The sequence below is a fragment of the Eucalyptus grandis genome, chromosome 11, assembly GCF_016545825.1.
Source record: "Eucalyptus grandis isolate ANBG69807.140 chromosome 11, ASM1654582v1, whole genome shotgun sequence".
Taxonomy (NCBI): domain Eukaryota; kingdom Viridiplantae; phylum Streptophyta; class Magnoliopsida; order Myrtales; family Myrtaceae; genus Eucalyptus; species Eucalyptus grandis.
Window position 1 is genome coordinate 38164401 of NC_052622.1, and position 60948 is coordinate 38225348.

At 41.3% G+C, this 60948-nt stretch overlaps 3 protein-coding genes across 10 annotated transcripts; 2 read left to right on the plus strand and 1 right to left on the minus strand.

Annotated features, from left to right (window-relative positions):
- Window positions 1–3332: 3332 nt before the first annotated feature.
- On the plus strand, window positions 3333–32167 carry LOC104444116 (alcohol dehydrogenase-like 4). Of its 6 annotated transcripts, none has more exons than XM_039304523.1 (10): window positions 3333–3464; window positions 3670–3806; window positions 3895–3944; window positions 28530–28861; window positions 29032–29114; window positions 29570–29645; window positions 29761–29822; window positions 31257–31355; window positions 31616–31777; window positions 31939–32167. In XM_039304523.1, the coding sequence occupies exons 1-10, from the start codon at window positions 3425–3427 to the stop codon at window positions 32047–32049; spliced, it is 1152 nt and encodes a 383-aa protein (XP_039160457.1). In that variant the 5' UTR covers window positions 3333–3424; the 3' UTR covers window positions 32050–32167. The 6 variants fall into 6 exon arrangements, 5 of the variants coding, with proteins under 5 accessions (XP_039160457.1, XP_039160459.1, XP_039160458.1 ...); XM_039304525.1 differs by lacking the exons at window positions 28530–28861; window positions 29032–29114; window positions 29570–29645; ... (2 more) ...; window positions 31616–31777; window positions 31939–32167 and adding exons at window positions 4042–4373; window positions 4543–4625; window positions 4813–4888; ... (2 more) ...; window positions 5560–5720; window positions 5874–6010; XM_010057723.3 differs by lacking the exons at window positions 3333–3464; window positions 3670–3806; window positions 3895–3944 and adding exons at window positions 27740–27925; window positions 28158–28294; window positions 28383–28432.
- Window positions 32168–39110: 6943 nt separating this feature from the next.
- LOC104444115 (alcohol dehydrogenase-like 4) lies at window positions 39111–43094 on the plus strand. The gene is made up of 10 exons (XM_039304351.1): window positions 39111–39306; window positions 39500–39636; window positions 39725–39774; window positions 39871–40201; window positions 40365–40448; window positions 40917–40992; window positions 41112–41173; window positions 42193–42291; window positions 42532–42693; window positions 42836–43094. The coding sequence occupies exons 1-10, from the start codon at window positions 39132–39134 to the stop codon at window positions 42944–42946; spliced, it is 1287 nt and encodes a 428-aa protein (XP_039160285.1). The 5' UTR covers window positions 39111–39131; the 3' UTR covers window positions 42947–43094.
- A 2035-nt stretch (window positions 43095–45129) lies between these two features.
- LOC104444117 (polyadenylate-binding protein-interacting protein 11) lies at window positions 45130–52872 on the minus strand. Of its 3 annotated transcripts, none has more exons than XM_010057725.3 (11): window positions 52421–52872; window positions 51675–52176; window positions 51029–51136; window positions 50879–50923; window positions 50725–50797; window positions 50488–50600; window positions 50314–50373; window positions 50176–50223; window positions 50011–50079; window positions 45736–45797; window positions 45130–45631 (listed from the first exon to the last, which is right to left on the minus strand). In XM_010057725.3, the coding sequence occupies exons 2-11, from the start codon at window positions 52137–52139 to the stop codon at window positions 45574–45576; spliced, it is 1101 nt and encodes a 366-aa protein (XP_010056027.1). In that variant the 5' UTR covers window positions 52140–52176; window positions 52421–52872; the 3' UTR covers window positions 45130–45573. The 3 variants fall into 3 exon arrangements, with proteins under 3 accessions (XP_010056027.1, XP_018730146.1, XP_010056026.1); XM_018874601.2 differs by having other exon boundaries at window positions 51675–52192; XM_010057724.3 differs by having other exon boundaries at window positions 51675–52199.
- Window positions 52873–60948: the final 8076 nt, after the last annotated feature.

A 60948-nucleotide genomic window follows, 5' to 3' on the forward strand; every position in this document is an offset into this window, starting at 1 on the left:
GGACACCGGTTCAGCCGAGCGGAACCGGTGGGCAAGCCGGAGGCCGGCGACCGAGCCCCTCCGTCGACCGGAGTTCCTTCGCCTATAAATAGGTGGCCGCAAGCATCGTCGGAGGGCGTGGCGAGCTCGGAGATCCTTCACGAGAGACATCGGGAAGGGTTGAAGGGCGAGCGCGGAGAGAGCTCGAGTTGCAAGCTCAGCCCGCCTTCCACCGAGAGACTTCGGGAAGGCCGGCGGCGAGTGACTTCAAGAAGGTCGATCCGGCCGGTGGAGGCTCGGATCGGCCCGAGTGAGGAGAAATCAAGGCCGAGGAGGGTCCGGCCGGGTAGATCTGGTTTTTTTGCTGCTGTTGTTGCCGCCGGACGCCGTGCCGCAGCCGTTCGCCTCTGTCCCGACGCCGTTGCTTTGACGGCTTGTTGCCGTGCCCCACCTGCGAAGCCGTTGCCGTGATCGGTTCGGCGACGCCGCGCCAGATCGCGAAACCGAGTTGCCCAGCCACCACTATCCGGACGCCATCGCCACGAACAGGTAGTGTTACTGCCACCGCCGCCGTTGTCGTCGCCATAGTTTCCCCCTCCAAAGTCCAACCCTCGTTGCTACCGTCATTTGTCGCCGCCGTCGCCGTTGCCGCCGCCGTCGCCATCGCCGTTGCCGCCGCCGTCGCCGTCGCCATCGTCCCCCCATTGTCGTGCCTCGGCGCCGCGATTCGAGAACCCTAGGGTTCCCGATTTTTCGGGTCGCGACCCGGGTTGTCGGGTCGGACTGGATCGGAACCGGGTAGGGATTCCACGAATTGCGGGCGCGGCGAAAGACCGGGTTGCGATTCGGATCCGGGTCGGGTAGGGTTCGCGGGAGCCGGGTCGCGGAACGGGTCGTGGACCCGGTCGTCGGGTCGGGCTGGGCGTCCCCAAACGCCCGGCCATGGCGTCGTTTTTAGTAAGTAAAAAATAAAAAATAAAAAAAAGAGATGAAAAATCCGAGTCGGGGCCCGCGTTTGGTTTGGGTCGCCGACCCGGTCGGACCCAACCCGCGGATCCGACCCGGGTCGGTTTTATTATTTTAATATAAAATAATAAATATTTTATTTCAAAAAAAAAAAAATCAAAAAGTGTTTTATTTTCAAAAAAATAAAAAAAATGTTTTAATTTCCAAAAATCGAAAAAATATTAAAAAATGCCGAAAAATGTTTTATTTTCTAAAAAAATCGAGAAAAATCAAAAAATAATTTATTTTCCAAAAATATTTAAAAAAATATTTTATTTTCCGAAAAATCAAAAAAATCAAAAATATTTCATATTTTCCCAAAAATACCAAAAATACCAAAAAAAAAAAAATCCCTTTTATGTCCAAAAATGAGAAAAATACTCAAAAATGTTTTTCCTCCCAAAAATGCATGAAAAATCCCTTGAACATCCAAAAGCCTTAGGGTTTAAACAAGATTAGGTACCGAAAGGGCATTAGTGATTAACTAGTGTAATCAAATTCCCGATCCTAATTTCTCTGGTTGCGCAGGAGCGAGTATTTCTCCCGATACTTCGCTTGGGTTTCTAATCGACCCACTTCAAATCGATTAGTGGCGACTCCATTTTAAAATTAATTTATAGGTTAAAAACTTAAACTATTAAAGTCGTGAATTGGCGGACTTGGGAGAGTCCGGGCATAATTAAATTCAGCCGAGCCATTAGCCTCCTTAGGCGCTTGTACCCGATTGCGGGCGCCAGAAAAAAAGAGGTCGCGACAACCGGTACATCCATGACAAATTTATCCCAAATTAATTATTTGACAATAAAAATCTTAAATTTGTACATTTGTGACAAATTTACCTACTATAAGTTTATGTTAAATTGGACTAATATCACAAAAAATCACAAATTAATACATCTATAATAAACAGAGGATAAATTTCAAACCAATACACTAGTCAATTACCATGTGTTATCCAACTCAATCATTTGACGGTAAAATTTAACGGAAACTAATGATGGGTAAATTTGTCACAAGTGTATAATTTAAAGTTTTTGATAGTAAAAAAAATTAGCTTGGCTGTCAAAGGCATATCGATTTGAGATTTTCCGTGGTATTAACCCTTAAATAAGTAAGCTAAAAAAGGAAAGGGACATCCAAAGCCGTGCTCATGCGTGTGTCGGCATACGACGTGGTTTGAAGCACCGAATTTTAAGGTAACTAAGGTCGCGAAGAGTTCATGTCAACCGCCAAAAAATGGGTCGTTTTAATCGAAGTCTGGTTTCTCCTCTTCATGTAGAGAGAGAGAGATCAACCTTCGATGAAAGATTGGTGAAAGTAACCTTAAATACAAAGACAAGGACATCATCCCATAATACGCGAGGACCCATGAACTAGGATTGCCAAAGGGGGAGGATTTAAGAAGACATTTAGCAACCTCAACCAACCTCTATTTGGATCGTTTGCCCTTAAAGAAGGTATCGACCGGCCTCGTCAACCCGTCCAAATCCTCTGCCAATTTCCATCCTCATCTCATGTCATACTCTTACCTTTCTCAATCGGACAACATGCAAAGATCTCCACGAAACCCATGACGCATTATCTGCCCAAAAAAGACCATAACAATTGTAGAATCTTTCCTCGTTGATCGCGAGAGCTTCAGTTACAAATTTACTGACCGGTTCAGTGTCAACAATTCTGTGTTGCATTTGATTAAGTGAGAAAATTATCAATTCAGCTCTAAACATTTACTATAAACATTACGTCAATTCAAAATTTTCAATTGTGCCAACCTAGTCCTAAGTCTTTGCGTGAAATTCCAATAAAGTATTTTTGGTGATTGCTACCGAAACTACCAAAGATAGTTTAAGCGACGATTCAAGTAGGATGTCATTTTAAATAAAGCCGACCATATCGACGTGTCACGTAAGCCCTACCTGGCAGCGATTGCCCCCTTATGGACTACACCCTAAGGACTGTAGCTGAGTCTCGCCAGAGGTTTAGAATTGCATTGGCAGAATTGAAAAGTTTACAACCGAATTAGTATTTATTCATAACTAATTCGATGGGGGTATAGGGTGTGTGTTTGATGGGGTACAGGGTGTGTGGCGACGCGGATAAGTGTGACCTAATTTGGGAAAAGATCTAGCAACCTTTAATGCGACGGTAAAGGATAAGGGCCAGCCAACAAAGTTGTTGACATATAACATTGAATTTTTTTCTGTCAACTACTAACCGTGCAAGATCAGCTGGGCGACACGAATACTTCGGGCATACAGATCTTCTTCTTCTTCTTTTTTATCCCCCTCCTTAGCCTTGGCTATATATACGACGGTCGCCTCTCGGTGCAATTTCACGCAGGAAAATCCTCGTTAGGGTTATACCGCTATCTATTCTGAGGATCAAGATTTTGCAGAAGCAGCAGCAGCAGCCGCAGCCGACGGAGAAGGAAGACAGCAACATGGGGAACAACACAGCCGGGGAGGTCATCACCTGCAAAGGTAAGAGACATCTTACCCTCGATTCTCGGGTTGACAGAGCCGGTTTCGACCCGGTTTTCGAATGGACTGAAGTGATCGTCCAGGACGGATTTCGTAGTTGTCTGCGCGTTTCTAGATAGCGTCGCATACCATCTTTCTGTCGCGGCTAGGGTTTCATCGATGATGATCGGATGGTTTGGTTTCTGTTTTTTGTATCTGGTGGCAGCTGCCGTGGCGTGGGGACCAGGACAGGCGCTGGTGATGGAGGAGATCCTGGTGGATCCGCCACAGAAGATGGAGGTCCGGATTAAGGTCCTCTTCACTTCCATATGCCACACGGATCTCAGCGCTTGGAAAGGCGAGGTGATCAAATAACGAGTGGGGTCTTTGGTATCTCTGCCATTATTTCTTGCCATATCAAGCACTGACATTCCCTCTATTCCCCTTGCAGAACGAATCTCAAAGGGCGTATCCCCGGATCTTCGGCCACGAGGCGTCCGGGTACCGAACTCGAACTCGGGCACACGACCGTCCTCTTTAAAAATCTCGGTGTGGAGTGATTTTTCGACTGACGTTTCGGATGAACGTCGATTGGCAGGATCGTGGAGAGCGTTGGGGAGGGGGTGACGGACCTGAAGGAAGGAGACCACGTGGTCCCCATCTTCAACGGGGAGTGCGGCGAGTGCGAGTACTGCAGGTGCGAGAGGACCAACATGTGCCGGGACTACGGGGTGAACCCGATGAAGAAGGCGATGGTCGCCGACGGCGGGTGCAGGTTCCGGACCAAGGAGACGGGGGAGCCCATCTTCCACTTCCTCAATACCTCCACCTTCAGCGAGTTCACGGTGGTCGAGTCCGCCTGCGTCGTCAAGGTCGACCCCGGCTTCCCTCTCGAGAAGATGGCCATGCTCAGCTGCGGCGTTTCCACCGGTCTCTCTCTCTCTCTCTCTCTCGAGTTTTGAACGGTTGATGCGAAGTGCGTTCTCGTTTTGGAAGAGAATCTCTATGCACAAATCGCAAGGAATGTCCTTTTTCCTAGTTTGGATACATACAAAGAATATTATCCGGAATTAACATAGTCATCCTTTTGGACATGAAGGTGTCGGAGCGGCATGGAACACGGCCGATGTGAAGGCCGGGTCGACTGTTGCCATCTTCGGCTTGGGCTCCGTGGGTCTCGCGGTACGTATACATATGATTCTGTCAACCTCGAGAAAGCATGGCTAAATTGAAAAGAAAAATAATAAGTGAAAAAAATCAACTGCCCAGTTTTTATTGGGAAGAGAAGTCAACGTCTTCGCCGGGAGTAGAAGTCAAACATCAATCTCCGTGCGAAGTATCACCTCGACACTCCTTCGATCGTGCGCAGGTTGCGGCCGGAGCACGTGCGAGAGGCGCATCGAAGATTATAGGCGTTGACATCAACCCTGCTAAATTCGTCAAAGGTAATTAATTAATTGATTGATTAATTGGTTTTATAAAATTGTCTTAGGTCATCAAAATATAAGAAATTATTTCGATATTTTTATTTATGATGTCATAATGCTGATTCATCATTTGAAGCCCAAGAGCTAGGGATCACTGACTGCATCAACCCCAAGGGGCTTGAGACGGCATCGCATGAGGTATGGCTATGATGCATGTGCTTCGAAAAGAAATCCACTAAAAATTTGAAAAAGAAAATGTAAATAAGGTAGATCCGACGGGATGGGAGGGCGTGAGCGGTATTTTTGACTGTTGGAAATCGACGGCGGTTCTTCTGCGCCGCAGGAGATTAAGAGGTTGACCGGAGGCGGTGGCGTTGACTACAGCTTCGAGTGCACCGGGAACTCGGCCGTCCTGCGCGAGGCCTTCCTCTCCACCCATCTCGTACGTCATCTCCCCTCCATCCAATACTATAATTCCGCCAAAAAAATCAATTAAAAAATTAAAATTACATTATTTTATCACATGCCAAACATAATAAAGATAAAAAAAAAAAAACAAAGATATGCATCACACGATTTTTTAAATATTATTTTCATCTCTATTTATCATATAGATAGCATAAGGATCTTTATATGTTTGATAAGTATCTAACTTAGTGAGGAATTGATGACACTCGGCTTGTTGTAAGGGATGGGGCCTGACCGTGTTGCTAGGAGTCCACCCGGGCCCGAAGATGCTGCCACTGCATCCGATGGAGCTCTTCAACGGGCAACAGATCACCGGCTCGGTCTTTGGCGGCTTCAAAGGGAAGACCCACATCCCCAGCTTCGCTGAGGACTGCATGCGCGGGTAAAAAAAAAAAAAAAACTTGCCTCGCCGTTGCGCCTTATCCTTTTTACCACCCCCAAAAAAAGCAAATTTAACCATATTCGCACGTACGAAAAAAGTTAATTTGAAGGGGGGAAAATTACTGATTTTTTTTTTTTTTTTTTTTTGGTGGCAGGCGGTGAACTTGGACGAATTCATATCGCACGAGCTCCCGTTCGAGAAGATCAACGAAGCGTTCCAGCTGCTCCAGGGAGGGGAGTCCTTGAGATGCCTCATGCACCTCTGATCTTGTCTTCTCCTTCTGTATTTGTCGCATCTTACTTTGAGAAGAATGTGACATGTAATGAATCTCGTGATGAAGGCGTATTTCGTGACACGAGCCCTGTTTCGCATTGAAACCAAGCATTTCGCGATTTCATTCATGTTCCGGTGCTCCAGGATCGAGTGGAGACGATGGTTACCGTGCTTGATGTCGAGATGCGCGTGTGGATTGACTTAGAAAAGTCTGAATTTGGAGTGGGGTCCGCACGAGTTAAGAGACCGAAAAGGGAGATTCAGATGGAATCTTCAATAGCTAGTTATGTACTGGTCGATTGTGTGCAAATTGCTTGAGAGAGGACGGTTTGCTCGCGACATATCCTTTAATTGAAAAATTCCTGCACAAATCTTGTTACATATAAGAAAGGTGATCATCGAAGAGGAAGTGATCCGAGAGAGAGGGAGGAGAATAGAGGGATCGTCTAGAAAGAGAATTTCGTAGAGCAAGCTGCCCTATTATTTATATCGCACTGAACCCTATCATTTTGCAATTTCATTTGTGTTCCAACACTCCATGACTGCATGGAAATAACCATTACTACATTGGCTGGGTTCATGCTCGGTTCCCTCTTGAGGATTTCCAATTAACCTAAATTTGAAGTCGAATTCGCACAGGTTAAGAGACCACAAAAGAAATTCGAACAAAATCTTTGATAGCTAGTTATGTACCAATTTAATTTTATTTTTTGGTCGAGAAAGCATACGTAGATTTCATTGATAATTGTTTAGATGAGCTATATCCGGACATAAAACATCCAAGAGATTCAATGGGGGATATTGGATCCAGTTGTCTGGTAAAATGTTTTTTTGTTGGGCTTTCACCACCCAGTCAGCAGTTCCATTCGCATCTCTTCTACAATGGGTAATTTTGATGGGCTGAATTGTGGCTAATAGGTTGTGGGCTTCACAGTGCAGGGGCCTAATTTCCCAGCTTATTCGACCCGTAAAAGCTTCCTCCCAACTCTGATCTGTGTGTGCCCTTTGCTGATCTGTAAAAAAGCTTATCACTTCCACTAACTCAAATTGATCTGTTTGGATTTCCTAATTCGTTTCTTCATGTTCTGCAATTGAGTTCTTCCACAGCCATTTTGGGGTTTCGACCACAGCGACGGCTTCCACTTGAATGGCCAAATCTGCTCTCACCGACCAAGCAAAACCAGCGACCAGTGTCCCCGCATGGTCCTTGCACACTTCAGTGACGGCAGCTTCTTCGGTGTCACTGATAAAAGAGCCATCTATGTTCCATTTGAAGCAGCCGCAGGTTGGAGGGTTCCATTGAGTAGGTGAGTTTGATTTTTGGGCTTTTCCTTTAGTTCTTCGAGAGATGCACTTACTGATATGTTGGTGTTTGCTGATGGCTGATTCAAGGAGATTCGTCGGGCATGGTCGCTAATTTCGAAATACCAGTTCGTTCCTCCCTCGCCAAATCTGCCAAAATAGCTGGGTAAGTAGCTTGAAAGGAATCGTTGGGTGTTGAAAGTCAAGGATCCACTTTTCTATATGGCTGATTTGGTGTTGATTTATATATATTTGGATTTGGGGGTGTTCCCATACTAATTCGTCCATGGGCAGAGGAGGAAAAGATGTTCACTTTTTCCGGGAAGCTTTGGCAGAACGGGCACAGGTCATTCGAGATAATCTGTCTTCGCCGAAGGTTAGCTCTTGTTGGTAAAGCATTATGACAGAGATTCCATAGGAAATGCTTGTATTTCAGTTGTATGTTAGCTTGCCATATACGACGCCATAGTGTTTTCGAGATTTGGAAGGAGGAGGAGGCTTCATTTTTTTTTTTTTGGTTTTGTTGTATGGCTTGTTTGCAATGATATGCACTTTTAACTGTATATGTGCCTGTTTTGGTTGATGTTCATATAATTTTATCCTTCGGACTTGTCCTACTTAGAGGAAGCGTTAGAATTTCTTCCAATGTATTCTGATCGAACAATTCCCTGATTCTAGTTTCCTTCCAAGCCATTTGGGCTTCATCCACCAATTCCGACACCATTTTAGGATCACCCCTGTTCGCTGTCCCTCCAACGACACCTTTATGTAGCCATCGATCCTCACGAATCTGAACCTTCTCACTATTGCCAATAATCCATCGGGAAGATGGTATAATCATATTCCTCTCAATTATTAAACTCTGCCATCCCTAAGAGGGGTTGCTACCACTTGCTGTTTGTAGGAAGTTCCCATTTGGAAGTATAGCCCTTTAAAGACCTTGCCTCATAGAGTTTCAGGCTGCTGGAGTAAACACCAGGCTTACTTACCGAGCATAACTTCATTGAATATAATCAAATCCCTAAATCCCGACCCACCTATTTCTTTCCTGTCCTTTAGGACTTCCCACTTTTTCCAATGGACTCCTTTATGTTGATCATTTGTTTTCCACCAAAAATCTGCAACTTTTCTTTCAATGGCCCAGCATATAGATAGTGAGATTTTGAAGACCGACATAACATACTGCGGGATAGCTTGTACCACTGCTTTGATTAGTATTTCTTTTCCTGCTTTGGACATTAATTTATCTTTCCAGCTCTCTAGTTTTGCATTTATTCTTAATAAAATCCATGCAAACATCTCATTCTTTGATCGACCCCAATCTGAGGATATGCCGAGGTACTTTCCTATTTTTTCAAGTTCTGGGACTCTCATCTCAGTTGCCAATCTTTGTTTTAAAGCTAATGGACAGTCCCTACTAAAAAATATCCCTAATTTATTCAAATTAATAACTTGACCATATGCAAAATAGTACTAATTCAAAACAGCAGCTACATTCTGACATTCTATAAGCTTCCCATCCATGAATAGGATAAGATCATCTGCGAACATTAGGTGGGAGAGGGTAGGGCAGTCCCTGTTAAGTTTGATCCCTCTTATGCTACGATTATCAACAGCTTTATGTAGCAATTGGGATAGAACATTTGAAACTATAATGAAGAGATATGGGAACAGTCGATCACCTTGCCGTAGTCCTCTAGATAGTTTGAAATATGGTAGAGGTTGTTAGTTCACTTTGACACTATAGGAGACTGTAGAAACACATTGCATCACCCAAGAGATCCACTTGTCATGGAAGCCCATTCTTCGCATGCAAGCCTCTAAAAAATCCCACTCAACTCGCTCGTAGGCTTTTTTCATATCTAGTTTAAGGATTGCCTAGAATTTCCTTCTTCGGCGACGTGTTCTCAATTGATGGAGCACTTCTTGCACTAGTAACACGTTATCTTGAATTAACCTTCCTTGGATAAAGGCACTTTGTTCCATAGTAATCAATTGGGGGAGGTATTTTTTCAGCCTAATAGCTAGCACTTTTGAGATGATTTTGTAAGCAAAATTGCACAAGCTAATAGGTCTGAATTGATCCAATTGTTCTGGATTTTTGACCTTTGGGATGAGGGTAATTATAGTTTTATTCAGCTCTGGATTGAGGTGGCCAGACTCACAAAATTGGGTAATTTCTTTTTGGATATCTGAGCTGATTTCATTCCAATGGTACTGGAAAAAATTTTCATTCAGTCTGTCCTGTCCTGGTGCTTTTAAAGCACCCAATTGAAAAGTGATGAGCTTGATTTCCTCGGGTGTGAAAGCTCCAGTTAGTGCCTGGTTCATTTCTTCTGTCACCAAACATGGTAACTGATCCAGAACTTGTTGAAAGTTTCGATCCCCCGCTGAGGTGTAGAGTTCTTGAAAGAAAGCTATGGTCAGCTGACTAATCTGTCCCGGATCATGTGTCCATTCTCCATTTGGATTTTTCAGCATAGTAATTATATTCCTCTATCTTCTTTGCACTATTGTTGCATGAAAAAACTTAATATTTTTATCCTCCCATTTGAGCCATTGAATACAGGATCGCATCCTCCAATAAATTTCCTCTTGTTGCCATAACCATTCTATCTCATCTTTCAGCCATTGCATTCTATTTTTATCATAATCCAGAATTGGACAGTTGGTTAGTTGTTGAATCTTCTCTTTTAAATTATGGATTGCCTTTCTGGCATTTGAAAGCTTTTTCTTACTCCATGGATGGAGTTTCATGGTGAGTTGTTTGAGTTTACTGCACAATCCTTCTGTCCTTTCAGCTAGACCCCTCCATGTATCTAGCATGAATTGCTCATATTTCTCATCTTCTATCTAGTAAGCTTCAAATTTAAATTCCTTTGGTCATTTTTCGAGTTGAGGAAAAAAAATCCACCAGCTAGGGGTGTGCATTGGACCCGGGAACCGCCCGGATCGCCCGGAACCGGACCGGAACCGCCCGGAACCGGCGGTTCTTGAGGGAACCGGTCCGGTTCCCGGTCCAATTGTTGAGAACCGGTGGGAACCGGTCCGGTTCCGGTTCCGTGGGCGGATCCGCCCGCCCGCCCACCCGGACCGGACCGGTACTATTTATAATATAAAAAAAAACAAAAAACAAAAGTCGCGAAGCCCTCCTGCCCCTAATTCGCGAAGCCCTAATTCGCGTTTCTTCTTCTTCAGCCTTCGATTCTCTCTGTTCCTTTCCTTCTCTTCGTCTTCGATTCCACGATTCCACCCCGAGTATCCACGCCGCCGCCGCTGCTCCTCCTCCGTCACTGTCCGCCCCCTCGCGCCGGTCGCCACTCGCCACAACCGCTGCTCCTCCGCCTCTACAAGAACTCTCGACCAAGCCGGCGAGCCCCTTTTCTGTCACTCAACAAGGTACGAAGCCCTAATTTGCGTCTCATCTCTTGATTCTCTTCCAATTTCTTCCTCGTCTTTGATTATCTCTGTTTCTTCCTCAATCTCTTCTCCTCGTCTTCGATTCCTCACCAAGCATCCACGCCGCCGCCGCTGCTCCTCCTCCGCCACTGTCCGCCCCCTCGCGCCGGTCGCCACTCGCCACAACCGCTGCTCCTCCGCCTCTGTTGTCCGCCCCCCTCGCCGACACTCAGTCCCGACTCCCTTCGTCTTTGATTCCTCCTTGAGCCTCAACGCCGGCGCGGCCACTGTTGCTCCTCTGCCACTGCTGTCCGCCCCTTCGCATTTGTGCAGGTGATTTAATTGTCTACGGCCTTGTATAGTAATGAAAGACTTGCAATTGTAGTACCTTGTTGATTTGCTTCTCCCTCCAGCGGCTCTCTAGCGTCGAAAGGAGCTTTGCTTCAACGAAAACACCGCTTGGTTGGAGTTCCTCAGCAACATCGGGAGGAAGTTAGGTGGAGGCACGCTTCACATCAAGGTCCGTTCTTTAGTTTTATCGCATCGCTTTGGCTTGGTCTCTGTTTGGTTTTGAGTTGCAACTCTGGAAGATTTTGGGGGGTTTTGAGGCTGTGGCCACTGATCACGAGAGGCTTTTTGGTCGACTATTATGTTCAGTTTGGCACGGTGGAATGGAATGGAATCGGGAAATGACGGGGAAAGGAATGGGCTGGAGTGATGATTCCATGGGTTGTGTGCCGTATTGGGAGATCATGAGCATGTGCGGAGGTGGTGGATGTGGTGTGGGGTGTGAGGAACAAGGTAATGGCGTGTCGGCTAGCTCAAAAGGTGTCGTCGCATCACGAAAGATAATTGAAGTAGCCTCAGTTGGAACTTGGTTCTGCTGTCCCTTGTTCTATCTCTTTCTCTTTGCTTTTTTTCTTTCCCTTTTGCTCATTTTATTATTGTTTTCATTATTTTCTTTCGAAAGAATTCATGGTGGATAATGAGCTTGAGAGGGAGGACTAATGCAAAAGAAATTCGTCTATTAATTATTGTTTTAGTTTTTGGAGATTGGAACTTGGAATTTTAGAGCTCAAAACTTCCGGACCGGTGGTCCGGGAAACCAAAATTGTTTCGCTGTTGAAAACCAGAATTTTTGGCGTCAAAATCGGTTCCATGGATCCACCCGGGAACCGGACCGGACCGGCGGTCCGGTTCCCGGTGGATCCTGGTTCCGATTTTTCGGAACCGGTCCTTAGCGGGCAGTTCCCGGTTCTAAGTCGGGAACCGCCCGCCCGGACCATGCACACCCCTACCACCAGCAAGAGGCGTGATTTGAGCCTATAGCCGAAGGGCCGTGACATCCTGAAATTCGATTCCGTTTCGATAAAATGAAATGTACATATCGTCGGCGCGCCTCTAGTCCTTTTTCTCTAAGCTGATCACTCACGAATTAACTAACCTATTGGGTGAAGCCGTTAAGGGATATATCCGCGATAAAATCTCTAAAAGCTACCTAATTGGTTGGATTAGACTCACGTCCGGTCGATTTTAACCATGAAATTTGATTCGGTTTTGGGAATCAAATATTCGAGCGTGTCACAATTCATTTTTAGGATCGTCTCATCGTCAGTCAAATTATTGACGAGTCCGAAATTTCAAGAAAGAAATTATCGGAGGAAAAATCGAAGACCAAAAGAAAATAAAAAGGGAAAGGGAAAGAGAAAAGGAAAATATGAATAATGGTATTATTAATTTCCCTTTTCTCTCTTTTTTTTTCTCTCTCCCTTCTCTCTCCTCTCCCCTCCCCCTCATGCGATTCCCCCTCCCCACACCTACTCTCTCTTTCTTTTCCCTCTTTGACTAGTCAAAACCCTTTTCTCTCTTTCTTCTCTCTCGATATTCTCTCTCTCTCCTTCCCCTGTTCGCTCGACACCCAGCGAACGAAGACAGAAAACAGAAGCAGAAGCGGAAGAGCTCGCTGAAGCCGTCGCCGCCCGTCCCGCCGCCCGCGCGCCCACCGTCGACGCCGTTCAGCCGTCCGCACACGCCAACGCGCCCACCACTCGCCGCCATCCCTTCCCCGCGCGACCTAGCCCTGTTCGCCTCTGTCTAGCTCAGCTTGACCGCCTCCGGCCACCGCCCAGCTTCGTCCGGTCACCGCCTGGCCTCCCCGGCGTCCCTCTCACCCTCCATCGGCCTCCCCTCATTGCCCTAGCCACCGAACCAGCTCTGGCCAGCCCAATCCAGCAAACCCGCGAGTGGGTTTCCAACGGCTTTGGGCCCGATTTTGGGCCGTTTCCAGGCCCCAGATCCGTGAGTCTCTTTGGGAAGAAACGACCTTTATATCGTCCCCGTCGGATTGGTTCGTTTTGCGCTAAAATCCGATGAGTAATCTCACTAATTCCTTATTAGTTGGCTAATTATGCTTAAGGGTTGTTTAGTTTTAATTAATTAGGTTTAGGTGATTAGATTAGAATATATTAGGGATTATTAGTTTATTGTGATGTAAATTATATAAATTGATTGTGCAATTAGCAAGTAGACGTAGTCTACTATTTATTGAAAGCATCTCGGGATTTTTTCCGACCCTTAGTGGGCTTCAATTAGGCTTTTTTGGGCCTAAGTGGAATTTTTGGTATTTAAATATTATTTTTCGGAATTAAATTAATTATTTATTTATTTTCCGAAAATTCAATTGAGATGGCTAGTGACCGGAATATTATGCTGATGACTGTGGTGAAGTTCGTTTATTTAATCGGGATTTATTTTGAGCTAAATTGAATTTTAAATATTAATTATTTAATTTTCGAAATTAATTAATTAATTAATTATTTTCCGAAAATTCAACTGGGATGGCTCGTGACCGGAATATTATGTTGATGATCGTGGTGAAGTCCGTTTATTTAATTAGGCTTTATTTTGAGCTAAATTGAATTTTTAATATTTATTAATTAATTTTCGAAATTAATTAATTAATTAATTATTTTTCGGAAATTAAGATTGAGATGGCCGATGACTGAAATCTCGTGCTGATCGTCGTGGCGCAATCCGTTTATTTAATTGAGTTGTAATTTGTATGGAATTGATTTAATTATGAATTTTTAGGATATATTCCTAAATGGTTGTTAATTATTTCATTGAAAAATTGTTGGGTATGAAAGTGGTCAAGTGGGACCGTAAAGCCATTAAATATCGAAAGTGGTGGAGTGGGACCGTAAAGCCATTGAATTTTGAAAGTGGTCGAGTGGGACCGTAAAGTCATTAAATATTGAAAGTGATCGAGTGGGACTATAAAGCCATTGAATATCGAAAGTGGTTGAATGGGACCGTAAAGCCATTGAATATCGAAAGTGGTCGAGTGGGACCGTAAAGCCATTAAATATTGAATGTTGTCGAGTGGGACTATGTCTTCCACCTATGCTTAAGATGTGATCTGAGGATCATGATTCGTAATTGGGGATTGAGATGGAATAATCGAATCGACCTAGAAATGGTCCGACTGACATGTAAATGACTAAGTCGATTGAACTGTGATTTGACTGATTGTGCATTGAGATATATGAATTATCTGTATATAACCTTGAATTGCAGGTTGAGACTGATGCCAATGTATGTCTTCTGACCTATGCGTGTATAGGCAGCCTATAGTATAATGGTTTACTAATCGGGGCTTTGTGGGGTAGAACTCGCTGAGACATAGTCTCATCTTGGTTTGGGGAAATCATTTCAGGACCCCGATGAGGAGCTGAGGAAGAATCTGAGAAGGAGAACTCTGGGGTGGAACCTGAGGAGAAGAATTTTTGGAAGAAGGGGATAATACTTAGAGGGATCTTAAGTACGACCTGGATGTACTGAGATTCTATCTTCTTTTGAGAATTTCATTTTGATGTGAATAGTTATGAAGTACTTTGGTTTGCGTTTTGTATAAAAGTTTGGTTATAAGTTTCAATATGAAAAATATGGCCCTGCTTTTCTATCCCATCGATTTACTGTCTAGGGATTTATAACTGCTTCCGCATGTGCTTAATAAATGAAAGGGTCGGCGATACATAGTCCTGGGATATCGCACTTTAAAATCGACCAACTGAGAATGATGTGTGAGTGCCCGAGGATCGGGGCGTGACAAGGGCAAAGACCTTCGCTGAAGGGAATTCCACCCTCCACTCGATATTACATAATGCTCTATCCAACCGTTCCTTCACAAACTCAGCTCCCTCTCTGTTGTTAGCCCAAGTATAAGCACATCATTTGCTATCTATATGCATCAGTCCACTATGATCTAGGAATTCTTGAAAAGCTTTCATTCTATAATTTTCAACTGGTCGCTTCCCCACTTTCTCCCATACATACAACACTTCATTAAAGTCCCCTAAGCATACCCAGGGTTCCTGAGAGAGAGTTATCATGGATGCTATATCAGCCCACAATCTCACCCTATCCTGGAAATCAGTAGGTGCATAAATAAAAGACACTCTCATACTATGATTTGTTTCCCCATTAGTGTAGCTGATATGTATAGAGTGCATGGAGCTCGATATAATAGAGATAGTTACCCAGTCATTCCAAATAAGTGTCTAACTCCCAGCAATACCTCTTGGATTGATGATAAAACGGTGCTAAAACTGCAATCGGCATTGTAATCTCTTACAAAACTCCTCTTTATTTTTTGTTTCCATTAGAAATAAAACGACAGGCCTCTCTTGAGCCACTAGGGCTTTAATAGCATGGAATGTCAAGGGTGTGCCCAACCCTTGACAATTCCAACTCATTATCTTCATTTGTGACTTAGTGGCTTATTAGGGCTAGCTACCAAAGCCCATTGTCGTGTTTTTTCCTCCGTGAGAACTAGAGTATCCAGTAAGGTTATTTCATCAATGTCTGGCTTGCTCATCCCCTGTGACCGCGTATAAATTATTTGGGAGAGAGCGATCTGCTCAACGATATATTCTTTAATTGGAGACTTTCCGCATAAAATCTTGTTTTTTTTTTATAATGAAAATGAAATAACATTCAACGGAAAGGAACATTATAACCCGCTACTAAAGCGTTCGAGTAAAGCAAATCCAAGAAAGGGGGAGGAGAGGCGGCCTAATTAGGATGTAATGAGCCATTTCCATGGGCCTTAGTAGCCAATCTGCAGCAAAATTAGCTTCCCGTCTGCAAAACCTAATTCGAAGATGTGAGAAGCAAGGGAGAAGTGCGGCAGCTTAAGCAAACAAGGCTCAGACCTCCCATGGCGGCTTTTGCTGATCGTTAACGGTTTCGACCAACAGAAGACAATCTGATTCAACTTGGAGTGGAACAATAGATTTGCTTTGCTGCAACAAATGGTGCATAGTGACGATGAGCGCTTGGATCTTAGCCTACAATGCCGAAGAAGCGGCAACACTTCTGGTAAATCATTCTAACATTTTCCCCAAGTGATCTCGGTAGATATATGCCATAGATCCTTCAGTACTATTTGTGTGAAAAGCCCCATCTATGTTTATTTTCAGGACGCCTAGATCAAGGGGCCGCCAAAAATTGACATGGTCAGAATGATTACATCCTGGTTCCGCCGAGAGATAGGTGGAGTTTTAAGCGATTTTAACTTGTGCAAGAGTTGCATCCACTACAAAGGTCGGATTAGGGCATTGATGATATAAAATGGACTTGTTTCGTGCCTTCCAAATCTGCTAGAAAACAATGGCAACAGTCTCCTGATCAGGTGAGGTCTTTTGCTGTTCAATTTGATCTGCAATCCACTCGTCAATACAATGTACTTCTGTTGGTGCAATTCGAATGCTAATGTGAGGGTGAGACCAGATTCTGTGTGTCCATGGACATAATAAAAGAAGGTGTTGAATCGTCTCTGGTGTATGATTATGGCATAGTGTGCAGACCAGCTCTGTGCTGATGTGTCGATGAAAAAGATTGTCTTTGGTTGGCAGTGCATTATGACAAATGGACCAAAGAAAAATCCGAACTTTGGGTGCAAGTTTAAGCTTCCAAAGTTTTTTCCAAAGGATTTGTGGTGTTTGAAAGGATGATGAGACTTGATTGTTGATAGTTCTTGGTTCTACATTTCTGATTGCATGATATCCGCTTTTTACTGTATAGTGACCCTGTTTTGTGGCTGTCCAAATAAGTCTATCTGTTGCAAAATTGGATCTAACCGGAATTCTGAGTATGTCTTGTGTTGTTTGAGCATCATAATAGCGATGCAAAAGAGAAACATTCCAGTTGTTAGAGTCCTCATCAAGTAGGTCAACCACAATCACAGGTTCTTCTTTAACTGTTGGTCCGTCGAGTATTCCTCTGGGTAGCCAACGATCTGTGCGAATTCTGATCTGTGTCCAATTGCCAACTGACCACTGAAGGTTTGGTGATATCGAATCCCTTCATAATAGTAGGCTTTGCCAACCCCAGGAGGGTTGGGCACCTTTGTCTGCAAATAGGAAATCCTTTGAGGGAAAATAAAGACCCTTAAACAGTTTACTCCATAGTGAGAAAGGTTGTTGGATTAAGCGCCAGGCTTGTTTGCCAAGCTACCAGGCCTGTTTGCCAAGCATTGCTTTATTAAAAGCAATGAGATCTTGAAAACCTAGGCCTCCCTTTTCCTTTCTCCTTTTTAGGATTTCCCATTGTTTCCAATGAATTCCTGACTTACGACAATCATTCTGCCACCAGAAATGAGCAATCTTCTTTTCAATAGAATTGCAAAGTGACATAGGAATTTTGAAGATGGACATAGCATACTGTGGGATCGCCTGCACTACAGTCTTAATCGGAATTCCCTTACCACCCTTCGAAATAAGATTTTCTTTCCAGCCTTTGAGTTTGTTATTCACCCTACCCAAAAGCTAGGCGAACATGTCTCTTTTGGAACATCCCCAATTAAAGGAATTCATAGGTATTTACCCGTTCTGTCGAGCATAGGAATTCTAACTTTCCTAGCTAGGTTTTCCTGTAAATTACAAGGACAGTCCTTACTGAAGAAAATACCTGACTTATTCCGGTTAGCAGCCTATCCGGTAGCTAAGCAGTATAGGTTCATTATGTTGGCGAGATTTTGACATTCCTTGATTGTGCCATCTAAGAAAAATATTGCATCATCGGTGAAAAACAAATGAGAAAGATTAGGACAACACCTGTTTAGCTGGATACCCTTAAGATTCCCCATGTCAATGGTTTGATGGATGAGAGTTGATAAGACATTCGCCAACAGGATGAACAGATAAGGGGAAAGAGGGTCGCCCTATCGAAGGCTTTGCGTCGAGTGGAAATACTCCAATTGCACTCCGTTGAATTTTATGCTAATAGAGACTGTTGTAATACACTGCAACACCCACTGTACCCAAGTAGGATGGAAACCTAACTTGAGGAGATAATCCTTCAAGAAATCTCATTACACTCTATCATATGCCTTTTGCATGTCCATTTTTAAGACCGCTGGAAAATTACATCTCTGTTTCCTAATCTTTATTTGGTGAAGTACCTCATGTACTATTAGGATGTTGTCTTGGATTTGGTGCCCACTCACAAAGGTAGTTTGTCCTTAAAGATCAAGTCAGGAAGCAAGGGCTTTAGACGATTGGTGAGTACCTTAGGGATAATTTTGTAGGCGTAATCGCAAAGACTAATGGGGTGGTATTGATCCAAACTCTTGGGATGAGGCGTTTTCAATATTAGAGAAATAATAGTTCTATTAAGAGCTGTGGGCATCACTTCTGTTTGAAAGAAATTCTGTACTGAAAGGAATATCTCATCCTGTAATATATCCCAGTGAGTTTGGTAAAAAAGACCATTCAAGCCATCTAGGCCCGGGGCTTTAGTCGTTCCCAGCTGGAATGTTGCTATGCGGACCTCCTCTCAAGTGACCACAGCTGTTAAGATAGTATTCATTTCTGTTGTAACAATACTCGGGCATTAAGCAAGAATGGGACCATAGTCGCGATGACCCACTAATCTATAAAGGTTCAAAAAGAAATCCAACGTCATCTCCTTCAAAGTTTTATCATCTTGCACCCATCTCTGGTTAGCATCCATCAGCATTCTTATTTTATTCCTTTGTCTTCTCTAAATGGTAGTTGCATGGAAGAATTTGGTGTTTTTATCACCCCACTTAAGCCAGTTAATCCTAGATCGCATTGCCCAATATTGTTCCTCTTGCTGCCAAAGTTTTTGGAGCTTTGCCTTGAGTTTAGTTGTTGTCATTTTATCATGGTGTCCATGGGTTTGATTAGTGATATGTTGTAGTTGCTGTTGCAAAGCTGAAATTTGATTTTTTGCCTTGGAGGACTTTACACGACTCCAATGTGTAAGGGCTGAACTTACAATCTTCAATTTATATGGTAGGTCAAAAACAAAGATCGTTGCTGAATTCCAGGCGTTAGCGATGACCTCCCTACATTCCAGATCTTGTAACCAAAACGCTTCAAACAAAAAAGGCCTATATCTTCTGCCGGGTTTTGCTTTAGTGTTTAATAGTAAAGGGCTATAATCAGAACCCATCGCAGGTAAAGCAAATACCTCAGCATCCGGGAAGGTAAGTCGCCAATCCAAATTACATAGCAGCCTATCCAACCTCTCTTTCACAATATCATCTCCATCTCGGTTATTCATCTAGGTAAATGCACAACATTTACTCTCTATGTCAATTAATGAACAGTCATGTAATACTTCTATAAGGGAATGCATTCGATTAAAGTCAGCTAACATTTTTCTCACTTTCTCCCAGTGATAGGTTATTTAATTGAAATCACCAGCACAAACCCAAGGTGAAAAGTTGGAGTTGGCAATTTGTTGAAGATCTGTCCATAGCTATTGGCGAAGTCTAAAAACTGTTGGTGCATGGATACACGTCAAACGCATAGGTATGCCATTTCTTAAGTCCATACATATCATATCAATGCGATCCTGAGTAGATTGAATCACATAGAAAGAAATGTGTGCCTGCCAAAACATGGCCATACCCCTTGCTAAGCCAATAGGATTAACCAAATGGGATTCTGGGAATTTAAGCCATCGCTGTATTTTAGTTAGCACTTCCTGTTGATTCTTGGTCTCCATCAAAAAAATCAAGTCGAGCCTTTCATTGGCCACTAGGGCTTTAAGGGCTTGAACTGTCGAGGAAGAGCCCAGACATTGACAATTCCAGTTGAGGAGTTTCATTTTTCAGTTGGTGGCTTTTGAGGGCAAGCCACCTCAACCCATTTGCGAGTCTCTTCAGCCGAGTATACTGGTATTTCCAATGGTTGGGTTTCATCTAAATCATCAGTAATATGAGTACGCGACTCATATGGGTTATATCTCTTAATCTTCTTTGTTATTCCTGCTTTAGTAGATAGTCATGTATGCTTCAGCTTCTTGGGTGTTGGGGCACCCGTGTTCTGGTCCTGAATTCCTTTTAGTTTTGCAGGTATAGGAATCAGGGTTCCCATGGAAGAAGTTGGTGGCAGGGGACTAATATGATGGCGTGGTTGGAGTGGTTCAACCTCTAGATTGGTAGGAGGGATTACTGATATCTTCATAGTTCCAGCATGCTTATCTTTGTCAGTCATAAAAACATCATTTATACCCTTCATCTTTGTATTGGCAGGGGTCAACTCACTTTTGGATGAGTGCCCTACTGTCTTACCATCGTGGCTATGCGGCTGAAGGGGCTTCATAAGAGGGTGAATAGGAGGCATAGTTGGTCTGTTTTGAACTCCAGCATCAGTATCTTCAATAGGGGGGAGCAGGGACCTTAATGATCGAGGAGGGAGGGATTTTTGGAATCACTTCTTCGATCTCTGTAGATCTGTCCTAATCTCCATAAAAGGTCAGCCTATACGGACTGTGTTCTTTAACTTCTGCACGTAACCATTGGCCAAAGGCCATATTTTCTTTGCCTGACATTTTTGCTTCAGTAAAGGGGATTTCCTGACAATACGTAGCGTAATGGCCTAACCTACCACATGAATAGCAAAATGTGGGAGTTATTCATAGCGAAAATCTAGCCATATAGTTTTCCCATTAATGCGAATTAAGTGCCATGTTTTCAATGGCTCCTTTAGATTGATTTCGACCCTGGCTCTGCTTGCTCTAAAAGTTGTGCCGTCCTTTGTTTCTAGTTTGACTTCAAGCACTCTCCCAACACGTTTGACTGGTTTGTTGAGTAATTGATCCGAGCACCATTCTAGTGGTAGACCGAATATTTGAACACAAAATGTACAGGTGGAAAAATCATAGCAATGTAGTGGCGTATTTGGTATCCATAGCTTAAGAATAACCAAGTGACTAGAAAATAACCACAGACCGCCTTCTAGGACCCCCCTGTTCTTCATCTTTAGATTTAAATTTAGCAACATAGAGGCCAGCTTCACGTTGGGAAATCCCTACTTGTTTTGTACGCCAAGCTTGCTTCAGAGTATTTTGAAATGATTGGAAATTAATTGAGGGGTTAGAGAGAAGTTTACCGACTAAAAGTTGCTTGCTTTCTACAATTTTCTCCAGTGGCGGCATGTTATCCCATACTTCAATTTCATGAGTGAAGCATAGTCAACCCAACCTGTTGCAGAGGGCAGCAAGTCGCGAATCTGCCTCCTAGTCATTAGTGTCCATGAAATCATAATCCAGGGCAGATCACAGACTCGTCGAGGCAGGGAGAGATTCTACATGCAATGGAATGGGACACACTCAAGGGGTGAAAAGGGTTGCAAAGAAGTCGAAGAAAACCATGAAATTGGATGGGTTTGCGAAGAAGTCGAGGGGGAGAGACGAGGAGGGACGTAATCAAAGCTTGCCAAACCCAAACCCAAACCAGAAGAACCGAAATAAGTGGAATCATGAATGAATTGCTGATATTAAGGTGAGGAAGATGTGCGTTCTGGGGTGGCGTTATCCATTTTCAATGCAATCTACAACAAGGCAATGTAATCCAGACGAAATAGATGGGGATTGTAAAAGTAATAGAAAACGAGGTAAATGAAGTGGGGGAGATGGTGGAAAAACCTTCAAGTTTAGGGTTTACTTGAGCAACTACCATAAAGGTAGACTATAAGCTTTGCATGTCGAGAGAGAAAGAACCATTTCCTAAAATCTTGTTACACACGGCAATCTGACTTACGAAGTCCTGTCAGTAAATTCGACATAAATAGGTTGGGAACATTACCCGTTTGTCTCCATAACCATTCCCTAGTATTTAACGATTTTGATGGGCACCAAACATTAGGTGTTGCAGCATAGCTTTATCATCTTTGTCATTGATTAAAAAATTCTCTCACCTAATCCATTTATGGAGTGTAGAAGGTTGAATTGATACAAATTTGTATCGTTGTTTTCATTAATACGATTGCCTCATTGTTCTCGATATATATATATAATTTCATGAAAGTGCCGAAGCAGCTTGGAATACCGTTGATATGCTAGCTGGATTGAGTGTTGGTATAGAGTATCAAAATTTAATTGATATGAATTTGCATCATACTCCACCCTCGGTCTTTTATGAATTGAGCGTTGGTATAGAGTGTCAAAATTTAATTGATATAAATTTGCATCGTCCCCCACCATGGGTCTTTTGTGAAGGTGTCGGAGTAGTTTAAAACACCACTGTGCTAGCTAGATCGAGTGTCGATCCATTTATGAAAGACCGTAATACAATCGATATGAATTTGCATCGTATCTCACCATAGGGGATTCTCGTTAATATGATTGCTTTGTTGTTATAGATATTATTAAACGATTGCTTGTGTTGATCAAACGAGATGGGTCTTTCATGAAGGTGCCAAAACAGCTCAAAACATTGCCGACACGCAAGCTGGATCAAGCGTCTGCCACCATCAAGCAAATTATGTTTAGGGTCATTCAAACATATGTACCTCTTTGGATCAACGACTGAAGATCCGAGATGATTTTTCAAGCTTTGGTAAATGTGCAACTTTTGGATGTACGACTCATTTGTTTAAAAAAAGAAATTACAAAAATGATTTATAAACACTAACTTAATTTGCAATGTCATTTCTGAATTTTTAATTTGTTTGATACGATCCATGAACAACCCAATATGCAATGTCCTCCCCGAGCTTTTAATTTACTAACGGGCATCTCTTAATAAATATAATCGCCAACTCACGGGATGGGAGGACAACTATATGGTTGGGGGTTTGCCTGGGCCCGGCTTATTGAATTCAAATTGAACGACTCATTATATGCACGAAGCATTCTAAATTCTAAGGCTTAGACTTCTGGTTCTTTGTTGAACTGGGGAAAAGCTTTTGCAGGAATTGAACTCGGATCTGGGAGTGCAAATTCTCAGGGTGGACCAGACCTGGAGGGGATTTTTGGCCCGGCTCAAACAGACCGGACCTGACTTTTTCAAGACCGGGCTGACAAAATATGAAAAGAGGGCCCGGACCGAGCCCGAATTTTCTTAACAAAAAAATGCTATTAGCTATCCAACATGCAATATAAAATAATTAACACAAAATGACTTTTTAAAAACCAGAAAAATGAAAGGGAAAATACCAAAAAAAAAAATCTCAAATTATGCCAATTGTAGCATAAATACCTCAAACTTTTTTCTATCGTTAAAAACCTTAAATTTGCCCATTGTAACACAAAAACCCCCAACTTTTTTTTTGTGTCACAAAAAAACACATATATACCATCTATTTTAATTACATCTAAGGTATATTTGTTGTGAATGTATTAATTCGGGGTTTTTTTATGACCTAAAAAAAATATTTGGGTAATTTGTGTCACAATTAGTAAGTTTTGAGTTTATTTATGTCATAGTGGACATAATTTGAAGTTTTATGTTATATTAGCCAAGAATAAAATTCTCGCTTTCCCACTTTCACATTGCATAATTTTTTTACTTGAGTGGAGTTACAGGCCGGTAATTACAATTTGAAAAGCTCATTCACACCCAGTCACCTATAGACATTTCATCCTCGTTCAAACGAGCTGGATTCTACTTGAGCAAAAGTTGGAACCGACTCGGAATATACTTTCGGAATATACTCTTGTAACCCCATTTTTTCGTGCGAGAATTGAGGACCCACTTTTTTTTTTCTTTTTGCACGAGAGGAGGACCCACTTTACACTGCCATAAATTGGAGATTTCTGAAAAAAGTTTTCCTTTTAATTATTGAACTAAGTTGTAAAATTGAGCAGTATTCCAATGAGCAAATGCAACCAAAAAAGGGTGGCCATTTATCGAATATTGATTGTCGTGCCTACCGACGGTTTTGCCAAATTTGGATGGACCACATCTCAATTTTCCCGATCCTGCTATGGAGCAAATTTCGCCGTACAATACAAGTTGTTGTCTTGCCTACTTCCACTACATAGAGGCCTAACATAATTTCCATGTGATTATTCAGCACAGGGCCGTGTACATATTCTCTTCTCAGGATACTAATAATAATAATTAAACGAACGTTTATTTTACGAAAAATAAATGATTTAAAAATATTTTCTGAAGATGATCGCTCGAATCTCGCAACCCTATTCCCACTTTCGTGACATGCTGTTAACTAAAGAGATTTCTATAATACTATTAATGGTATCACGAAGTCTATTTTTTATCATTGAACTATAAAAGTGACAAGTATGATGCGGATTAAAATAACGATCTCTTCGTCATTTAAAAGAAAGAAAGAAACCCGCATTTTTCCTCAATTGAACGGAAGAAATCAGACCGGCAACTTACAGTTCCATTTCTGGAAAATTTCCATCTCCCTTATAGATGAACCATATTTGTCACAGCCATTTATGGAAAGGACATTTATTGATGAACTCTCGAACTGATGGGCACGACTTCGCTCTTTCTGCTCTTAATGCATTCGACCTGATGACGTTTCAAATACAGAAGTATAGGCATGAACTTTCCAAAACAGAAGATCAAGTGTTCGATGCGTGAGGAGTTTACTCCATTATGCAAAAGACTCTGAACAAAGCAATTGACGGAATAAAAAGGAGCCACTTTGTTGAATTGTAGACTTATGAAGATATGCGTGAGCGTGGCTAAGATGAGAATTCCAAGCACACTTTCCACATAAGGACATAGCGAATAATATGACTAAGTTGATGCATATTTTATTTTATTCGGGAGGTAATATTGATATAACTCTAGCCTTTTTTGATATCATATAAGATAACCCAAGACTTCTTCTGTTACATTTCAATAAAATGTTAAAACTACAAAAAAAACCCAAATTGATACGGTTACAATAAATTTACCTAAAATCAACTTTTTTTACCACAAAAAACCTAAAACTAGTACATTTATGATAAATTTACCAAAAAATAATTTTTAACCGTAAAAAACCTCAAATTTGTACATTTATGACAATTTTATTCTTTATTAATTTATGTTAAATTAGATTTTATTTTTGGTAACCCAAGGAACCCGTAAGCCGACAGCCGGCGAACAAACCCGGGGGAGTGACTGTAGGACCCTAGCACATGTTGGACGCAAATTGCGTAATCCCAAGATTTCCATAACTAGAACAAAAACATGCATAATTGAGTAGAAAGATTAACGCACCTGTTTTGGGATCCATTATTTTTTAAACGGAAGCGGAAACACAATGTTCCATGCGCAAGTTATTCTCCTCTATTACCCTCCGTATCACTGGCTCAATGAGGCGGCCTCCCTCACGTGTAGCGTTAGGTAAACACCCCTTAGGTGAGGATACAAGTGAGAATTAGGGTTAGAGGAGAGACTTGAACATTATTTATAAAGTTTCCAGCCAGTCCCTCTCATTATTAGCTCAACTTGGCCTTTCAGCCCATATTAAACTAATTAAGAAACCACTCCAAGTAAGAATCCCTAACGACGCATCTGGGATTTGAACTTCTTCCCTTTGTGAGGAGGAGAGAGCCCGAGCCAGCTGCACCGCGGTGGTTATGTTAAATTAGATTAATACTACTAAAAATCACAAATTGGTACAACTGTCATAAACGAAGAGTAAAATTTCAAATCAATATACTCATCAACTGCCACGTGTCATCCAACTCAGCCATTTAATACTAAAATTTAACAAGAACGAATAAAGTGTAAATTTGTTACAAGTGTATTAGTTTGAGATTTTTTATAATCAAAAGATTAGTTATGAGTAAATCTGTTACAAGCGTATCAATTGGAGATTTTTCGTGGCATTAATTTTTAAAGAAATAAGTCCAAAAAGGTGGGGACACACTATGCTATTATCATGTGTGGGTCGGCGACGTGGTTTGAAGCGCCGAACTTTAAGGTGACTAGGGTCGCGAAGAGTTCATGTCAACCGCCAAAAATGGGTTGTTTTCATCAAAGTCCGGTTTCTCCTCTTCATGTAGGAAAGAGATCAACCTTTGATGAAAGATACGTGAGAGAAACATTAAATGCAAATTTCCATCCTCATCTCACGTCATCCTCTTACCTTTCTCAATTGGACAACATGCAAAGATCTTCACGAAACCCATGACGCATTATCTGCCAGAAAAAGAATATAAAAATTGCAGAATCTTTCCTTGTTGATCGCGAGAGCTTCAGTTACCAATTTACCGACCGGTTCAGTGCCTACGATTCCGTGTTGCATTTGATTAAGTGAGAGAATTATCAATTTAGCTCTAAACATTTACTATAAATGTTAACTCAGTTCTAAAATTTTCAATTTGGCTAGCATAATCTTAAATGTTTGCACGATATTTTAATGTAGCATTTTTAGCCGATTGCTTTCGAAATTAGCTTACGCAACGATTCAAGTAGGATGTTATATTAAGTAAAGTTGACCTCGTTGGCATGCCATGTAAGCCATTCCCAGCAGCAATTGTCCCGAAGAACTATGGCGGAGTTTTGCCAAAAGTTTAGAAACACGTAGGCAAAAAAAAAAAAAAAAAAAATTGGTTAGAGGGAAAATTTTGTTTCACATAAAAGAGAAATACATGATTTCAAAATAAAACCAATCCTAAAAAGTTACAATTGAGTGCAAATTCAAAAAATGAAACAACATAATACAACTTGTAAAGACTTGCTCATTCCATAAGAACAGATCTGTCATAACTTCTAAGGACAACTAATTGCAAAAACTCACATTACTATCGGTGATGAGCACACGCTGAGATATCTTTCTTTAGTAGCTACGGCTTTGCCAAAAAGGAGGTGCTTTAGCGTCCCTAATACCATCACCATTTAGACAACAACACACTAATAGGTTGAAAGAACCCATATAACACTTTGAAAAAATCCCAGACCTATAGCTAAATCAGGATTGAAGAGTATCCAAATCTAGATTTAACTCTAAATCAAGAGAGAATAATTGCAAATCAGATGCCATTTGATCAATAAATTACTTTCAGATAAGCCAATTATTGAATGCGACAAATGAGCTTTGGAGATTTGTAGAGTGCTCGACTGTGTGGAGCAACCACCTAAAAAATCATTCGATCTCATCAAAGTCCGGTTTCTCCTCTTTGTGTAGAGAGAGATATCGACCTTTGATGAAAGATATTTGAGACTAATCTTAAGTTCGAAAATGAAGTCACCAATTTATTGAGTAGTGGAGTGTCAATCATTCGATGTTGCATTTAATTAAGTGAGAAAATTACCAATTCAGCTTTAAATGTTTAGTACGAATAACAAGTCAGTTATAAACTTTTGCGATTTTACTAGAATAATCCTAAATCTTTGCACGAGATTTCAATATAGTTTTTCCATTCGATTGCTACCGAAAATAGCTTAAGCGACGATTTAAGTAAGACGTCATTTCCAGTAAAGCCGACCACGTTGATATGTCACATAAGCCGCTCCTGGTAGTGATTGCTCAGAAGGACTACGGCTATCGATTGAAAAATTTAGAATAGAATCCGTATAATAGATTCACCACTGGCTTGGTAATTATCCATTACTAATTCGACACGGATTGGGCCACGCAGAAAAGTATGACCTAATTAGGGGTCCGTCGACATTTACTGCGACAGAAAGGATAAGGGCCAGCCCTCAAGTTGTTGACATAGGACATTGAATTTTTTCTATCAACTTCTCAACCGTGCAAGATCAGCCGGGTGTCACGGGTAGTTCGGGGATATAAATCTTCTTTTTTATCCCCCTCGTAGCCTTGGCTATATGTACGACGGTCGCTTCTCGGTGCAATTTCACGCAGAAAAGTCCTCGTTAGTTTATACCGCTTTCTATTCTCAGGAGCAAAATTGTGCAGAAGCAGCAGCCAAAACATCCGAAGAGAGAAGCAAGACAGCAGACATGGTGAACAACACAGCTGGGCAGGTCGTCACCTGCAAAGGTAAAGAGACATCTCGCTTCTGATTCTTGGGTCGACGAGCCGGTTTCCAACCGGTTTTCCAATAGAGCGAAGTGATCGTCCAGGACGGATTTCGTAGTTGTCCGTATGCCTCTAGATAGCGTCCTGGACTTCGTAGTTGTCTGTGTGCTTCTAGATAGCGTCGCACCATCTTTTGCAGCTAGGTTTTCCTCAATGATGATGGGATGGTTTCTGTTTTTGTGTCCGGTGGCAGCCGCCGTGGCGTGGGGACCGGGACAGCCACTGGTCATGGAGGAGATTTTGGTGGATCCACCGCAGAAGATGGAGGTCCGGATTAAGGTCCTCTTCACTTCGATATGCCACACGGATCTCAGCGCTTGGAAAGGCGAGGTGATCAAATAAGGAATTGGGTCGTTGGAATCTCTGCCATTATTTCTTGCCATATTAAGGACTGACATTCCCTTTCCTCCCCTTGCAGAACCATTCTCAAAGGGCGTATCCCCGGATCCTCGGCCACGAGGCGTCCGGGTACCGAACTCGAACTCGGGCACACGACCGTCCTCATTAAAAATCTCGGTATGGGGTGAATTTTCGACTGACGTTTCCGATGAACGACAATTGGCAGGATCGTGGAGAGCGTCGGGGAGGGGGTGACGGACTTGAAGGAAGGAGACCACGTGATCCCCATCTTCAACGGGGAGTGCGGCGAGTGCGAGTACTGCAGGTGCGAGAGGACCAACATGTGCCGGGACTACGGGGTGAAACCGATGAAGAAGGCAATGGTCGCCGACGGCGGGTGCAGGTTCCGGACCAAGGAGACGGGGGAGCCCATCTTCCACTTCCTCAACACCTCCACCTTCAGCGAGTTCACGGTGATCGAGTCCGCCTGCGTCGTCAAGGTCGACCCCGACTTCCCTCTCAAGAAGATGGCCATGCTCAGCTGCAGCGTCTCCACCGGTCTATCTCTCTCTCTCTCTCTCTCTCTCTCTCTCTCTCTCGAGTTTTGAACAGTTGATGCGAAGTGCGTTCTCGTGTTGGAAGAGAATATCTATGCAGAAATCGCAAGGAATGTCCTTTTTCCTAGTTTGGATACATACATAACATAGTCATCGTTTTTGGATATGAAGGTGTCGGAGCGGCATGGAACACGGCTGACGTGAAGGCCGGGTCGACCGTTGCCATCTTCGGCTTGGGCTCCGTCGGTCTCGCTGTAAGTATACATCCCGCCTCCCCCGATCCCGATCCATTCCGAGCTCTCGATTTCATCATCGTATTCGTCCCGTCGATTTTTATCTACTCCCGAAAGGAACTTGCCTGGACAACAAGCTGCAGAGCGTCATCGTCGCCTGCTCGAACGCTCCGCCTGCGTGAAAAGCTCATTTAAAACAAGCGACAGCGACGTCGTCTAGGGCGGAAAGGACCCCCCGGCTCATGCGGATGTAAATTTTTATTTTTTTTTATTTTGTTGACTTTGGCCAAGTTTAAAACGAAAAGTCAATGTTTATATGCTTCTGTCAACCACGAGAACGCATGGGCTAAATTGGAAAAAAAAAATGTAAAAAAAATCGAGAGGTCAGTTTCTATTGGGAAGAGAAGTTAACGTCATTGCCGGAGGAGAAGCCAAACATCAATTTCCTTGAAAACGTCACCTTCGATCCTGCGCAGGTTGCGGCCGGAGCACGTGCGAGAGGAGCATCTAAGATTATAGGCGTCGACATCAACCCTGCTAAATTCGTCAAAGGTAATTAATTAATTGATTGATTGATTTCATCGTATTATCTTTGGTCATCAAAACATAATGAATTATTTCGAATATTATTACTTATGACATCATAATGCTGGTTCTTCATTTGAAGCCCAAGCGTTAGGGATCAGCGACTGCATCAACCCCAAGGAGCTCGACACAGCATCCCACGAGGTATGGTTGGCTATAACGCATGCTCTTTGAAAAGAAAACCCCACTAAAAATTAACCAAAATAAAAAGAAAAAAGAAAAATAAAGTAAGGTAGATCTAACGGACAGTGGACGGGAGGGCATGAGTAATAGGGGTGAGCATGGTTCGGATTAAGCCAGTCTAATCTAGAGACTAACCCATATAGCGTTGGTTCTCAATTTTTTGGACTGAGAACCGACTTTATTGAGCTTAAATACAAGGATCGAACTGACCTTATAAGTCTGGTCTGATTTCAAGGTTATCTCGGGATCAATTGTTTTTTTTTTTTTTTTTCATAAGGACAAACGTACTATTTTAAATTATATTCATCAACAATGCGACATTGAACAATCAAATTATAAACATCAATATATCAAACATAAATATAAGATGAGCAACAAACCATAAAAACAAAGGTTAATACTCTGAAAAACCTCAAATTAGTATACTTGTAACAAATTTACCACAAACTATTTTTTTTACCACCAAAATCCCTAAACCGATATACCTTTGACAAATTTACCCTCTATTAGTTTTCGTTAAATTTTACATTCAAATTATTAAGTTAAATGATACGTGACAATTGACTGGTATACCAAATTGGGATTTTACGCTCCATTTGTCATAGTTTGCAATTTTTGTGATTTTAATCCAATTTAGCGAAAAGTATATTTGTTACAAATTTACCAGTTTGGGATTTTTTGCAGTCGAATAAATTAGTTTGGGGTAAATTTGTCATAAATGTACAAATTTAGGGTTTTTTATGATTAGTCGGGGTAAATTTGTCACAAGTGCACCAGTTTGGAGTTTTTTACAATAAAAAAAATAGTTTATGGTAAATTTATCATAGGTATACTAGTTCGAAGTTTTTCAGAGTGTTAACCCTAAAAACAAACGTGCGAGACAAGCAAATAGAGGCGAGCGGCAAGGTGAGTGAATAGAGTTGAGCAAAGAGAGATGAGTTGTGAGCAAGGCAAGGAAGGCCAAGACAAGCAAGCGAGGCCGAAGCGACTGAAGAGGGTTTCTGCTTCTTCTTCTTTTTGCCGAATTTGGTATGGGTTTTTACTTTCTAATTTACATAACAAATTGAACTGTGAAGAGAATAGAGGAGGTACCAGAATTTAAGTAGACTAAAGCATATATTATACAATATATTAGATATAAGTATATATAAAATATTATGTGCAGGGTTGGTCTAGGTTGGGTTAACTATAAACTTTGAGGACTGAGAATTTACCCGCACAGTGTAAAGTGCAAGGGTCTTAGAACTAAAAATTGACCTAGTCTCCTTAGGAACCAAATTAGGATTGGTTGGGTTGGGCCAATTAGGGTCGGTGGGTTAACCCTAGAGCGATGTTTACCTCTAGTGACTTTACTTCTGACTGTTGGAAATCAACAGCCATTGGTCTGTGCCGCAGGAGATCAAGAGGTTGACCGGAGGCGGTGGCGTTGACTACAGCTTCGAGTGCACCGGGAACTCAGCCGTCCTGCGCGAGGCCTTCCTCTCCACCCATCTCGTATGTCGTCCCCCCTCCATCCAATACTATAATTCGCCAAAAAAATCAATTAAAAAATGAAAATTACATTATTTTATCACATGCCAAACATAGTAAAGATAAAAAAAAAAAGAAAAAAGAAAAGAAAAGAAAAGAAAGATACATCACACGATTCTTTTAATATATTTTCATTTCTATTTATCATGTAGATAGCATAAGGATCTTTATATGTCTGGTAAGTATTTAACTTAGTGAGGAACTGACACTCGGCTTGTTGCAAGGGATGGGGCCTGACCGTGTTGCTGGGAGTCCACCCGGGCCCGAAGATGCTGCCGCTGCATCCGATGGAGCTCTTCAACGGGCAGCAGATCACCGGCTCGGTCTTCGGCGGCTTCAAAGGGAAGACCCACATCCCTCGCTTCGCCGAGGACTGCATGCGCGGGGTAAGCAAGACAACTCGACCCGCCGTCGCGTCCTATCTTTTTCGCCACCCCCTATTTTTCCCCCAAAATGCAAAATTGACTATGTTCGAATGTACGTTAAAAGAAGTTAATTTGAAGGGGCAGAAAATTTACTCTCTTTTTTTCTGTTTTTTTTGTGGCAGGCGGTGAACTTGGAGGAGTTCATATCGCATGAGCTTCCGTTCGAGAAGATCAACGAAGCGTTCCAGCTGCTCCAGGGAGGGGAGTCCTTGAGATGCCTCATGCACCTCTGATCTTGTCCTTCTCTCCTACTGCGTTCGTTGCATCTTAACTTTGAGAAAATTTGACATGTAATGAATCTCGTGATTAAGGCGTATTTCGTGACACGAGCCACCCTGTTTCGCATTGAAACCTAGCATTTCGCGATTTCGTTCATGTTCCGACGCTCCACGATCGAGTGGAGACGATGGTTACCGTGCTTGATGTCGAGATGCGCGTGTGGATTGACTTAGAAAAGTCCCGAATTTGGAGTGGGGACCAAAAAGGGAGATTCGGATGGAATCTTCAATAGCTAGTCATGTACCAGTCGATTGTGCGCAAATTGCTTGAGAGAGGACGGTTTGCTCGCGACATATCCTTTAATTGAAAACTTCTTGCAGAATATCTTGTTACATATAAGAAAGGAGATCATCGAAGAGGAAGCGATCCGAGAGAGAGGGAGGAGAATAGAGGGATCGTCTAGAAAGAGAATTTCGTAACGCAAGCCGCCCTATTATTTATATCGCACTGAACCCTAGCATTTTGCAATTTCATTTGTGTTCCAACGCTCCATGACCACGTGGAAATAACCCTAACTACGTTGGATGGGTTCATGCTCGGTTCCCTCTTGAGGATTCCAATTAACCTAAATTTGAAGTCGAATTCGCACGAGTTAAGAGACCACAAAAGAAATTCGAACAAAATCTATAATAGCTAGTTATGTACCAATTGGCCACGTACAAATTATTTGGGAGAGGATGGTCTGCTCAACGAGAAATTCTTTAATTGAAGACTTCTCGCATAAAATCTTGTTACATACGGCAATCCGACTTACAGAGTCCTGTCAATAAATTCGACATAAATAGGTTGGGAACATTGAGGACAGCATCACCCATCCATTTGTCTCCATAACCCATTCCCTTGTATTTAACGATTTTGATGGGCACCAAATATTAGGCGTTGCAGCAGAGCTTTATCATCTTCGCCATTGATAGAAAAATTTTCTCACCTAATCCATTTATGGAGTGCAGAGGGTTGAATCGATACGAATCTACATCGTTGTTCTCATTAATACGATTGCCGCATTGTTCTCGATATATATATAATTTTCGCAAAAGTGCTGAAGCAACTCAGAATACCGTTGATGTGCTAGCTGGATTGAGTGTAGGAATTGGATCGACATGAATTTGCATCGTACCCAATCATGGGTCTTTTGTGAAGGTGCCAGAGCAGTTTAGAATACTGCTAATGCGCTAGCAGGATCGAGTGTCGGTCCATTTATGAAGTGCCAGAATACAATCGATATGAATTTGCATTGTATCTCATTGTAGGGGTTCTCGTTAATATGATCGCTTTGTTGTTATCAATATTATTAAACGGTTGCTTGTGTTGATCAAACAAGCCTGTTAGTAAATTAAAAGCTTGGGGAGGACATTGCATATCGGGTTGTTCATAGATCATATCGAACAAATTCAAAATTCAATGACGACATTACAAATTGAGATAATGTTTATGAACCATTTTTATAATTTTCTTTTTTTAAACAAATGAGTCATACATCCAAAGTTATGCATTCACCAAAGCATGAAAAATCCTCTCGGATCTTCAGTCGTTGATTCAGATGTAAAATATGTTTGAATGACCCTAAACATAATTTGGTTGATGGAGGCATCGGCGGTGTTCTGAGCTGCTCTGGCACCTTTATGAAAGACCCATCTCTTAATAAATATTATAGCCAACTCATGGGATGGGAGGACAACTATATGGTTGGGGGTTTGCCTGGGCCCGGCTTATTGCCGATCCATCCAATGGAATTGTTTGACGGCCGGCAAGTCATCGGCTCCATCGTCGGCGGCTTCAAGGAGAAGGACCCATCTCCCTCGTTTCGCCGGACGATTCACGCAAGGGGTCCAGTCTTCTCGTCTTCTACTTCACATTGAACGACTCATTATATGCACGAAGCATTCTATTTCTAAGGCTTAGACTTCTGGTTCTTTGTTGAACTGGGGAAATTTTTTTGCAGGAATTGAATTCGGATCTGGGAGTGCAAATTCTCAGGGTGGACCGGACCTGGAGAGGATTTTTGGCCCGGCTCAAACAGACCGGACCTGACATATTCAAGACCGGCCTGATAAAATATGAAAAGAGGGCCCGGACCGAGCCCGAATTTTCTTAACAAAAAAATGCTGTTAGCTATCCAACATGCAATATAAAATAATTTACACAAAATGGCTTTTTAAAAACCAGAAAAATGAAAGGGAAAATACCCAAAAAAAAATCTCAAATTATGCCCATTGTAGCATAAATACCTCAAACTTTTTTCTATCACTAAAAACTTTAAATTTGCCCATTGTAACACAGAAACCCCAAACTTTTTTTTGTGTCACAAAAAAACATATATATACCATCTATTTTAATTACATCTAAGGTATATTTATCGCAAATGTATTAGTTCAGGGTTTTTTTTTTTTACCTAAAAAAATGTTTAGGTAATTTGTGTCACAATTAGTAAGTTTAGAGTTTATTTGTGTCATAGTGGACATAATTTGAAGTTTTATGTTATATTAGCCATAAATTAAATTCTCGCATTCCCACTTTCACATTGCATAATTTTTACTTGGGTGGAGTTACAGGCTGGTAATTACAATTTGAAAAGCTCATTCACACCCAATCGCCTACAGACATGCCATACTCGTTCAAACGAGCTGGATTCTACTTGAGCAAAAGTTGGAACCGACTTTGAATATACTTTCAAAATAGACTCTTGTAACCCCATGTTTTCGTGCGGGGTTTGAGGACCCACTTTACACCACCATAAATTGGAGATTTCTAAAAAATAAATTTCCTTCTAATTATTGAACTAAGTTGTGAAATTGAGCAGTATTCCAATGAGCAACTGCAACCAAAAAAGGGTGGCCATTTATCGAATATTGATTGTCGTGCCTACCGAGGTTTTTGCCAAATTTGGATGGACCACATCTCAATTTTCCCGATCCTGCTGTGGAGCAAATTTCGCCGTACAATACGAGTACTTTTGCATTTGAATCTTGTCTTGCCTACTTCCACCACATAAAGGCACAACATATTTTCCATGTGACTATTCAGCACGGGGCCGCGTACATATTCTCCTCTTGAGATGCTAATAATAATAATTAAAAGTACATTTATTTTACGAAAAAATAAATAATTTTAAAATGATTTTTCTAAAGATGACCGGTTCAACCTCGCAACCCTATCCCCACTTTCATGACATGCTATTAACTAAGGGGGTTTCTATAATACCGTTAAAGGTATCACTAAGTCTATGTTTAATGGTATCACTAAGTCTATGTTTTACCATTAGACTATAAAATGACAAGCATGTTGTGGATTAAAAAATGATCTCTCCGTCATTTGAAAGAAAGAAAGAAAACCGCTTTTTTCCTCAATCAAATGGGAGAAATCATACCGGCAATTCATAGTTCCATTTCCGGCAAATTTCCGTCTCCCTGGTAGATGGATCATGTCTGTTACAGCTATTGATGGAATGAACGTTTCTTGATGAATTCTTGAACACTTGGGGCACGATTTCGCTCTTTCTGCTCTCAATGAATTCAACCTGATGACGTTTCGAATACTCTAGTATTTTTTGATATCATATAACCCAAGACATCTTCTGTTACATTTCAATAAAATGTTAAAATTACAAAAAATCCCAAACCAACACACTTATAACAAATTTATGTAAACCTAATTTTTTTTGCTACAAAAGACCTCAAACTGATACATCTGTAACAGATTTACCCAAAATTAATTTTTAACCATAATAACCTTAACTTTTGTACATTTTTGACAAATTTACTCTCCATTAATTTCTGTTAAATTGGATTAATACTACGAAAAACCACAAATTGGTACGTCAATTATCACGTGTCATCCAATTTAATTATTTGACAATAAAATTTAACATGAACTAATAAAAGATAAATTTGTCATAAGTATATTAGTTTAGGGTTTTTTTTATAGTGAAAAATTAGTTATAAGTAAATCTGTTACAGGCGTATCGATTGGAAATTTTTCGTGGCATGAATTTTTAAAGGAATAAGTCCGAAAAGGCGGGGACACCCTATGCTATGTTCATGCGTGGTTCGGCACACGACGTGGTTTGAAGCACCGAATCTTAAGGTGACTAGGGTCGCGAAGAGTTCGTATCAACTGCAAAAAATGGGTTGTTTTCATCAAAGTCCGGTTTCTCCTCTTGACGTAGGAAGAGATATCAACCTTTGATGAAAGATACGTGAGAGAAACATTAAATGCAAATTTTTAGCCTCATCCCACGTCATCCTCTTACCTTTCTCAATCGGACAACATGCAAAGATCTTCACGAAACCCATGACGCATTATCTGCCAAAAAAAAGACTATAAAAATGGCAGAATCTTTCCTTGTTGATCCTGAGAGCTTCAGTTACCAATTTACCGACCGGTTCAGTACCAACGATTCCGGGGATAAGTACATTATCAATGTCAAAAGTTATATACAGCACTCACTTTGGTGCCAAAAGTTTCCGTCGGATCACTTAAATGCAAAAAAATTTGAAAAACAATCATTTCAGTGCCAACGCTAATGAAATTGGCCGGAAATCCAATGTGGCTCGTTGGAGAGTTGAGTCAGCATCCAAACACCAAAACGACGCAGTTTGGCATATTTCCCCCAACTTAGAAACCCTAATCTCCAAATTGAGAGAGAGGGAAGGCTCGTCTTCGTCTTCTTCTTCCTCGAAGACCCACACCAGCAACGGCACCAGCATGGCACCAGCAATGGCACCGGCAGCGCACCAACAGCAACACCAGCAATGCACCAGCAGCAGTAACGCACCAGCGGCACCTTCGACCCATCTTCTTCCTCCTCCTCCTCCTCCGCCCTCACCTTTGATTTTTCCTGCCACTTATTGTTGAAACAATAATCTCAGTCTCTCCTCGCTCACCTGGTCGAGCAACTACAGTGGTGGCTGAGCAATAGTGGTCAAGCGACGGTGGCTAAGCAACGGTGGCCGAGCGACGGTGGCAAAGCGATGGTGGGCGAACGATGGTGGCCGAGCGGCGGAAACCATAATTTCAATCCCCATGTGAGCTAAATGACGTCGTTTCTGTGAGGCCATCCATGTAGGATGGCAAAACGACGTTGGTTTCTTAAGGAGGACCGAAAACGACGTCGTTTAAAGGTTTTGTCGATTTTTTTTTTTTTTAAAGTCACGTAATCATTTTGGCTGGAATTTTTCGCCGATGGCACCAAAGTGATCATTTTTCCTTCGATTTGGCACTTAAGTGATCCGACAGAAACTTTTGACACAAAAGTAAGCGCCGTACACAACTTTTGGCCCTAATAATGTACTTATCCCACGATTCTGTGTTACATTTGATTAAGTGAGAAGATTACCAATTCAGCTCTAAATAATTATTATAAATGTCAAGTCAGTTCTTAAATTTTCAATTTTGCCAGCATAATCTTAAATTTTTACGCGAAATTCCAATGTAGCATTTTTAGCCGATTGCTTCCAAAAATAGCTGATGCGATGATTCAAGTAGGATGTCATTTTAAGTAAAGTTGACCACATCGGCATGCCATGTAAGCTATTCCCGGCATTGATTGTCCCGAAGAACTATGGTGGAGTTTTGCCAAAAGTTTAGAACCACGTAAGAAAAAAAAAATATTTGGTTAGAAGGAAAAATTTCGTTTCACTTAAAAGAGAAATACATAATTTCAAGATAAAAGCAATCCTAAAAAGTTTCAATTGAGTGCAAGTCCGAAAAATGAAACAACGTAATACATTTTGCAAAGACTTGCTCATTCCATAAGAACAGATCTATCATAATTTCAAAGCACAACCGGCAGCTAATCGCAAAAACTCACATCACTATCAGTGATGAGAACATGCCGAGATATCCCTCTTTCGTAGCTATGACTTTGCCAAAAAAGCAATGCGCACCTAATTTCAGCATCCCTAATACCATCTCCGTATAGACAACAACAATATTAATAGGTTGGAAGAACCCATATAACACCTTGTAAAAATCCCCCACCTATAGCTAAATCAAGATTGAAGAGTATCCAAATCTAAATTTAACTCTAAATCAAGAGAGAATAATTGCAAATCATATGCTACTAGATCATTAAATTACTTTCAGATAAGCCAACAATTGAATGCGACAAATGAGCTTTGGAGATTTGTAGAATGCTCGACTGTGTGGAGCAACCACCTAGAGCCAAAGCGAGCGAGCAGATCCGGAAACATTAGATTTTTCGAAGGCGCGCGGACTTTAATCGTAGCAACGTCCACGAGATCAACGAAGAAGTCTTGAAAAAGTCTCAAAGATGGAGAGAGAGAAAGAGGGGGGAGAGGACCCTAAAAGAGGGACCTCTCATCTATCTAAAAAATTATTCGATCTCATCAAAGTCCAGTTTCTCCTCTTTGTGTAGAGAGAGAGATATCATCAACTTTCGATGGAAGACATGTGAGACTAATCTTAAGTTCGAAAACGAAGTCACCAATTTATCGAGTAGTGCAATGTCAACCATTCGATGTTGCATTTAATTAAGTGAAAAATTACCAATCCAGCTCTAAATGTTTAGTACAAACAGCAAGTCAGTTATAAATTTTTCGATTCTACTAACCTAATCCTAAACTTTTGTATGAAATTCCAAGTTAGCTTTTCTACTCGATTACTACCGAAAATAGCTAAAGTGACGATTTAAGTAGGATATCATTTCAAGTAAAGTTGATCATGTTGACGTGCCACATAAGCCGCTCTCCTAGCAATGATCGCCCGGAAGGACTTGGCTACCAATTGAAAATTTTAGAACATAATTCATATAATAGGTTCAGGACTGACTTGGTAATTATCCTTTACTAATTCAACAAGGATAGGGTGTCTGGCGACGCAGAAAAGGATGACCTAATTAGGGAAACGATTCCTCGACATTTACTGCGACATAAAGGATAAGGGCCAGCCTACAAGTTGTTGACTTAGGACATTAATTTTTTTTTGTCAACTTCTCAACCGTGCAAGATCAGCCGGGTGTGATGAGTAGTTCGGGGATATAAATCTTCTTTTTTATCCCCCTCCTAGCCTTGTCTATATGTACGACGGTCGCTTCTCGGTGCAATTTCACGCAGAGAAGTCCTCGTTAGTTTATATCGCTTTCTATTCTCAGGAGCAAAATTGTGCAGAAGCAGCAGCCAAAACATCCGAAGAGAGAAGCAAGACAGCAGACATGGTGAACAACACAGCTGGGCAGGTCATCACATGCAAAGGTAAAGAGACATCTCGCTTCTGATTCTTGGGTCGACGAGCCGGTTTCCAACCGGTTTTCCAATAGAGCGAAGTGGTCGTCCAGGACGGATTTCGTAGTTGTCTGTGCGCTTCTAGATAGCGTCGCGCCGTCTTTTGCAGCTAGGTTTTCCTCGATGATGATAGGATGGTTTCTGTTTTTGTGTCCGGTGGCAGCCGCCGTGGCGTGGGGACCGGAACAGCCACTGGTCATGGAGGAGATCCTGGTGGATCCACCGCAGAAGATGGAGGTCCGGATTAAGGTCCTCTTCACTTCGATATGCCACACGGATCTCAGCGCTTGGAAAGGCGAGGTGATCAAAGAACTAATCGGGTCTTTGGTATCTTTGCCATTATTTATTGCCTTGTCAAGGACTAACATTCCCTTTCCTCCTCTTGCAGAACGAATCTCAAAGGGCGTATCCCCGGATCTTCGGCCACGAGGCGTCCGGGTACCGAACACCAGCTCCGGCACACGACCGTCCTCTTTAAAAATCTCGGTATGGACTGATTTTCGACTGACGTTTCGGATGAACGTCGATTGGCAGGATCGTGGAGTGCGTCGGGGAGGGGGTGACGGACTTGAAGGAAGGAGACCACGTGATCCCCATCTTCAACGGGGAGTGCGGCGAGTGCGAGTACTGCAGGTGCGAGAGGACCAACATGTGCCGGGACTACGGGGTGAACCCGATGAAGAAGGCGATGGTCGCCGACGGCAGGTGCAGGTTCCGGACCAAGGAGACGGGGGAGCCCATCTTCCACTTCCTCAACACCTCCACCTTCAGCGAGTTCACGGTGGTCGAGTCCGCCTGTGCAGTCAAGGTCGACCCCTGCTTCCCTCTCGAGAAAATGGCCATGCTCAGCTGCGGCGTCTCCTCCTCTCTCTCTCTCTCTCTCTCTCTCTCTCTCTCTCTCTAGTTTTGAACAGTTGACGCGAAGTGCGTTCTCGTTTTGGAAGAGAATCTCTATGCAGAAATCGCAAGGAATGTCCTTTTTCCTAGTTTGGGTACATACATAACATTGTCATCGTTTTGCATATGAAGGTGTCGGAGCGGCATGGAACACGGCCGACGTGAAGGCCGGGTCAACCGTCGCCATCTTCGGCTTGGGCTCCGTGGGTCTTGCGGTACGTATACATCACGCCTCCCCCGATCCCGATCCATTTCGAGCTCTCGATTTCATCATCGTATTCGTCCCGTCGACTTTTATATATACCCGAAAAGAACTTGCCCGGACAACAAGCTTGAGAGCGTCATCGTCGCTTGCTCGAACGCCCCTCCGCTCGCATGAAAAGCTCATTCGAAACAAGCGACAGCGACGTCGTCTAGGGCGGGAAAAGATCCCCCGTGGATGCGCGTGTAAATCTTTATTTTTTCATTTTGCTGACTTTGACCTAGTTTAAAACGAGAAGTCGATGTTTATATATGCTCCCGTCAACCTCGAGAAAGCATGGGCTAAATTGAAAAAAAAAAAAAAAAAAAAGAGTAAAAAAATCAAGATGTCAGTTTCTATCGGGAAGAGAAGTCAAGATCATCGCCGGAGGAGAAGTCAAACATCAATTTCCGTGAGAAATGCCACCTTTGATCATGCGCAGGTTGCGGCCGGAGCACGTGCGCGAGGGGCATCTAAGATTATAGGTGTTGACATCAACCCTGCTAAATTCGTCAAAGGTAATTAATTAATTGATTGATTGATTAATTTCATCATATTATCGTAGGTCATCAAAATATAATGAATTATTTTGAATATTATTACTGATGACATCATAATGCTGGTTCTTCACTTGAAGCCCAAGCGCTAGGTATCACCGACTGCATCAACCCCAAGGAGCTCGAGACGGCATCCCATGAGGTATGGCTGGCTATAACGCATGCTCTTTGAAAAGAAAACCCCACTAAAAATTAACAAAAAAGAAGAAGAAAAAAAAACAAATAAAGTAAGGTAGATCTAACATATGGGTGGGCATGAGTGATAGAAGTGAGCATGGTCCAAATAGGCCGATCTAACGTCTAACCCAAGAACCAATCCATACAGTGTTGGTCATCAATTTTTAGGACCGAAAATCGACCATATTAAACTTAGGACCGAGAATCGAATCGACTCCATGAGTCCGATCCGGTTTCAACGTCTACCTAGGACCATATATTTATTTATTTTTGTTTTCTTTTTTTGGGTAAAATTTGTTTTCCTTTTTTATATTACTTAAAAGGACAAACATACTATTTCAAATTACATATTCATCAAAATGTGACATTGAACAATCAAATTATGAACACTGATATATCAAATATAAATATAAGATAAGGTAACAATAGAAACTTACATTTGCTAAAAGCAATAAATCATAAAAATGAACATGCAAAGCAAGAGAATAGAAGCAAATGGCAAGATGAGTGAATAGAGGCGAGCGACAAGGTGAGTAAGGCAAGCAAAAAGAGGCGAGTCGTGAGCAAGGCAAGTAAGGCCAAGGTGAGCAAGCGAGATCGAAGTGAGTCACAAAGGGTTTCTACTTTTATTTTTATTTTTTGGTTGAATTTGGTATGGTTTTTTGTTTTCTAATTTACATGACAAATTAAACTGCGAACAGAATAGAGGAGGAGGTACAAGAATTTAAAGTAGACAAAAGCATATATTATATAATATATTATGTATAGAATTGATCCGAATTGGATCAATCCTAAACTCCTAGAACCAAGAACCACCCCGCACAATGCAGGATGCAGAGGTCTTCGGACTAAAGACAAACCCAATCCCCCCGTGACTGGACTAGGACCGGCCAAATTGGGCCGGTTAGGGTTTGGATGGATGCTCGCTCCTAGCAAGTTGTATTCTAAAAATTGGAAATCGACGGCCGTTGGTCTATGCCGCAGGAGATCAAGAGGTTGACCGGAGGTGGCGGCGTTGACTACAGCTTCGAGTGCACCGGGGACTTGGCGGTCCTGCGCGAGGCCTTCCTCTCCGCCCATCTCGTACGTCATCTCCCCTCAATAAAATACTATGATTCCGCTTTAAAAAATTAAAAAATTAAAGTTACATTATTTTATTACATGCCAAACATAATAAAGATAAAAGCAAAAAGAAGATATGCGTCACATGGGTTTTTCTTTAATAGTATTTTCGTCTATACTTATCATATAAATAGCGTAACGATCTTTATATGTTTGCTAAGCATCTAACTTTATGCGGAACAACACTCGGATTGTTGCAAGGGATGGGGCTTGACCGTGCTGCTGGGAATCCACCCGGGCCCGAAGATGCTGCCGCTGCATCCGATGGAGCTCTTCAACGGGCAGCAGATCACCGGCTCAGTCTTCGGTGGCTTCAAAGGGAAGACCCATATCCCCCGCTTCGCCGAGGACTGCATGCGCGGGGTAAGCAAAACAACTCGACTCGCCGTTGCGTCCTATCTTTTCCCCCAAAAATGCAAAATTGACTATGTTCGAATGTACGTAAAAAAGTTAATTTGAAGGGGCAGAAAATTTACTCTCTTTTTTTCTGTTTTTTTTGTGGCAGGCGGTGAACTTGGAGGAGTTCATATCGCACGAGCTCCCGTTCGAGAAGATCAACGAAGCGTTCCAGCTGCTCCAGGGAGGGGAGTCCTTGAGATGCCTCATGCACCTCTGATCTCGTCCTTCTCTCCTACTGCATTCGTTGCATCTCAACTTTGAGAAAATGCGACATGTAATAAAATCTATCGAACCCTAGCACTTCGCGATTTCGTTCATGTTCCGACGGTCCACGACTGCATGGAAATAACAGTTACCGTACCTACGTGCTCGGGCTCTCTCTTGGGAATTTTCTAATTAACCCGAATTCACGTTCGAATTTGCACGAGTTAAGAGACCGGAAAACGGAAGTTCGCACTGGAATTTTCATCAGTCAGCTATGGATCGGTCAATTGCGTGCAAATTGCTCCAGGGAAAAAAGACGGTCTGCTCATGGGATGTTCATTACTTCGGACAAAATCCTGAGTTCGTCAGTGAACTCGACATAAATATTTTGGGAACGTAAAGGACAGCATCACCCATCCTTTTATTCCCATAGCCCGTCCCTTTGTATTTAATGATTTTGATGGGCACCAAACATTAGGTGTCGCATCAGAGCTTTATCATCTTCGCCATCGATAGAAAAATTCTCCTACCTAATTCATTTATGGAGTGCCGACGATTGAATCGACACGGATCTGCATCATGCCCTCACCGTGAGGGAATTCTCATTAATACGATCGCCTATACATACATAAGCAGAGCTTATCAACATCTTCGTCATTGATAGGAATTTGCACTGTACCCCATCGTCGGGGATTCTCACGAGTATGAGCAGTTCATTATCACCGGTATTATTGAATGAATGATTGCATTGATCGGACAAGATGGATCTTTGGTGAAGGTGCTGGAGCAAATCAAAACGCCGCCGATGTGCTAGCTGGATCGACTCGGTTCATTTATGAAGTGCCAGAATCAAATCAATATGAATTTGCACAGCTCGAAACACCGCCGACCCCTGAAAGTTGGATTGAGCGTTTGCCATCAACCAAATTATTTTTAGGGTCTTTCGAAAAGATTTACCTCTTTGAATCAACGATTGAAGATCCGAGAGAACTTTTCTTGCTTTGATGAATGCATGGCTTTTGGACGCACGACTCATTTGTTGAGAACAACATAATCACACAGGTTTATAAACTTTAACACAATTTGCAATTTCATCTCTGAATTTTTAATTTGTTTAGTATGATCTATGATAATATTATTCCTGAACTTTTAATTTACTAATGAACGTCTCTTAATAAGTATAATTGCTGACTCTGGGGATGGGAGGACAACAGTATTGTTGGGGGCTCACATAGAGCCCGGCACATTGTCGATATCCATCCGATGGAGTTGTTCGACAACCGGCAAGTCACCGGCGCCGTCTACAGCGGCCTTCAAGGAAAAGGACCCATCTCCCTCATTTCACCGGACGATTCACGCAAGGTGTCGAGTCTCCTCGTCTTCTACTTCAAATTGAGTGATCCATTATTCTATTTCTAAGGCCTAGATTTCCGGTTCTCTGTTAAAGTGGGGAAAAAACTTCCGCAGGAATTGAACTTGGATGAATGCATAAAGCAAGAGCTTCCATTGGAGTGAGAGGATGAACGAGGCATTTCAGCTTTGCTCATGAAAGGCAAAGTCCTTGGGATGCCTCCTCACGCACCTCTGATGATACTACCGGCTCACACACCAAAACCAGGCAGTCGAATCATGACGAACACATGAGAGAGTGACCCACAAGACTCGCATCGCCAAACATACCATGCCAAACAGTTGCGTAAACAAGTCGATAGAGCCGAGCATCCTAATCATTTGATGAAGAATCTTAGCTTGGTATGTTGTCCTAAAGGCGCTGCCTAGTTTTACTCCTTGGAAAACCATCTCATCAAGACACAAACAGCAGTACATCTACAATCAAAACTCAACCGGTTCTCATTACCTGATCCCACATCATTGCTGGCCTTACTAAACCTCTTTTAAGCAGCGATATCGGATACATAATGGGGCGACCTTCGAAACAGCTTTGTTGAGTCGTGAAGGCAACAACAGATTAGTCCGGTCCAAAATATCCCATAATCCAAGCTGACGCTCTCTGTCGTTTCGAAGCCCTAACCAAAAGGAAAGCACTACAAAAATTTTCTATCCGGGTTATGGATAGATAGATATCTCAAAAGAAGAGCAAATACAAAAGCCAACATGACACTACCACACCACTTCATGCAAAAATACCCTATTGCAGCAACAAACCACAATGTGGACATAGATTAACAGACCATATTTGCGACCATGTGGACAACTGGACACAGATTTTCAAGCTAATATTTTCATGATAAGTCAAAACTCGAACAACCGAGCATGAACAAGAACTCATAAGCATCAAAACTAACCGATTTGTCGGGGTCAGTTCAAAAGACCATGTCAGAATCTGCTAGTGCTCAGGGAGCATTCTATACTTAAAAAAGCATCCCATGTCCAGAAGAGTGATGAACCAACTATAGTAACATCAATCTCTTAGAGCCTCAAAGTTCCATCCAACAACTCTATAAGTGAGAATAAACAAAACATGGACGCCTATGGTAAGCTTTCATATCGAAGTGGATGACCGTATCTATAAGACAGAGATAAGCCAGATGGCCAAAGAGCAATTTTTACATTGAAGAAGGGATAATCATGCGTTCGAATATATATCCAGATGGTGACAAAGTCAGGTGCTGAGAACGGTCAATGCATCGGCAGGCGAGGGGCACGTGGGCGAACAGGCGTTTTCGATGGGCTCACCCTGAAAATACCAAAGACAAGACGATAAACAAGAGGAGAGCGAATCAAATGTCCACAAGTACAGAAAAGAATGAGTGCCAAAAGGGGATGTGCAATATAACAGACCTTATGGGTAGTGATCCAAGAACCACGCCACTACAGTTGAGGGCAGCAATAGCACTTTCAGCCTGCACAAGTGAAACACATGAATAATGACTTCTTCATGTTTTAATTACAATGACAGGACCCAATGAACACAAGCTTCGTTACTATTTCATGAGCAACATGGCTCTTCACCATGAAGAACTATATTTTCTAACTAATCAGAGGCAGAATGAGGAAACCACACGACATGTCAAATGCAAATTATTGGTGGCAAGAGCTAAAGTTGGAATACCCCTCAACTTTAATGGTAATCAGCAATCGCATGCCGAGTAAAAACCCCGAATTAAATGGGCACATCATCAGTTTGACTTGATAATGTATATTAATACCAGTAGATATTCTATCAATATTTCTCCTGAAGGGTAGAAACAAGGAAACTTAACTCTATTAAAGCAAACAATTGATATGGGCAGAAAGGTAAAAAATGACACATTGATGTTCAGTAAACTCGTTTACATGTACACAAACTTTTTAGACCAGCAGGGCATTGACTTTGAAGTTCTTTGAGTGTTAACTACACAGGCTTCCAGCTTTCCAATCAATTAATTAATAAAATCTCAGTTTAGCAAAAATAAAAAGAAAAAGAAAATGCTCTGCACAGAGCAAACTACCCTCCTCCCCTCACTGAAATTCTAAAAAATCTCATCATATGAAATGCTACTTCTTGAGCCAGAGATTTTACATATAATGAATGCAATATGCACGGAGAACATAGAAATGAAAATCAGTTCTTGTTATCTAAGAAGAGAACAGAGCTATTTCAAAACCAATCTCTGCAACTAAAGCCAATTGATCCTTCCCCATGATTCTATGGCAAGAGATATCTTTCCTTTTCCCCTTTCAAGCAGGTGGAGACAGAGTAATTCTTGAACCTAAAAGGTATCTTGCTAATTCTTTTAGGCTTTTTTCATGGTTACAGGTGGGAGAAGATGCAGAGAGGGCTGCATTAGGTTTTGCCTAAACAACACAAAGCACAGATCACGGATGTTCAGTTGCAGAGGAAAACCAACTATCAAGAGCTAAAAATATTTCCCTTAGTTATGTAGGATAGGAATAGACAAAATGAGATTCTGACATTCACAAGTGCTAATCAGGAGACGAAGAATGAATACGTACTGCATTACACTAGCGGTTTTTTGGAGAGCAATATATCAGAATGCCATAAGTTTTTTATGCATATTTCCCTGTAATAGATCTACAAACCCGACCACACAGATACCCTCCATCATATGTCCACAACAATGGTCGCAAGGCAAAATCTATGCAAACAAAGAACATGTCAACCAACTGAGAGAGCAAGAATCCGTGTAACCAAAAAGAAATCCACCAAAGTGAAGAGAATTTTCCTATCTGGAGAGATAACAATATGTAGGGAGCACAAGTGATGCATCAAAGAGTTTTGTTTCAGCAATATCCAATTTGCTGAGATAAGTCTCTTCATCCTAGACTTCATTTCAAAGTTCCCACATTGCACGAGTCCCAAGAATCCACCAAGTGAAGCTATTCAGCTCAAGGCCTTTATTACGAAAAAAAAGAAACGAAGCAGGGACTAACACACAGCAATGCTCCTTAACAACAGAAGCTAATGCGAAACAGTATCCACACTCACATCCTTCACAGGTTATGGGTGACAAACGAGCAACCTCAAAACCATAGTCAAACCCAACATTGGAAAGGTTCCTAAGGAACGATTACAATGTGAAATAATCGAAAGGCAGATCATCTTCCTAGTTGATGGAAACGCAAGACCGATGACCTAATTTCCTGGGTCATATAAATTTGATCTCTAATTTAAGTTGTAGAATTGTGTGAAACATCTCTACAATCAGGCTCTCAGCCCATGTGACATGACTAAAATAAAAGTCCAAGAAATCTCGCTGTCCGCATTGACTAGAAAAGGATGGTGATGCGGCCTTGAGAGAATATAGTAGTACAAAAGAAAAAGATCTTATGATGATCTCTATAACCATTTTGAGATGATTGTCATCGTTACAGTATTTTCTTTTATTTATTAGAACTACAAGGTCATTCAACGTCACATGTATCCTACTGACTACAAACCAGTGTTGTGATAGTTGGTATATAGAGCTGAATAAGGTACTATTTATGCCATCAACATTCAACATGCCTCTTCAATTGGATATGACCATCGACAACAACTATGGAGCCATACCAAAAATGGTCTCAGGCACTGTGAGCGAGAAAGAATTAAAAGAAAAATAACTCTTTCATGTCAATGCTAAGAAAACTGAAAAGTACATTGGATTTGGTAACAGTTACCGGTGAACTTTTCAGTGCCAGCCACTCCAACCACCCCCCCCACCTTTTTCCCACCCTCCCTCCCTCCCTATCTAAACCAAAATTTTGCAAAGTGAAATGGAATTCTTATCACAGTAAGAATGAGACTTAGAAGTTCCCACCAGCCACAATTTGGCAAAATCATGGCAATATTTGAAACTTTTTGCCAAATCACAATAAGATTTGGATTTCCAAGAGAATCCCAGTGTTTAATAGATACTACCAAATGCAGCTAAGTTGTAAAAACCGTCTAATTCGCTGACTCATAAAACAAAGATCCAAGAAAAGCATTCTGCAAGAAAAGTAAAATTCATGATACACTCTGCATCAAAGAAGTTTTTGTATCTTTTTATAGGAATGACAACAACCAATAACTCGACGGATTTCTAGAAGTCCATACTGAAAAATGGCTCAATATCCAAAATAGGAACCGAGAGCCAAGCTTTCCATAGAAGATGAGGAGTAAATTTCTAAGGATGATTGCGATAAATTGGCTTAGAAAAAAGTGCTGGTTGTCTACTACCTAACAAAGTTTGCATCTTCCCTTACAAAGTTTGTAACCGACCATTAAGAAGTATTAAACATGCTCAAAGTGGAGGAAACAGCAATGGCCACAAAAAGCGGAGAGGGAAAAAATGAAGGACCTGAAGAGATGTGGCTGAAAACTTTAAGAAAGCTCATAAATGAATTATATGATCCTTGGCCAAAAAGTGAAAACCCTAAGGTCTTACTGAAATTTTGTACGAAACCAAGCAAGTTAATGTACAAGAATGCATATTTGACACCGTTTTAAGGTAAAAGGTCCTGTTTTCGGCATCCGAAAGACAAAAAAACTATGTTTGCATTAGATTATGACTAACAAACACCTCATCCTGTGAAGTAGAAGTATCACTGATCGATTTTCTAACTACCTATAATATTATTACATGCTACACTGTAAAGAGCAACAGGTATCTTAACACATCCTACCAGAGGATACAACATTACTACATTCTTTTGGCATTCAAGACTGATCTTTTCCTTGGGAATGCTAGTGGGAAAAAATTCGAATAACAAATAAAAACCACATAAATCTCATTGATGAATATAGAGAAATACATCAAATGGCAAAGAGTCTATATCTAGGAAAGAACTCAATGAACTTTACTATAAGAAACCTTATGCCGATTCTATATCTACTTTTTAATTCTCCGATTCTAATTCCTTAGCGATGACCAAAAGTTTTAAAGGATATACCAAACAAGTTTAGTGAAGAGACTCCAGGTGACACAAACTGAGAAATGCTGAGGAGCCTGTTCAATGAGTACGTATCATATACCTTACTCTGTTTAAGAGCACTTCTTGATCGATGTGGAGATTTACAATTGAAAAAATTATTTACGGAGATGGCCTTTGGGAATAGTGTAGTGATTGGCAACCGCTCTCTATTTGTGGAAATAGGTCCTTCCTTACCACTCCAAAAGAAATTCACAAGCTACTCACGAGTGAACCAAGTATACTTTAAACAAACTCATCAACTGATGAGTGTTTTCAGAAGCAAACAACTAAGCCTAGCTATCAAGAAACAATAGAAGTACTGACACTGCTTGTTTTTCCTAGAAGAATCTTGACTACTTTAGAAAACTAGTCTAAATACACAATGATTTGCCAATTTTATCAAACTACACCAGAAGGCAGAGAACTTTCCAGTTTACTCTGGTTCTTAACAAAACACTACAATAAGAACAGTACTTCATGGTTTTACAAGTCTGCCAAATCAAAGGAAGATGGGTTCTGTAACTCTACTAGCATCACTTCTCTAAAGCTCAAAGAAAAATGACATTTTATAGCATGATAATGCTTTGTTTAAAAGAAATAAATTACAAAATAGACAAAGACCTAAAGAGAATACAGACATGATCAGGGAAAGGTTGACAAGTCAGGAAGAGGCAGTCTCACCATTACAAACTCAACAAAAGCAATTCGAGTAGAATGGTGATAGTCTCCTAGTAGCCTCAAACGATAAACCTGCATTAGACGGAATCCCTCAAATCACTCATTTCACAGGCACAAGTTGTCAAAAAATAAGGAGAAAGATTTTTTTATGCCTGAATTAGGTCACACCTCTCCACAGACGGACTCAAAAAATAGTTTAACGTCTGCTTGAGTAACCTGAATCAATCAAAATAAACAAAGCAATTAAACAACCAATTCATCAACCTGCAACTAACAGAAAACCAGAATCATTTCAAAGGCACTCACCTTCTTATCAATGTTTGTACAATATATGGTCCTTGTGCACATCTCCCGCTCATCCTCATTCTGATATCCCAGCAATGAAAAGGGGATATAAGAAATTATTTACCAAGCAGTGGGACAAAAAATCGGCAAAGGCTTAAAGAAAAGTCTTATAGAATTTAAATAAGGCTAGTTTACCCTTGGCAAAAATGTCGGGTTAACTGGTGCGATAGCTGTTTTAGAGGGCAGCACTCTCACAGGGTAGAATCCAAGCATTGTCCCTGACAAGTTGAGGGCAGCCATTGCACCTTCTGCATTGCCAAACTACTGGATTAGCAAATGAAACAGTAAGGAATGAAGAAAGAATTGCAAAGATGTCTTTTGTGCCCGTTTAACATGAGACAGTTAAACTCTGATGAGTAATAAACACATTACCTTCATCCGTGAACTCAATAAAGGCAAAGCGAAGTACGGAATTGGGGTCACCACAAATACGACAGTCCACAACCTTCACGTAGAAAGAAATGATTCAGAAACAAAGGTCAAGAAAAGCCAATCCAAATTCATGAGTATAAGATAGCAGCACAACCTGCCCACAGCCGACAAATAAAGCTGCAAGTTGCTCCTCAGTGACCTACATTCCTCATCAAAAAAATGTAACTCAGCAACTAAGATGTGCAGTGTGCACAGATAAAAGAAGGAAGCACATAGTACTTCAACAAAAGTCGTGGAGTTACACCTGTTGGTCAATGTCAGACACATAAACTGTCCTCCGAATTATTTCTTCTCGCTGAGCCATACTTGTCCTGCTATTAATCCTCCGTTTGCCTTGATTAAAGTTCTTCTTCTGAGATTACACCCATTGCCAAAAAGCTTGACATGAGTTGCCATCCATCGCTATTTCATTCACAGTTAACTTGATTTCAAGCAGGATCAGACTCGAATAGTCACAAGGCCTCAGCTAAGTCTAGGTCCAGACATGGATACAGAAATGAAGGATGAAATAATACCACACATAACATTTTCACATTCCAAAAAATCAAAGCACTTTCACATGTTGTGCAGTTCTTGGGGGAAAGAAGCCGATTCATTATTGTGATACTCATACATTTCACTCTTCTTGACTGAAAAGGATCGTCCCGGAGGTCAGATGATTGGCTTCTCTAAGTCAATCCTGCAAAAGCAGTCATCTGGCCGCTAGTAATACCACATCCTGGGTAACTTACAGCGACCATTTTCATGCTTTAAACACTGCATAGTGCACCAAATTACTCAAGCCGTCATTTTTCTTCTTTAGACAGGAGGACATTGCAAAGCCCCAATTAAGGACAAGAACAACCAATCCAGTCCCATCAAAACAAAACCATCAGAGCAAGAACTCGTACCCGACGGCCCGCGATGCCGTTCATCTGCCCATTCCGGCCGCCACCGTTCGTCGCCAAACCACCATTCCCATTGCCGTTGAAGTTGCTCCCAATAAACCTCCCGTTAAACCCGTTGCCGGTGAGCGAGGGCGGCACAAACTCCTCGGCCATCGGGTTCAGCTTCGAGAACAGCTCCTGCAGCTCCCTGATGTCCCGCTTGAAATTCTCCCCAGCCTCACCGCCCCGCGGCAGATCGCCCCCGTTGGGCACGAGCGGGCGGCCGTGGCCCAGGTAGAGCGGCTGATCGTGGTGGTGGGGGCGGAGGATGGGGCCATTGCCACCGTTCAGGGTCGGATCCATGCGGGACCGCAGATGGGTCTGCTTGGGATGGTCCTGATCGCCGGGCAGGGGCGGGTCCTGAGATGGTTTCTCCAGGTTCCGACCCAAATCGACGCCGCCGCCGCCGCCATTCTCGACAACAGCCATTCGCCGATGGCGATTCTCGGGCTCACCGGAAAATCTACTGCAAACCCAAAAATCTACAGCCTAGGAATTACCGAAACACACGATCACAACGACGAAATCCATAGCCAAAGAGAAATTCACAACCAAACAGAAAATTCAAGAAAAGGGAAAAAGGGGGGGATAGTTCAGTGTAAGAGTTCCGCTCAGTCAAGAACGTCAGCTTAAAAAAAAACACTTCACTAAACAACAAAACGGGAGCCCAAAAGAGCAGAACGAAAAACCCAAAAGGGGAGGAGACGGACCTGGGGAATGCGGCGGAGGAAATGATGATGAGATGAGCAGAGGAAGACGGAGGGGAATCGGGAATTACTTGAGCAACAAAATAAAGGGTACGGCGAGGGAGGAGAGAGTTCTTGATTCCTACACAGTCCGAAATTTCTCTCCCTTTTTTTTTTTTTTTATTTCTTGGTTATTTTTCCTCTTTTCTTTTACCCTTTTTCTGGGGTCTGCGAGCGAGCGAGCGAGCGAGCTCTGTGCCTCTGTCAGTACTGCTGGGTCTTAATTCCCCAATAGCGATGGCGAGCGCGAGATGGACAGAGAGAGAGAAAGAGAGAGAGAAGGAGAAGGAGAAGGAGAAGGAGAAGTGGGAGGAGAGAGAAGGGCGGTGGTCGGTCTTTCTTGGGATGAGTATGAATGATTCTCAGCCCCGCGTCGTCCTTAGAAACGACGGACCATCCTTTGGTGGGATTCAAGCTCTCGTCGTAGTCATATATGCTCTCTCTCTCTCTCTCTCTCTCTCTCGATCCACGCTAGAATTTCTCTCACCGAGTGTACGTCCGCCCCGGGGAGAGCCTACGATACGATGCCTCGGAACCTCGGAGGCTCCTCCTTTGACAACGTTGGAGAGATGGTGTCGAGGGGAGAAATGTTGATCTACGTGAAATTTTGGTTAGGATCGTTGAGAATAATGTTGTGTGAGGGAAAAAAAAAAGGAAGGGAGAGCTTTGGTCCCCATTGATTCAATTTGGATTCTCGAATCGAATCGCGCACAGTTCTGTTAGTTTCTTTTTTTTTTGGGGGTGGCGATTGGCAATCTGATTCTATGTGCTTTTTATGGTTCGAGAAATGTGAGATCGCCACGCTTTTAATTTCTTGTTTGATGAGAACCCGAAAGGATAAAAAAAGGTGACTTTTTTATAATGTGTCTGTTTTTTTAAAATGCGCAATTTGGTCATTTAATGATCATGCGAGATACATAAAAATCACCTCCTTGTGATTTCTTGATAAAATTATTGACAGATGCCCCCGCTTAGAGATTTTGTTGATGGAGTGCTTCGTGGGATACTCTTGTGTAGAGTAATTTTTTATTGGAGATGGGGATCCTTAGTTATCCTTCTCCGATAAGGTTTTATTTTAGCTTAATCAACTTGGAGTGAGATTCGTTAGAGATGATTTATACCCTATTCTTTTTTAACTCTTTTTTCCGATGGTCTTGATATTGGCTCCTGTGTTCCCAATATGCAAAAATCCATTATTGGATCGTATCCTTCCGACACGCCGTGAGTCGTTATCGATCTATGTGATGCTTGATAGCCTATCTATCACTCATTCCCTACCAAAAATTGCGACATTACATACGCATTTGTTAACCACCCTAGTCCTAGATATAAATAGCCAGTTGATTCAATCAGGCAATGTCAAGATTAACTTTTATGTACCTTGACCAACCGACCACTGCAAGCGATTTTTAGGGCACACACTCTACATTGGTCCGACTCGCACTCTCAATATAACTTAAACCTAAAACCACAAAGGGACAAGTCGATTCTCTCGCCATCTAAGCAAACACCTCGCCGGCAACTCATTAGCTCATTTACTCGAAGCACTTTTTAATCGGCTCCAAGATGCTTCTCGACTTTGCACTTCTACACTTAAGACACCTTTGCGGATCGAACCATTAAGAATCACATCTTCCTATGTTACTCTTGCAAAATACTAATCCTTCTGCGAGGCGAACGAGATTTTACTTGACATTAGAGAGTAATTTAAGAAGAGAAATTTAAAAAAAAAAAAAAATCGACTCGGATTGCCAATCATGGAAATCACGAAGGCCTCAATTGAGAGAGCTCTCGATTAAATTTAATGGTGGAATCGGATTCAAAGGACGAGGCAGTGGGGATTTGCTACAAAAAAAAGTGGGGATCTTTCAAGTCGTAATCCAGCACGTTTTTAGGAAAAGGCAATCCCTTGCCGCTAATTAGCCATGCTGATCCGCCGCTAATTTGACTAATTATCCCTTGATCTCAAATGACTCCCCCCCTCTTAACTTTTATATCAATATATAGTGGTTAATATCATAAAAATTCCTAAATCGATACATTTGATTAACTCTTTAATCACCAAAAACCCAAAACTAATACATTATGATAAATTTATTCTAAACTGATTTATTAATTGTCAAAAAATTTAAATTGATACATTTATGATAAATTTATTTTCAATTAATTTTGGTCAAATTAAATTAATATCACAAAAAATCAAAAATTAGTACATCCATGATAAACAAAAGATAAAACTCCAAACCCGCACCCCCATCAACTGTCATGTATTATCCAAATCAATAATCTAACAGTAAAAAATAATTAAAAATAAATTTATCATAAGTATATTAATTTAATGTAAAAATAATTTATAATAGTGTCAATTTTGGATCTTTCCTGTCATTAACATTATCTTTTAAATAAATTAGCTTCGGTGATTTAAAAAAATTTTAAAAAAATCCCAAAAAAAAAAAACTCTATTAATCCCCTCCCAAAAAAAATGGTATTTAGCAGCTTTAAAGTACGAGTAGATGAAAATTCCAGTCCTCTTTTTTTTTTTTTTTTTTTTTTGTTGCCAAGTACATTTGGAAAAAGAAATTTCCGTATTTCCATAATTTCTCTGGATAAATTTGATTTCGCTCGTACGTAGTCGACTGACCGCGACCGGTCACCACGTGTCGCGGGTTCAGCGGGGCGGCATTTAAGGAAGGGCACGCGGGCCTGAGTGGCTTAACTGTACCCCGTCTTTTTACTTTTTAACCACTCCTGCCAAGAGAGGACGAAAGTCCTCCGCGAGGGCATTTTCGGCAATCGACAGCGACGGAAGCATCGATTTTTCTTTTTTGTTCTTTTTTTTTTTTAAATTTTATTTTAACTTTTTTCCTCGAATTGCAGTGACCACAATTGATTGAATGATGAGTGGAGTTGACATTTGTCACATGTGTATGGAAGCTCGAAGAAGTACTAATTAATTAATTAATTATTGTTTTTGATTTTATATATAATTTGCGTGCGATTGGCTGTTTGATTCGTTGGTTATTTATGATTATGGGATCGAAGTATGGTATATTCTCGAGATGGTTGGAATCATCATGTCCAACGTCAATTATTGATTATCCTTTCTTCTTTTTTCTTTTTATCTCTTTTTTTTTTCATTTTGTCTTCTTCGCTTTTGACCTGCTCTTTCATTGATTCGATCCCTAATCGGAAGACGCATCTAATCTCACGTTATGAATAATAATTAGTTCGATGATGTGTTGATTCTAAATTAATGATTTAGAGCCTATCTTTATCAAAGTCGAGTCCCAATTTCCGGAATGAGAAAATGAATCACTTCCAAGGTAAACATGGGGATTAGGCCTAACCCTTTTTCTTTCTCGAATTTTAAAGTATTAAGCACGTAACTATGATTTGAGTGAGATATGTGATATGTGAATAATCCATGGCATGATGAATAAGACTTCGGTGAATTTCCTAAACTTCTCCTACATATCTATTGTTTTATCAAAACAAAGTAAAAATGAAAAGAGCTTGTTCTCGATCTCTTTCCGGAATAAAGTTACAAAAAAAAAAAAACTATCGAGACCCTATCGAGAAATGAATTGATCAAGGCCGGTTCTCTAGTTCTCTACTAACCCAATTGGTCCCCATATGAGCCCAGCCCTATTATTCACCTCCCTACACACTATACTTTGGACCACATGTAAAATAGAAGGCATTTGAATTAAACTAGACCCGTGTACTTCGCTTAATGGAAACATCACCCCCCATTTTATAAACATTGCGTGTAGGCCGACGTTAAACATGGTGAGGTATCAACGACACCGACCTCTTCCGGTTTTATTCTCTCCCTATCAAACTCAGCTACCAGTTAGAATCACAATAACTTCCATTCAAAGCGTAAAATCAAGTTCGAACGGGATAAAAACAATTTCGATCGAACTCGGGACGTGGCATTCGAGCTTGTTATTTCAGACCTAGGTATGAACAAGATGATAAACTATAGTCTTTGTGTACGTGCTTAGGCTGGGGCATTGACTTTTTTCTCATTTCACGTTTTCCTCGTAATGAAATGGAGCTATAAACCGAAGCACGTGAGATTGCCGCGAAGGACGCGTTGAATCGACGAATTCTGCAAAGGGAAACAAATCGTGGTGCATGTACTCACCTTTTTAATATGACGAATTCCCTCATTGAATAGTTTGCATTCCGATCCCATGTGAGCATGGTTTCCAAAAGCTGATGAATTGGGTGTTGAAAATGACTTCCCTAGGAATATTTTTTGTTGACTTAGTTCCTTGTGATGTGGCCAACAACCCTATTAGCGTGCGCTTTAATATCCGTAACTTTTGGTCCCTCCCGAAATTCTCAGCCGCTGCTGCCTCGAGTAGGGATCATTGGGTACACCTACCTCGCCTGCCGGCCTTCGATTCAAAGAAGGCGGTGGCATCGTAAGAGCAGAGGTAGGAGATTGAAAGAATGGGAACATGGCGTGAGATTCGATTGGGGATTTCTTAATAGACACGAAGGTACTCCTAGTCCTAGGGCATCCATGGCATCTAAGGGGATTGTGGAAATGCTTGCTGTTTATAAAGCTCACCGCCTCAAAGGAGGTGGGTCATTTTGATGACAAATTGACGCTCCTCTTATTTTATGGGCGCTGAAAATAAAATGAAGCCAACTATTGTGAATTATCAATGCCTTGCTATAAAAATTTTTAACTATTAGATGAATAGATTATTGGGTTAAATACCACGGAAAAATCTAAAGTTGATACACTTGTAACTTTTTTTCTCCTAAACTAATATTTTGACCACCAAAAATCTCAAACTGATGGATTTTTGACAAATTTGTCACAAACTGATATACTTATGATAAATTACTCTTTGTTAGTTTCTATTAAATTTTACCGTTTGCTAAGTTAGATGACACATAACAATTAACTAATGTACTGATTTAAGATTTTACTCTATATTTGTCATAATTGTATTAGTTTTTGATTTTTTATGGTATTAAACTAATTTAACGGATAATATATTTGTCACAAATTGGGATTTTTGGTAGTAAAAAATTAATTTGAGAATAAATTTGTCACAAGTATACCAATTTAAGTTTTTTGTGATCATTTGGGATAGATTTGTTATAGGTATACAAATTTGAGATTTTCCGTTTTTTATTTTTTTTTATGTTAATCCATTATTTATTTATTGAACTTTTTTACACTATAGTTGTTAGATGAAGCAACCCCTTTTTTTTTTAACAAAAATCAAGTAGGTTTTTATTTTTCTTTTCTTTTTTTGCCTTTTGTGGGTGCAAATACTCGATGTGGCAATTGAGATTCATATGTGAGTTGTGTTAAAAAAGTCTCATATAGAGCTTGTGTAATTTGAAGCGATTAATGTATCTCGATTGACTCATAACTTATTTGTTTAAGTTTTTTGAGTGAATGTCGATCCAACTAAATATGTTAATGGCACGAGCTTGAACTCCCTATTAGTGAAGGTATTGCATTTCCTTTGGACACTCCCAACAAATGATTTCAAAACCGATTGTAAATAGGTGGACCTCATCTATTCCAATCAGTTGTGAATATATCAAAGACATCTCATGACCAATGCTCTTTTCAGGCAGCCTTTATGGTTCGGCTTATCGAAGGAGATCAAGTGAAGGGGATCATTATAATGTAGCAACGCCATCCCAATGGCAACTTCCTAGTTTAGTCTTCGATTTGGAAAAAGAGACTATGGATGAAGGTAGCGTTGGAGATTTAAGTTAAGATAAGCTGAGCAAAATGATACATGAATTACAGGGAATAAATCTAACATTGAACTCATACATGGGTAGGAGCTTGTATAAATCAACAAGTGAATTGTGTTAGATTAGTCTCAAATAAGATAATTAGTATGGTTTGCAACAACTGATCTATCCTAATTGACCCATAATTCGTCAACTTAAACTTTCGAGTGAAAATGGGTTTAATTGAATTTGTTATGACTCCAGGCTCAAGCTCGAGCTTAGGCTCGGGCTCTTGACGATTTCCTTAGTTAAAAGCATCGGGCTACACCCTCCCAACAATATCAATGAAGGCAGAATTCTAATGTTTCGTCCACCCGAAATTGGAACTAAGCTCCGCAGTGGTAAACTTCAGGAAGCTCCAATAAATCTCTAATGTGGTCGGTAAATAAAATTTGACTCCCCACTTTCTTGTCTAATACTATTAGACTTGACAATTGTGACCCATCACTTACAAACAAAAGATAAATGATATTAGACTTGACAATTGTGACCCATCACTTACAAACAAAAGATAAATGATTTTACCATCATTGCATAACCTATGGTCGAAGGGCCAATTCATGTTCAATGCATAAATTCAGAGCATAGAGCCAATCCTTGTGCATCAACTCAACGAGGTTCGACGTCCTTGCATCAATCAGTCAGACACCACGATACAATCCAAGTTAGGACTTACCGACCCTTGTACTCTATTCTCATGGCTTGGAATCTAGGATATTACATTTCTCCCCCTCTAAATAAAATTTAAGTGCGAATATAGATGTCTCGTACGTTCTTCGCTCTCCCAAGTCACTTCTTCTATCCCGTGGTATTGCCAAATTATCTTAACTAAGGGAATGACTTTATTCCTCAAAACTTGCTCTTTCCGATTCACAATCCGTATTAGCTCCTTAATTGATCCCGCACCATCATGAACACTAAGGACGATCATGGATCAATGATATGTGGACAGTGGACCGGTCTCTGGTGATTCTACAAGGAACTTATACCAACTATGAGCGATCCGTGAGTTGATCCTGTTCGATAGCAAATTAGTCACGGATCGATTGAGTCCACATGACCAAGTAACAACTAAGGATTGATCATGGGAATCAATGGCATAAAACCTTGGATAAACCAAGGCATGACTCGTGCTGAACTGGAGCAAGCTCGGCCTTAGACTCAATTGCTTGACCAAGACCCAATCGGGCGAATGATCGAGACCAACCATGAAATTCATTTTTAAGACATCAAATGACCAATTCTAATTGAAAATGGTCATGGACAAGTCCAAGAGGGGAACCGACTTAGTCGCGCTTATTTGGTTAAGTTCTAGTAAATTTTTTGCACGAAACTTGGTTCTCATAGAACTATCAATCGTGTACAAAACATGAACGACTTCTCCAATGAGGCAACACCTTATGTTATTCTCATGAATGCCTTGGATGAATTTTTGGATACAAATTAAGTAATGTGGGGGATAAGTCACTAAACAAATATTAAGCGGTGATAGAAGTTCTAGAACATTCCTTGCCTTTGGACTATAGTCTATCATTATCCACTTAGAGTCACGTCAATTGCAAAGGGAAGAGAGAGAACTTGCATCGTAAGTGTCTTGGTAAAAATAACAAGATCTCATTAAATGATTTTGGACTTTAGTCCATTAATGCCATTGATGAATCACCAAGCTTAGATGTCCTATTAAATCTTTGGTTATGATGGCCCTAAATTATAACGTTGGTGAACAAAGCAAGAGCAAGCCAATTAGGGAGATTTAAGATAAAAATAAATTGGTTGATGCTTGAAATGTATGGACACACGATGGATTTATATGCTAATCTGGGGATGTCGAGTCATTGTTCTGGGGTAAAATCCCGGATGGCATCCTAATAGTGAGATCGGGACAATGCCAACTCGGGAGAGGTCGATACCCGGGGTTACCCAAGATGTCGTCCCGATAATGAGATTGGGAAGATACCGATTGTCAAGGGGGAATCGATGCCCGATTGATACCAAAATAGTCGATGGATTTTGATTAAGTGAAAAGAAATTGAAATAAATTAGAAGTCCATGTGTGGTGCATGAACTGATGTTGAATTGATGCTTGCAAAAGTTGGGTTAGATTTGTATGAGTTGTTAAGACCTTGCATCAATTTGGAAACATGTTTGCATTGGGTCACTTAGTGCATGAATTAGTTTTGCATGGTGCACATATCATTCTGGAACCAAAATGGTCATTAATTACGGAATTTTGGAGGGCTTGTTCTTCATGCACTAACTCTTTGTTCATGATTCTTGAAAATACTTAGAAAATTGAGAGCATTTCATGTGTAGAGGCAAGTCAAGGCATGAGCCTTGCTATTGATTTACCATTGACAAGTAGGTGATGATTTTGTATCCGAGGATCGATGGCGAGACGTCCTCCTATAAAAAGTATAGGAATTTCTACTTATTGAGTCGTCGACTCATTTTTGCTATTTTCCCCATTTTCAAGTGTGTGATGGATGTACTGACCCCGCCACCCGTTTATCACGGTCTCCCTGTAGACATGGTCTCCATCGTGGCAGACATAATAGACATAGGAGACGTAACTTATCGAAAGTATACCACCATAGTATAAGTCTAGGAGAGTATAGACATTTTGGTCCCACACGTGTACGAGGCTTGGTGCCTCATTTTTTATGAGGACATCATAAGTCTCATTCGTGGCTTCATCCCACCGGTACATCCCACGA

Coding starts and splice junctions, on each gene's coding strand:
- LOC104444117 (XM_010057725.3), bottom strand. CDS start 52,139: ATGGCTGTTGTCGAGAATGGCGGCGGCGGCGGCGTCGATTTGGGTCGG. Junction 50,798..50,878: donor TATTTGTCGGCTGTGGGCAG/GTTGTGCTGCTA, acceptor TTCTACGTGAAG/GTTGTGGACTGTCGTATTTG. Junction 50,374..50,487: donor ACCCGACATTTTTGCCAAGG/GTAAACTAGCCT, acceptor CTGGGATATCAG/AATGAGGATGAGCGGGAGAT.
- LOC104444115 (XM_039304351.1), top strand. CDS start 39,132: ATGTACGACGGTCGCTTCTCGGTGCAATTTCACGCAGAGAAGTCCTCG. Junction 39,307..39,499: donor GCAGGTCATCACATGCAAAG/GTAAAGAGACAT, acceptor GTCCGGTGGCAG/CCGCCGTGGCGTGGGGACCG. Junction 41,174..42,192: donor TCGAGACGGCATCCCATGAG/GTATGGCTGGCT, acceptor TCTATGCCGCAG/GAGATCAAGAGGTTGACCGG.
- LOC104444116 (XM_010057723.3), top strand. CDS start 27,751: ATGTACGACGGTCGCTTCTCGGTGCAATTTCACGCAGAAAAGTCCTCG. Junction 28,862..29,031: donor CAGCTGCAGCGTCTCCACCG/GTCTATCTCTCT, acceptor TTGGATATGAAG/GTGTCGGAGCGGCATGGAAC. Junction 31,356..31,615: donor CCTTCCTCTCCACCCATCTC/GTATGTCGTCCC, acceptor GCTTGTTGCAAG/GGATGGGGCCTGACCGTGTT.